We start from the raw sequence: 72,089 nt of genomic DNA on the forward strand, positions 1-72,089 counted from the left end.
CCAAATTGATAAATGAAAAAGGTGAACTCACCACTAAATGAGGGGGAGATTAAATTAATAATTGAAAGTTTTTGTCCAAATCTCTGCCAATAAATTTGATAATCTAACTGAAATGGACAAATATTTACAAAAATGTATGTTGCCCAGGTTAAATGAAGAGGAAATTAAATACCTAAATAACCCTGTCTCAGAAAAAAGAAATTCAACAATAAGGTTGCTTTAAAATTTCACATATTTCATATAAAATAGCAAATGAATTTTCATGTAGTTTATGTTCTTTGGCTTACCACATAGTACATTTTTTTCTTTTTTTTTTTGTTCTTTTCTAGCCTATAAAGTCAATTATGTTGCCCAATAAGGACATATAGAGTTCCAGATTTAAAATTTGTTATTATAGGCATTGAGAAAACAAACACTGCCAAACCTGGTCTATATATTTAGAACCCTTTAATTTACTTAGTAACACTTGGAAAAGAGAAAAGATCACAAACTTATAATTTTCCACTGGTCATTTAATATTTTTTTATAGCCAAACTTTATTTACAGATTTTCCTGGAGTAATTGCTTTTGAAGATAATGAACTAAAGAATGAAAATTTGGGAAGAAATATCAGGGCTGAATTTAGATCATATGGAACACCAACATCATGAGGGACAAAAAGCTACAAGTAATATAGTTAATATACATAAATTTGACAAATCCCTCAGGTGGGAAGGGCCAACTAATAGTACGCATTCTTCTTCAGTTACTGAATGAGAGTTCACTGGCTGTTTAATCTTAACATAAATGAAAAGAAAGTAAGAGAAAGGAAGCATGAGAAATGTTTTTATTTTCCTCAACCTTATTTCACATCCCTTTCCTATAAACTGTTAATAACTTTTTCCAAATGTCAGAGTGGAAACTATATTTTGGTTTCTCCCTGTTTAGGTAAAACTATAACATATCACCTCTCTGAGAGTATCTGTCTGTCAAGACAAGTTGCAATGAAAGAAATTCATCACTTCATACTGTTCATTATTCAATCTTTCTCAAAAAAAATAATATTAGGAATTTGGATCACCATCTTGTCTCTCAAGAGATAATGGTACACTAGCAGACAAATATTCAAGTAACTAGGAAAAAGTAACTTCCCACTTTCAAGGTGCTCATATTCTAATGAGGGGAAAACATAAGGAAAATTTCAGTTGCAAGTCATAGGGAAAGATCTAATTGTTCTCAGGGTGCACCAATGAAACAAATTAATGCCTGTTCCACTGATAAAATCATAGGCGTGATCAGTATCTGATGCTGAATTATTTCATAATGTGAAGGAATTTGGTGATAAAAGCTCCCCCCCCCTTATCTTCTAGTTGTTCTTACTATAAGACCTGTACAAACAGTTGCCAGATTGTAACTCCACAATGTTTGCTTCCTAGAATTATGCCTGAAAGGTCATTGTGCCTTGTTGTTTCAGCTATAATACTGGGTTGCCTGTCCTGAGGGTAATTATTATAAGGTATGACTGATCTCTCCATAGTTCTTGTTTCCTCACATAATGATTGTAAGGACTGGGATGAAGATCAGACCAGTAGAAGTGAGTGAGTGAGGTGATGTCACTCAAAGATATTTGGACCTATCTGCATGTTGGTAGCACTTTTTTAGCAAAAGTCATTTATAATATGATCAAATCCTCACTCCCAACATGATCAGTGATGACCACAGGATCTAAGCAGGTCTTTTATTTTTAAGGGTTTTTTTTTTTTTTTGGCAAGGCAAATGGGGTTAAGTGGATTGCCCAACGCCACATAGCTAGGTAATTATTAAGTGTCTGAGGCTGGATTTGACCTCAGGTACTCCTGACTCCATGGCTGGTGCTCTATCCCCTGAACCACCTAGCCACCCCAGAGCCGGTCTTTTTAGAAGACATTATTATTTCTAATATTTAAATTCATCGGTGTCTGAGAAAGGACAGTGATCAAGATAGTAATGGTGATTTGCCATGCATGAAACGTGACTTTTGTCTCTTTCCCATTCTTTGAACTTGTATCCTCAATGGTTAGCACAGGACCTGGTACATATAGATGCTTAATAAATACTTTTTGATTGATTGGTGCATCTCAAACTTCCTGATCTCCTTATCAGGTATTTCCTTACTCTCTCACTATATTAACTTGGATATTTTCCATATGGGAAATATTGTTAGCTGTAGAGAGTTACCTATAATTGAACCTTCATCCTTTAGTGTATAGAGCAACTGGTCAGTTAAGTCCATCATTCTTTCTTTGATTGTGACTAATTAATGGACATTTTTTAATACTGACTCCTGTGTCAAAGGAAAACCTCCCATTTCACTTAGTTGTCTTTGCTTATGGTTTCTCTTATTCTGAAATTAGGTGTCTTTTTTCAAGGACATTGTAGTCATTTTTCAAAACCAAGTTCATATTAGCGCAGGAAAATTTGATGACTTCTTTCTCTGTAAACTCTCTTTCTTAATGTTTTGTCTATGTTCTTGTGGCACTTAATCCTAATAATTCTGAAATAAAAATTTAGGGATTTTCATCCAGAGTACTAGGAGAGTTCGAGTCAAAGTGACACTTTTTGGGGAGACCAAGGCAAGGCTCTTGGCAACTGCTATATTCAAACTTTGTTGGGTGTCTTTTATCAATTGAAACAACCATACAATGCACTGAACTAAGGTTGTCAAGTTCCCATTATTGTGTTGCCATTATTGTTTCTATCACATAATGGCACATACTCTAAGCTTTTATTTTACAAGCTTGTTAACTGGGTGATACATAGAATATAGAACCAAGTGTTTTCCAAAAATAACACATGACTGTGAGTGTGAGTCACACATCCACCTCTTCCCAAGGCAATTATGTACTTACATATATATATGGAGACAGAGACAGAGACAGAGATTTATATTAGTTTATATATATATATATATATATATATATATATAAATTTGCATATATATATAATGACACTAAATATATATATATATATATATATATATGTATACTTATACATACATATATACATACAGAGAGAGAGAGAGAGAGAGAGAGAGTTGTTTATACTTCCTGCCTGTCACCTAGTTCCCAGATAGAACTTCTTACTCTAAGGATAAATTATCTTATACACCCCTAAAAGTCCCCTCCCTATTTTTCTTTTAATGTCTGCCTGGAATGTTTCATCATTACCTAGAAGTTAGTAATGCATCTCAAAGTTAAGAGGATCTTTAACATACATCTAATACAAAGCTCACCTGAACAAGAATCGCCTCCACATCATCATCTTCAGGTCATTCAGACTTGGTTGTAAATTTTCAGAAACTGAGAACTAATTACTTCTGACCACAAAACATTTCACTATGGGATAATTTTGATTGTTAGGTTTATTATCACCTGAAGTCTAAACTGTGTCTCTGAAATTTAAGTTCACTAGTGCTATTTCTGCATGGTGAAGCAGAAATATGTTAGTTCTTCAATTATTTGAAGACAACTAGCTCTTCAGCTTTCATATTATACGACCCTTAAGAAATTCTTCTGCTGATCCTTGTCCACTCATTTCCCTCCTCTACTCTTTTTCATTACAGAGGAATATATTCTTATGGGTTCAAATGTATATGGTCTTTTATTATATTCATTTGCATATGTATCTTGCCTTCTTTATTTTTGTTTTTGCAAGACAGCATGTGCCAATGTCAATATAAATCTTGGTTGAACAAGAAAAAAATGAATAAATATGATCTCTGATTTTTTTACATGCTTCCAGAATTGTAGGTATTATTAGTTAATACATACCATGGTTGGTCTTTCTACAATTTCTCCTTTTAATTTTTTTAAATTAGCTCATTTTGGGAAGAAGAAAAATCAGTGAAAAACTTTTTTATTATAATAATTTCTACTTAATTATCTATAAAATGACTGCAGAGGAAAATTCAATTCACTCTCAAAATAATGGATCATTTTTCTACTTATAAATAAATCCATAAAACAAAATTATTTTCATGAAAAATTATGTTTTCAGAAAAATTTGATTGTGTATAAAATTCAACCTACATGAATATTTGAGGCTAGAGAATGGAATTAAGGTTCAGGAAAACTTATTTTTCATGAAAAATGCATGACAAGCTTTGTTTAGAACTTCTTCCAAATGGTTTTGTTTGTTGTTGAATTTCTGTTGTGTACTAATGTTAAAAAATATATGCTTCTCAGGAGTTTACCAGGCAGTGGACTGCATAAAAAAAGAGAGTACTAGATCTGACATCAGAAAGATCTGATGTTACTCATTTTAAGCAAATTAATTTTTTTAATATCAGTCCTATTGACTAGCAATTGACAGGCTCCTTTGAATTCTAATATATTATTTGGTTTGAAATATTTTTCCTACTTGTTTTTTTTTCTATTCAGGAAAAGCAAATAAATGAGGTATATCTCCTAAAAAGAAATGAATTGTTTCTTGCAAATTATATACTATTTAAAGTCCCTGTGAACAAACTTAGTGCATAACTTAGAAGCTTAACTCTAATGAAAGATAACCTTGAATTAACAAGTTATAATCTATTAAAGATTGATTATTTCTAAGCATTTTGGGAAACTGTTCAGTTAGTCTTTGCTTATTAGTATATATGATCTTTAATAAATAAACCCAAGTGTTCAGATATCCTTTCCACAAACATGTGACAGAAATTTACCATAACTTGATCTCTTTTTTTTTTTAAATTGAATTTTAAAAACATAAAATTCAGGGGCAGCTAGGTGGTACAGTGGATAGGTCACCAGCCCTGGAAACAGGAAGACCTCAGTTCAAATCTAACCTCAGACACTTAATAATTGCCTAATTGTGTGACTTTGGGCAAGTCACTTAATCCCATTTCCTTAAATTATAAATTTTTTAAAAAACATAAAATTTTATCAAAATAGGTTATATGTCATCTGAATTTAAAAGTATTTCAAAGGAACAATTAAATAAATATACTACATAAGGCCATATTTTTATATGTTCATTCATTGTTCAAAATGCTCTTTTTTAAAAATGAAATTTCTGGACCATTATCAATTTCATTCTAATTTTACATTATTTCCCTTACAAATTCCAGGGTGCAAATATTTTGGAAGTACAGGATTTCCATAAAATGAGTTCCTATCTGTCAATGATATTTTATTAGTTATATTTTTGTTGAATGCTTTAAATATTTTTGAAAACAGCATGTAGCAAACTATAATTAATATTCTGAACTTTCTAAATCAGAATAGACTGTTCCTCTACCATAAAAATGAAGTATTGTAGAAGAGACTAGGATCTCCATTTAGAAAGTTTAGCAGCTGCATCTGAATCTATCATGCTAATTCTTTCCTCAGATCTTTGATTCCTTGTAAATTCAATGGTTCTTTAATGTAAGTCACTAATTACTATGCCACTACACAAGATATGCATTATGATCCAGCTGTATAGACATTCAGTTAATTTAATAAGATAGATACAAAACTCTAGTTGGAAGGGGTTTTGCTTTTCACTTGGTCCAGTTAAAAAAAGAAATAAAAAAATGAAATGTTGCAAGATGGCAGTAATTAAGATAAAAAAATACTGATTTTATTGTCATTCATATTTTACTAATTAAGCTCTTTCTACCAATTAGGGTGACTTGTTTATCATAGGCTTATATTTAATTTACCAAAATAAAATACTAAAATCAGGCATTTTTCTTCATTTCCATCAATTAAATTTATTTTCTATTCACTCAAATTTTCTCTATGACTCTGCAAAAAACTATGCTGCTCTTGGATGTAAATGGCAATTGAACAATCAAAACTATTTTAAAGTTTCAGCACATACATATTTCTAAATTCTGCTTGTATTTTTATTTTAATTGCATGTTCAGTAGAGTTATTCAAGAATAATAGCATTTTCAAATTTATAATTATAAGATCATAATGTTTTTATAATTCAAAATTATATTTATTTGAAGCAAAGTACTCCCTCAATGACACAAAAATATAAAAATCCTAATGACTTATTTGGGCCTAGACACTTGCTGTCATTTTGACCAGGTGGTCCTGCAGATTAATACAAATGCACTTTATGGTTGTTTTAATTCCTTTTGCAGCTTGTTCTATATTTATTATAATGTAATTGATCCATGTATTGAGGCTGACTGAACTGAGGTCAGATTTGCTTAGATTTGCCGGTAAGGTACACTCTAGATCAACCATGAAATAAGTAAAAATGTTTCTCATTTAAGCCCCATGACTCACCACCAATACATTAGCATCTAACACTTGGGCAACACTATCTGAAATAAGATCAAGTCCACAGTTGCTTCCTAATGGAAATGTTTCTGTTAGAAAGATCTCCAGGCCACTGTCTATCATTCCTGACTTGGGATGTCCTTTTTGAACCGATTCATCCAGGACCAGTTGGCAAAGAAATTCAAAAAAAGTCCTTTGCTCACAACTTCACCTCATCTAATGTTTCTCCTTCAGGAGGTGTGAAATTAGGACACTGTTGCCCAGCTGCTTTGGCCAAAGCCTTTAATTCACACAGAGGTTTGCCTCCTGCAATTCCATATTTCCTTTCTCGAAGTCTTGCAACATATTTGTGTCATTGAGGGAGTACTTTGCTTCAAATAGTTATGATTCCAAATGCTTAAAAAAGCTTCCCGAAATAGGTTATAAAAATGAAGAGACAGTAACATAAAACACTTAAGTAAAAACCAGGAAATGAGTTAAGGTATGTTAAATTGCTGGCATTTTTTTTTTAAATGTCATTGTTTCATGTCTGGTTTTGACTTTGAATGGTAATGGAAATGTCCATGTTGATGAAATTCAGTGTTGTCAAATGAAGTATTATGACTTTGTTAGAATTTTTTGTTAGAATTTTGAAATATAATTTATTATCATAGTTTTAATGTATTTGTTTATTGTGCTAATTTTTAGCACTGAGGATGGTTATTTCTTTTTAATAACACTACCACTATTTATAAAAGAATTGCTTAAGTCTAAGGACATTTTTTCCTTTTTAAGCAATTGTGACTAGATTTTTGCAACTAATTTATCAAATCATGCTTTTTGTTTTGTTCTACTTTGTTTCTTCTAAGGTGGATGTTTAGTTTTTTAACAACAAACAAATAAATATAGACTATGCCATTGGCTTTTAGTTAGTAATATACTATGTATTTCATGACCTTTTTTTGGTGTTTGGAAAAAGGATCTATTTATTATGAATTGTCTCCTACTTTAGAGTGGCTCTCTATGTTGAAGAAATTTACTTTCTGTATAAAACATTTGTCAACTTAAAGATTATGAAAAATAAAGCAATATGAACATTTAAAATAACAGAGGAAATATAATAACTTTGAGAATCATCCTATTTCTTTTTTTCAGTATAATATCTAGGGATTAATATCCACTTTGATCTAGTAATAATTTTGGCAATTATGTCTCCTTAAAAACAACAACAATGAATTTTTGTCATGTGCCATTTATATACAGTGCACACACATTTTCCTGCTGCAAATAATTCATCGAATCCTTGTTATACCATAATATTCAAGTACCCTGGGTAAAACTGGTGAGTATGGCAAAACTCTTATTGACTTCTCAATTTATATTTTCTTTATGCCTTACAGTGAGGACTCTTGACTGAAAAGATAAAGTATACACTTTGCTTCACTTGCTAACTTTATGACCATGGATAACAAATAGCTTAAAGTTTCAGGGGTCGAAGCAACTCATTAAAACTATAAATTACAGATAAGTTGCTTTTCTGAAACAGCAAAGGGACTTTCCATCTTGGAAGTTTCCTATATTTATGACATCACAGGTCAGACTAATTCACCCCTCTACTTTCCATAATGTGTGTATATTAGTACAGGGAAAATAGAGAAATACAATACTGTAATATTCTACTTGGATTTCTTTTCAACATATCACATGAATAGTGAAGACTTCATCATATCATATTTTGGAAGAAAAACTGAACACTTGAATAACTCAATGGTTCTATTCATGAGCAGTCATCATAGAGGCAGAATAAAGCTCTAAAGTGTGTGATTCTGGCTCTTGAGTATAGATGCATTCCCAAATTTTCCCAGTAATTCATCTCTTTCTTACCTCCATTCAGTCAAAATAAAATAAATTTTATATATATATATATATATATATATATATATATATATATACATATATATGTATGTATGTAAAATGTGTGTGTACATGTTTGCTTTATTTGGATTTTTCATAATTATCTGGAAATTGTTCATTAGAAACTAATAAGACAAGTCATAAGCTGAAATCAAAGTAACAGAGACCAAAATTCATTATGCTAAATGCAAATATTTTCCAAGAATTGTCCAAGAACATTCAAAAACTGAGAGTCAAGGAAATAAAGCAAAATGGATACAGATAGACCAATTCCATATAATATCTGTCTGAAGGAATCTAAAAAATAGGAAATCTTGTAAGAGAAGTTTTAACATTTATATCTCCCCTCGCTGTTTCAATTCAGTGAATAACAAAAAAGCTATGCAATTATGTTCATTGGGGAGATATATGAGTGTGTCTATTCCTTTTCATTATTCCTGACTGTTTTCTTTGGAAATCATTGTCTATAACCAAAGAAAATTAAAGGTGACATAGAAATTCTGAGTAGGGAACAAAAACAGTATTTTAAGAAATAAATAATTCTAAGAAAATTTAAACACATAAACTTCAGTAAAATCATGAAGAAAATTCATTAAGATGGTTCCATTGAATAGATTTTCATATAAAGCATTTCTTAATCATGTGGAATTCACATATAAATCTGGCGTGTGTTATGGATTTTCTGAGATGTTTTTTAAAATATATTGAAATTTATATAAGTTGTCTCGTCCTCATAACTGGAGCCAACCCAACCAGTCTACTAAGGATCATTTAAAAGATATTTGAATTGAGTGTTTCCTTTTACTAACTTAGCAATCAATTATTCCCAGATTAGTATACAACAGTGCCTAAGAGATCTGCTTCATCAATGTTTCTTCTTCTGTTTAAGCAGTGTGGAAACATCCTCATCCAAGGAGGATATGGATATAAATATGTGACTTATGTTATAATATAAGATATTTACTTGATGAATTCTACCAAACATTTAAGGAACAATTTGTTCCACCTCTATACAAACTTTTGGGAAAAATAGGGGAAGATAGAACTCTGCCAACTATGAAACCAGGAAGAGTTAAAACAGAGAAAGAAGATTATAGACCTATATCCCTAATGAATATAGATGCAAAAATCTTAAATAAAATCTTAGCAAAATGGTTACAAGTTATCACTGGGATAATACATTATGATCAAATGGGATTTATCCCAGGAATGCAGGGTTCATTCAATATTAGGAAAAATGTTAATATACTAAATGATATCAACAACAAATAGATCATATCAATAAATGCTGAAAAAGCTTTTGACAAAATACAGAACCCATTTCTACTAAAAATACTAGAGAGTGTAGGAATAAATGGACTGTTCCTTAGAATAATTAGCAGTATCTATCTGAAACCATCAACAGGCATTATATTGAATGGGGAGAGGCTAGAGGCATTCCCAATAAGATCAGCGGTGAAACAAAGATGCCCATTATCATCATTACTATTTAATATCATATTAGAAATGTTTGTTTCAACAATTAGAGAAGAAAAAGAAATTGAAGGAATTAGAATTGGGAAGAAAGAGACAAAACACTTCACTCTTTGCAGATGACATGATGGTATACCTAGAGAATCCCAAAAATCATCCAAAAAACTACTGGAAACAATTAGCAATTTTAGCAAACTTGCAGGATATAAAATAAACCCTCATAAATCCTCAACTCTTCAATATATGACTAGCAAGATACAGGAGGAAGAGCTAGAAAGAGAAATCCCATTCAAAGTAACCTCAGATAATATAAAATACCTGGGAGTATATTCACCAAGGCAGACTCAGAAACTTTTTGAAAACCATTTTAAAACACTTCTCACACAAATTAAATCAGATTTAAATAACTGGGCAAACATCAACTCTTCATGGATAGGTAGAACTAATATAATAAAAATGACAGTTCTACCAAAACTAAACTACATGTTCCAAAAAGTTACTTTAATAAGTTAGAAAAAGTTATAAGTAAATTCATATGGAGAACTGAAAAGTCAAGAATTTCCAGGAATTTCATGTGCAAAAGAATGGGGCTTAGCTCTAACTGATCTAAAATTATGTTATGAAGCATCAGTCATCAAAACTGTCTGATATTGGTTAGGAAAAGAATGGTGGACCAGTGGAATAGATTAGGTGCAATAGCAGTAACCAATTATAATAATCTACTTTTTTATAAACAAACCCAAAGAGTCGAGCTATTGGGATAGAAGCTCTCACGCTTTGATAAAAACTGCTGGGAAAATTGGAAGTTAGTATAGAAGAAACTTAGATTAGACCAACACCTCACACCCTATTCCAAGATAAGATCCAAATGGATACCTGATTTAGACATAAAAACAATACTATAAGCAAATTAGAAGATCAAAGACTAGTTTTCCTGTTGGATCTATGGAAAGGGAAGCATTTTATGACTAAGGAAGAGATGGAGAACATCACTAAATACAAACTACATCATTTCAATTACATTAAATTAAAAAGCTTTTGCACAGATAAAATCACTGCAATCAAGATCAAAAGAAATATAGTAAACTGGAAAACAATTTTTACAACTAATGTTTTTGACAAAGGACTTATTTTGAAAATATACAGAGAACTGAGTCAGATTTTTTAAAAAAAAGCCATTTCCCAGTTGACCAATGGTCAAAGGATATGCAAAGTCTATTTACAGATGAGGATATCAAAGCAATCCATAGTCATATGAAAAAATTGCTCTAAATAATTACTTATTAGAGAAATGTAAATTAAAGCTTATTTGAGTTACCACCTCACACCTCTTAGACTGGCCAATATGACCAGAACGGATAATGATCATTGTTGGAAGGGTTGTGGGAAATCTGGGACACTATTACACTGTTGGTGAGTCTGTGAACTCATCCAACCCTTCTGGAGAGCTATTTGGAACTATGCCCAAAGGGCAACAAAAATGAGCTTACCTTTTGACCCAGCAATACCACTACTTGGTCTATACCCTGAAGAGATGATGAACAACGGTAAAAACATCACCTGTACAAAAATATTTATAGCAGCTCTGTTTGTGGTGGCAAAGAATTGGAAATCAAGTAAATGTCCTTTATTTGGGGAATGGCTTAGCAAAATGTGGTATATGAATGTCATGGAACACTACTGTTCTGTTAGAAACCAGGAGGAACAAGAATTCAGGGAAGTCTGGAGGGATATGCATGGAATGATGTTGAGTGAGATGAGCAGACGCAGAAAAACACTGTACACCCTAACAGCAACATGGGGGTGATGATTAACCTTGATGGACACGTTTATTTCATCAGTGCAACAGCCAGGGACAATTTGGAGCTGCCTTCAATGGAGAATACCATCTGTATCCAGATAAAGAAAGGTGGAGTTTGAACAAAGTTCGAGGACTATTCCCTTTAATTTAGAAAAAATAACTGATATCTCATTGTCTGATCTTGTTATCTCCTATACTTTATGTTTCTTCTTTAAGGATTTGACTTCTCTTTAATGTCACTCAATTTGCATCAATATACAATATGGAAACAATGTAAAGACTGATAAATTGCTTCCTGGGGGTTGGGGGGGAGGGAAGTAACATGGGGGGAAAATTGTAAAACTGAAAATAAATAAAATCTTTAATTAAAAAAGAGGAATTTACTTGAGACTCAGGGTTGTTATATGACTTGTTCAGTATAATAGTTGCTATGTATCAGTGGTTGGATCTGAATCTGAATCTTTCTAGCTCAAAATCTTAAATTCTCTGTATAAGACGTTGCTATCTCATCTTCTAATGCAGAATAATAAATCAAATCTGTCCATGTCAAAAAGACAATTTCCATAAACTAGACTTGAAGGAAGCCTTTGGTGATTTAGGTTTGTCATTAAAAGGAATGTAGGTGCTTATTTCAGTAGCATATACAGTAAAATTTGAAATGAAAAGGAAATTGAACACTCCTAGATGATCGAAAATAGATTTTTAAAAAACCATGTAATAATAGAAAGGAAAGGATATTCATTTGAAATACACTGTTAATTCAGTTGGCTGTAAGTTCCCTTCAGCTTTTGCCTCAGAAATGTATATAAATATCCTAGAACACAAGATTATCTTTGTGTTTCTTTGTATTTCTGGTACTTAGTATAGTGCCTCACACACACACACACACACACACACATACACACACACACACACACACACACACACACACACACACACACATATGAAAAAACCTTGCTTGTTTGAAGGTCAATAGAAGTTGTTTCACAATCTTATTGCAAAATTAAGTGAAAACAAAGGCTTTGCTCTCTTTGAATGTATAGTAAATAATAATAATGATCGTAATTCATATTAATATTATCCTTTACATTTTACAAAGTACTTTGATTCCAAAACATTTTGAAACAATATATTATTTCCTCCATTTTACATTTGGTATAGCTTAGACAAGAGAGATTAAGTGACTTACTTGTCCAAAGCCATAAAGTGTAAGTGCCACTATACAAACTCAAGCTTAGACCCTGTACTCTTTCTGCTATAGCATAGGACTTTTCAAAATGATAATAAAATCATTGATTAAAAACTATAACTCAAAGACACTGCCTGGTGAAATTACATTGTGTGGTATGGAAAAGAATATCTCATTTCAAACCCCAAATTTGACATTTACTGCGGCCTTGGGTATAGTAATCAACTTCTTAATATCAGTATCAGCATCATAGGGCAACTAGGTAGTGCAGTGGATAGAGCAGTGGATTGGGCTCCGGAGGATGGAAGTTCAAATCTGGCCTCAGATAATTAACACTTCCTAGATGTATGAATTTAGGCAAATCATTTAACCCTGATTGCCTCACATCCAGGGTCATCTCCAGTCACCCCAATTCATATCTGGTCAGATGTTCTGGAGGAAAAAGTGAGGCTTTTGACTAGCACATCACCCCTCTCAGTCAAATTCAATTCATTTGCTTGTCATGCCATCACTTCCCTTATGCTGTGGTTTTCTTTGAGAATAAAGGACAAACATAGTCAGTATCATATATTAAAATATACTTGTACAAACAGCATATGCATCCCCTTTGAACCTAATATAACTGTAATCAAATGGAATTAGAGGAGTCATTCTACTAATTACAAGATCTGAATTTACAGGGAAGTTCCAAGAATTCCAAGGACATATGATTTCTTACTAAGACCTTTGGAGGAATGCAAACTTTTCAGCTACTTTAGAACAAAGAAAACTTCAGTGCAGAAGGTGTGTTTTTCACTTTATCTAATTTGGGGCTACAACTCTTCAGATGATATGAAATGATTTCACAGAAGGAAGAAGAAGGATGATTTTTTGTTTGTTTGTTTGATATGTGGTTTTATGATGAACCTGCTAATGTTTTATACATGGGGATTGGGTCCAATTAGTTGACCTTGCATCACAGACTAAAATCTTCTTTGCCCCTTTTATCTTTTTTACATGATTTAATGTAAATGTGCATCCCTAGGTGAATCTCTCTTGATTTGTTTGTTTGTATGGTCTGGATATCTGTAAGAGCAGCAGAAGCAACTGTGGCACTGATGACATTATCCCTTTTGGTCTCTGATCAGGAGGGGAAAAGGAGAGCATTGATGATTTTAGGAATAATAAAAATTATATTCAATACAGTAGGCTAGCCTGCTGTAAGTCTATGATCATGATATTATTTATGGCTTTGTGAGAGAAATTGGTTTTTCAATGGGAGACTGGAAAATCAAAAAAAAACTTTTTTCTTTTTCTCAATTCTCCCTTCACCATGACTACTCTTTATTTAATATATCTCTTACAAATTTCTTCATTATTCCTTAAGTTACTGCTTTATCTGTATTTTGTTTTCTCTTCCCATAATATGTATTGACAATTAGAATTCACCATAATATTTGTTTGTTGGTTTTCTATAGGGGTGGTGGATGAAAAGCTAATGAGTGATACTAGTGGTCAGCTAAATATTACATATAATCAAATGCTGCACAAATTTTTAGCATTTTACCAAAAGTTTTGGAATTTCTATAGCTTCATGGCTTAATTATAAACTTTATAACAGCAATAAAATAGAACTTTGAGCCTTTCGTTTTGAATTCAAGATAATGGACTAATTTTATAACAAAGTATGACTTATTAAAATAATTATGCATAACTAGAAAGAGATTGGTGCAAAGAAAATAAGTTATAGAAGTTTTAAGCAAGATCCCTTGACTCCTCCACTTTCCTGATGAAAGAATGAAAAAGCAGAAGACATAACTAGTGGAAAGACAATGCCTAAAGCTATGCTACAGGGATAGGTCAGAAAGACCACATTCTAAAAAGGAGGAGGGAATAGAAGTGATTATCTGCCATCTTACTTTACTTAGATAGCAGCAACTGCTATTTCCATGAGGTGTGCTTACTAGAATGATCAAGAAAACAATATTAAAGTCATCTAGGATATTTAATGAATAAATGACTTATCCAGAATGTGTCCAAAATATATCTTGAACTCAGATCTTTCTAAATCCAAGGTCCCTCCCTATGTAGCATACCATACAACTTTCTCCTTAATAAAATGAGAACAGTACAATTTTACTTGCAGGGTTATTATACTTTGTAAACTATAAGATATTGTGTAAATAATTTTCATCTAATTATTTTCTTTACAATTATTTCTGTAATCTTTTCCCAATCCCCTTTCTTTTACCCCATTTTCCTGCTACTAAATATATCTCCTTTCATAGCCTCTTTTAAAAAAAATTAAAGTCTTCTTTCCTTTTATATATTATACTTTTACTGTACTTATTTACTAATGATTCCATATTATATTCAATTGAAAGTTATTTGAGTGCAGGAACTCATAGCATTTGTTTGTCTTTTTTTTTTGTTTGGTTTGGCATTTAATTTTGTTTCCATCATCACTGCCTAAAATAGTGCCTTACATATAGTAGGAACTTAATAAATATTTGTGGCATTAGTTGAATACTTCAGATGCTTATTGTGTAGCAGTGGTAGGAAATACATGCGAAATATTTGATAAACATAGAATGTTGTATGAGATGTCATTATTTTCATTTGGAGACTATATGATTTCCTCAAAAGATTTCATGACTATAAATCTGTTCAATACAGTCTATATTGTGTCTATATTTTCTTAAATTAATATAATACCAGTCAGGTGGTATAAAATTTAGTCTTATTAAATTCAATTCAATAGCAATTGTGATCAAGTGTCTCTAAGAAATTACTGAACACTGTATAAGCTATTCGTATTTTTTGCAGTTAAGGTCACTAAGAATTCCTTCTCCTCCTTCTCCATAATTTTTCCATGAAGACAAAATGATAATAGTCTTTTAGATGAAGGGTATTCATCCCTTAAGGACGCAAGCAGATCTAGACAGCATGGAGTGGCAGGAAAACAGTAACAACAACAGAACAATAACAATTTAGTGTGGGGAATAAACATACCCAGATATAAATCTTACTCTTGCCACCAATTAGCTACATATCATTATAGACAAGAATTTTTTATCTTTATTTTCCTCAGTTTTTGCATTCTGAATTAATGAAGGTTAAATTAGAAGGTCTCTGAAATCCTTTGAAATTTCATGATCTACTATGATAATGAAACAAAGGAAAACGTGCTTTGTGTGAAATGGTGGATCGTAATAACTGTTATTTATTTATTTATTTAGTTGATTATTTTTGCTCTTAGTGTTATCCATTAATAATCTACACTAAATATCAAGTTATAGGAATTTTTTTTCAGCTTACACAATAGTTCAAGGACCTGTACATTAGCAAAATAAAATATGTGACTGAATATTCCTTCAGCATGATAATTTCAAACAATTTCAGTATTCTAACTATAACATAGTAATATTCAATTGCTGCTGTCCACATTACTTTATAATATTTTCCAGAATTGTCACAATGAAGCAAATGAGTCCTGCTTAGTGATTTGTTGAAGCTAGGATGGTCTAATTTTGGAAAATTTTGTTTATAGGAACTAGGATCATCTTGAATCTTGCTTTTAGACATTTTGACATCACAATCAATATTCACAAATAAGTTCCTGTTGTATTACATTAATTCAGTGAGGAACATGTTAACTGTGTACCATAAAATCATTGTGTTAGCATCCCAGGGTTCATGCACATATGCTGGTTGCAGATGGGTGTATGTAGCAGAACAAATTTAGTTTTCCTCAGAAGGTACTGCCTTTTGAAATAAAGGCAGTCATTTTAGTGGTCTTGTCAAACCTACGAATCTAATTAGGTGGAGGACTTGGTGTTAAGACAAGTAGTCCCATAAAGGAAATCCTAATAATAGAAATTTCTACCAGTTTGGAGTTTTTGAGTAGAACAATGAAGTTACAAAACCTAAGTTCTTTTCTCAACTCAACCACTCACTAGCTGTGGGACCTTAGATAAGTCACTTAATTCATTTTGTTTTCATAGCTTCATTCTTAAAATGTAGGATGTTTATACTATTGGCAATAACATCTCTAATCCTGTGATTTTTATGATCCTGTTGAGAATTTTTGTTGTTCAGTCATTTTCCATTTTTTTGTTTGACTTTCAAGACTTTTGGAATTTTCTTGGTAAAGATATTGGAGAGGTTTTCCATTTCCTTATGCAGTTCTTTTTGTACATGAAGAAACTGAGATTAAAAGTTTTAAGTGACATGACCAAAATCACAGCTAATACATGAGACCAGATTTAATTCACAAAGAGCTTTCCTGAGTACATTTCCTGAAATCTATTAAATAAACCATCTAGCTGAACTAAGCTGAGAATTTAAAACAGGAGAAAAATCTGTCACAGAAAGTTCAAGATAACAAGTAATGGTAAAAACCAAATATTAGCATATTTTTCAAGCTCTGTGATCTTTCACTTTGTTTCTCTCTAAGTACTTGTTCACCTTCTGGTTCCTCTAAAATCTTCCACATCTATACCAGAAGAGTTTCCTTTCAGAAAATCAAAACTGGTCACTACTACAAAATTCACTGCCTTTTAAGGTAAAAGAATAAACCTGATTTCTTCTCCTTTATTTAAACAGTCCTGATATTTGAAAAGAGCTATCATGTCTCCTTTAATTTATTCTCCTTTCTATGTTAAATGTGCTCATTTTCTTCCTGCCATCATCTAGGTTGGTTTCTTAAGGATATTCTTCAACTGTATATAGATAGATAGATAGATACATAGATACATAGATAGATAGATATTCCAGAAATATAGCAGTGAGAGTAGAAAAAAGTATTTAAATGAGGTCTGATTAGCATTGAGTAAAATGAGATGAATAGTCAATCATTCTGACTGATTATCCAATAAACACTTGTTAGGCAATTAAGATTTATGGGATATTCAGTATTTCTGATGTATAAACTTTTCAGGAGTGCTCATCTACCTTTGTAGTCCTACTTCACCCAACTCTCACCATCTCTCCAAGAAAGTGAAGTATACACAGTAGCCATACCACCATAAAAATTGTCTTGTAATATAAGTTAAACCAAGTTAAAGTTATTCAGTGGATCTCAAATTCTTTCATTAAGTTGGGGGATGTCTATCCTATGCATGTGAAAACTTTCTCTGGTGGAATGGATAGATGAGAACCATTTGTTTCAAAGACCATGAATGAGACTGAAGAGGGTCCTATGGAGTACTTAGAGATTGATTCAAAGTCATCCACTAAATTCCAGGTCATCACTACTATTCTTGACTTTTTTCTTGTTGTTGAACTTCAACAATTGTGAAAGACAGGGTGAGGCTGAAGACTGTGCAACTCTGCCTCGCTGAAATTGAATTCATTTGTGAGTCAAGACACCTCATCCAGTGATATCATTGGTCCTCCTTAAAATGAATGCCTAAGAAAATTAAATAATTTCTCTATAGTTAAAACACTTCACATGCTAGTGATACAAAAAAAGTCATTATGCTTTCAAGGAACTCTCAGGATAATGAGGAAGGTAACCCACAATAAACTAGATACAGGATAAATACCAAATTTAAAAAGTGATAATAATAGTCAATATAACTTTGATATGAAGATCAAATTATATGATCCATTTAAAATGCTTTAAAAATCATAAAAGTTCTGTTTAAGTGTGAGGAGCTCCTATGGAATATTATTAAATATATACTTATTTTGGGATATGGGAGGATTGTTTAATTTCCTATAAAAATGGTGATTGTATATGAGATGTATAAAAGATATGAAACAGAATGCTCACTTTAATCATCTACTCCATGAAAGCTTTCATGGATAGTCTTAGCATCATTGGCATAACATTTTTGAACAGTGTAAAGATGCATAAAGAAATCTAGAATTAGCATATTTGTTTTATTTAATAAAGGAAACATTTTTAATAAAGGAAGCCAGCATTTGAATCATGACTTCTGACACATAAAAACTTAAACTTTCTGACCATTATTTTTTTCCCTCTGGAAAATAAATGTATTATCTGTAGTGTTTGTCAGTCAGTTTTCTTGTAAGTCTCTATCAAAACAACTTTAAACCTTAAAGAGTTATATAAATGTCAGAATTTCAAAGATCACCAAGGGAAAAAAAATAAAGTAGTAGGACCAAATGATAATATAAAACAGATGTTTGTGATTCAAAATATAAAATATTAATACATGAATACCAGAGCACTGAATTCTTATACTTTTGTACAAGATCAAAGTTTATTTTTAAAAAGGTATGAGATGATAAAATATGAATTACAGCATAAATAACACTGCATTTCTAGTTAAATTACTTTGCGTTATGGTCTTTCTCCTTACTAGGTTTTTTACCTTACTAGCCTTTACCTCTCTGAGTTTTAGGGTGCACAAAATAAAATATTTAATTGAATACTTTTTTGAATTTCTACCTGTGAAATTGCTCTGTTCATGAAATGAGATCTGCTATATAGTCAATTTAAATAACTGTAAAGGCTTAGGTATATCAATATCACTGAGAGGAACTGTGGTGTATTGGAAAGAATGATGGAGGCAGAAGATTTCTGCTGGAATCTCAGTCCTGCTAATCATAGACTGCATTCTTTGTAAAGAGGAAAAAGTCACTAAGTCTACTGGGGCCTAAATTTTATATCTGTAAAAGACTGTGTCAACTTAAATGATATAAAAAATTAGTGCTAAATCTGTGATTTTTGTGATCATTAATAATCTATTAATCATTAATTTACTGAAAAAATGACCCACATAATAATCCATCAAAAACTGTATTACAATACAAAATATTTTCCATAATTTCACCTCTAAATCTATAATTTTATTATCATTATGTAACTCTTGTCAACCTTAATATTTTTCCCTGACAAAATGACCCATATATATTCCTTCAAAAATCATATCATAAAAAAATTCGTATAATTTCAGGTGACCTTATCTGCATTACCCAATGTGAAACATCTCTTTTAAATTATTAGAACATCTTTTTTCTACTTCCAGGCAGGATGGTGGAGAGAAGACAGGCACTGTGTTAAATGTTCCTCTTTCCCCTCAAAAACAACATGAAAGAAACATCTAAACAGAAATTCGATCAACAAAACCCAGAAAGAGAAGCTAGGAGAAGGTCACCTACCAAGAAGTTGTGTTTCAGGGGGCCATGTGTGAATCAGGAGATGAGAGCAGAGGGTCAATGCAGAGAGACCAGCTGCGGGAAGCCAGAGAGCCAGCCTCATTCTTAGAGACTTTAGCTGTGGTATCTTTGGCACAGGTGACTTTCAGCCATCGATAGTTTCAGAGGACAGCTGGAGAGCAAGCAGCAGGCTGGGTACCTGAGCTCCATAAATTCAGCAGAACCCTTTTCCCAGAACAAACAATAAACAACCCTCCAACCCCCTCAGGACAACAGAGTTCTCTCAAAGGAAATAGATTAATTCCTTCCGCCAGGGCTCAGCACATTTCAAGATCAACTCAGACCCTGCTGCTGAGGGTCCCAAATACTCTAGAGAAAGCAACTAGCACCTCCTACTGGCCAGTGCTTGGAATTACAAAGCTAAGTGAAAAAAGCCTCTAGGATCGTCAAAAGCAAACCTCTGAAAGTCACCCCCCCCCCCGCGACAAAAAATCCTAGAAATATGAAGAAAGGCCAGTGAAAAGGGAGACACATGGAGAAATACTTAGAAAAAATAGATTCTAACACAGAGAGAAATGTTACTTCTGAAGAAAATATGAATTGGTCTCCAGCCCAGAAAGAATTCCTTGAAGAAATCAGGAAGGAGTTTAAAAATCAATTGGAGGGGCAGCTACTTAGTGTAGTGGATAAAGCACAGGCCTTGGAGTCAGGAATACCTGGGTTCAAATCTGGTCTCAGACACTTAATAACAAACTAGCTGTGTGGCCTTGGGCAAGCCACTTAACCCCATTTGCCTTGCAAAACCCTAAAAAAAATCAATTGGAAAAATTGGGAAAGAAACTCAAGCGAAAATTAACACCTTACCACAAGAAAACAAATCCTTGGAAAATACAATTGGACAAATAAAAAAAATGAGAATAATTCTCTCAGATCTTCATTTGGGCAAATACAAAAAGAAAACAGATCTCTCAAATCCTCGACTGGGCAAATGCAAAAAGGAAATTACTCTCTCAAAACAATACTTGGTCAAATGGAAAACTCCTTTAAAAATTGAACTGACCAACTGGAAAAGGAGTTGCAAAAGGTAAATGAAGAAAATTCTTCTCTAAAAAAATGGAATCTGTGGAAACTGTAGACTTCATGAGACAACAAGATTCTGTTAAAGAAAACCAAAAGATTGAAAAATAGAAAAAAATGTAAAATATCTGATCAACAAAACCATTGACCTTGAGAACAGATCAAAAGTGTAGTGAGTCTTGAACAAGTGTTGAGTGCTAAACCATTTTTCCTAATGAAAATGTGCCAAGTAATGGATTTGATGAATTATAAAGCTAACAAATATTGAAGTATTATAGTACTAATATAACATGGTATACCAGATATCTAGAATAAGTGAACCAGAATGAACAATAGAGAACTACTGATCCTCAAGCAAAATTCTTGATAGAAGTGTTCTCAATAAGTTTATTTTTAGTATGTAATATATATGAAAAATATATACCTATATATGATATATACACACATATATAAAGAAATATAAATTGATTATTGAGAACAGAAGGATCCTGGGCATTGAGAATATAATTTGGATAATTATAAGAAATATGAATAGAAAGGGGGAGAACACTGATTTGGGAAACCAATTAGTAAGCAATTATCCTAATCCAGTTGATAGAACATGAACTGAATTAGAGTAATTTTTACATGACTACAGAGAAAGACAAATGCTAGAAATGACTGGGTATAAAATGGATAATATATGGTAAATAATTCAATATGTGAGTTATAAAAGATTATAATCTCAGTATTTGGGAGGACAATGGTAATTTTATCAAAAGATAATGGCTTCTGAAATAGATGAGATGTAATATGTATTTTAAAATTTCTAACAGAAAAATTGTGATGTGGAATTGAAGGTGAGAAGAGAGATAAGGGCTAGAAACATAGAATTAAGAGTCCTTTGAACAGAGATATCATTTACCCCATGGTAGGTGCTGAAATCATCAAGATAGAAAGTGATAGTATAATTTTCTCTAAGGAATGTATAGTATAAATGACAAAATGCCAAAAAGTATCTAATCAATTGATGCAAAGGGTTGACAGTTGTTGAGAGGCAAAAGAAAATGTTTATGGAAATGCTATAAGTATGAAAATATCATTTGTCCAGACAGTTTGCAGTTTTTTCAGTATGAAAATGAGAATATTCTGACATGTTAAAGTGGATAAATATACTTGTTTTTTATTTATGTATTTATTAGGTCCATGTTTTATGCTTTAATCATTTTCAACTTCAATGATATGTATAATTTTGTTATACCATTTAATATCAAAATCATAACAGGCTAGAGAATTTTTAAATACAAGAATGTTTGTTTATGAGTATGAGTATATGTCATGACAAAATGATTGCTAAATATTAAATCTTTATTGAGGAAATGAGAAAATGCCAAGGTGAAGTCACTTTTTTAAAATGCTTCTCTTCTGACAGCATTCATAATATCAAGGGTTAATGGAGAAATGACCTCATCAGTCAAAATCATGAATCAACAAAATGTACATATGATAAAATTCTGTAAGTGATTAGACATCATTCAAAAATTGAACTGACCAACTGGAAAAGGAGTTGCAAAAGGTAAATGAAGAAAATTCTTCTCTAAAAAAATGGAATCTGTGGAAACTGTAGACTTCATGAGACAATAAGATTCTGTTAAAGAAAACCAAAACATTGAAAAACAGAAAAAAAAATTAAAATACCTGATCAACAAGACCATTGACCTTGAGAACAGATCAAAAAGGGACAACTTGAAAACTATAGGCTTTTGTGAAAACATAGAAGAGAAAAAAAGGCCTGGATATAATAATACAGGATATAGTGATTGAAAATTGCCTTGATATCATGGAATCAATGAGCGAAATAGATATTGGAAGAATACAATGATCCCCTCCAGAAAGAGATCCTAAGATGAAAACAACAAGAAATATTGTGGCCAAATTAAAGATCTATCAGATAAAAGAGAAAATCCTGCAAGAAGCCAGAAAAAGCAATATAAATACCAAGGAGCCACAATGAGGATTATGCAGGACCTGGGGGTACTAAAATTAATTGATTGAAGAAGGTCCTGGAATGAGATAATCCAAAGAGCAAGGGACCTTGGAATTCACCCAAGAAACCACTACCCAAGCAAGCTGAGTCTACTCTTCCAGGGGAAAAGATGGACACTTAATGAAATGGGAACTTCCACTATTTACTGATAAAAAGACCAGAGCTAAATAGAAAATTTGGAAATCGAACAGGAGACTCAAGAGACACATGAAAAGGTTAACATAAAACAGTAAAGGAAAAAACCCTGCTATCCAATTAGATGAAACTGGCTATATAAGCACTTGGGAGAAAGAGTATCATAACTCTTGAGAACTAGAACTCTGTTAGAGAGAATATACTAAGCTAGAAGTGATGGACACTCATGACTTTTCTGTATTTCAAAATGATTTAAAAACAAAACCTACTTAAAAGGGGGGACAGTAAGGAGATGAGATGATGGAGGATAATGAATGGCATAAATTTCATTACATGAAGAGGTACAAAAGATCGATTGTAATAGAGGGGAAGAATGGTGGAGGTGTGAGCCACCTGTATCTTCATCTCATCACACTTGGCTTAAAGTTAATTTAAACATACTCTATTAAATTAAGAAACTTATCTTACCCTTAAAGTATGAAAAGTGGAAAGGGGGAGGGTAGGATGGGGAGGGGGAGAAAAAGGGGAACTAACAGAAGGAAAGGAAGAAGGAGGAAAAGGAAATGGAGGGAAGGGGAAAAGGAAGGGGTGGTGGGGTTGATATAGGAGGAAAATCACACTGAAGTTTGTGTGTGTGTGTGTGTGTGTGTACATATATATATATATATATATATATATATATAGCTAAAGGTAAAATGTTGGAGCAAAATATATTTTGCTTCAGCTGAAGTGAAAAAAGCAGGGATAGCAATCCTTATCTCAGACAAAGCAGCTGCAAAATTAGATAGCATTAAAAGAGATGAGGAAGGAAACTATATCATCCAAAAAGTTACCATAGACAATAAAATAATTTCAGTACTAAATATTTATGCACCCAATGATATAGAATCCAAATTCTTAAAGGAGAAGTTGAAAGAGCTGCAAGAAGGCAGACAGCAAAACTCTACTAGTAGGGAACCTCAACCTCCCACCCTCAGATTTAGATAAATCTAATCATAAAATAAACAAGAAGAATGTTAAGGACATAAATAGATTGTGAAAACCTAGAGATGATAGACCTATTGAGGAAATTGAATGGAGATAGAAAAGAATATACTTTTTCTCTGCAGTACATGGCACATACACAAAAATTGACCATAATATGATAATGATCAGTTATATAAAGGCAGAAATAATGAATACATCTTTCTCAGATCATAATGCAATAAAAATAATATGCCATATTTGGTCAGGGAGATATAGACCCAGAACTATTTGGAAACTAAATAACCTCATTTTAAAGAATGAGTTGATCAAGCAACAAATTATAGAAAAAAAATTATTTAATTCTAGAAAATGACAATAAAGAAACAACATACCAAAACCTATGGAATACCCTCAAGGTTGCTATCAGGGGATACATTATAACTTTAAATGTTTATTTGAATAAATTAGAGAAAGAAGAAATCAATGAACTAAATATGCAACTAAAAAATTAGAGAAAATATTAAAATGCCCCAACTAAATACCAAATTAGGAATTCTAAAAATTAAAGGAGAAATTAATAAAATCAAAGCTAAGACAACTATTGAACTAATAAATAAAACCAACACCTGGTATTATGAAAAGCCAATAAAAGTGATAAAACCCTAGTAAATTTTTTTAAAAAAAGAAATAAGAAAACAAAATTGCTAGAGTCATAAATGAAAAAGTTGATCTCACCAAGCATGACAAAGAAATTAAAGTAATAATTCAGAATTATTTTGCACAAATATATGACAATAAATTTGACAATCTAAGTGAAATGGACAAATATTTACAAAAATATAGGTTGCCCAGATAAAATGAAGGGGAAATTAAATACATACCTAAATAACTCTATCTCAGAAAAAGAAGTTCAATAAAACATTATTGAACTTCCTAAGGAAAAAAATCTACATGGCCAGATGGATTCACAAGTGAATTCTATGTTTATGAATTCAAATGTTTAAAGAACAATTGGTTTCAATTCTATAAAAATTCTTTGGAAAAAAAGAGGAAGACAGAATTCTGTCTATTTCTATGACACCAATATGGTGCTGATACCTAAACCAGGAAGAGTCAAAACAGAGTAAGAAAATTATAGACCTCTCTCCCTCATGAATATAGATGCAAAAATCTTAAATAAAATCTTAGCAAAATTATTACAAGAAGTTATCACTAGGATAAAACATTATGATCAAGTGGGATTTATCCCAAGAATGCAGGGTTGGTTCAATATTAGGAAAACTGTTAACATAACTAATTATATCAATAAAAAACCTATTAGAAATCATATGATAGCATCAATAGAGGCTGACAAAACTTTTGACAAAATACTGCACCTATTCTTACTAAAACAAAAGAGAGTGTAGGAATAAATGTATTGTTACTCAGAATAATAATCATTATCTATCTGAAACCATCAGCAAGAATTATATGCAATGGTGATAGGCTACACATATTCCCAATAAGATCAGGGGTGAAACAAGGATGCCCAATATCACCACTACTATTCAATATTGTGTTAGAAATGTTTGCTTCAGCAATAAGGGAAGAAAAAAATATTGAAGGAATCAGAATTGGGTAGGAAGAGATAAACTCTCACTCTTTGCAGATGACATGATGGTATACCTAGAGTGACATGATGGTATAGTTAGAGAATCCCCCCAAAAATCATCTAAAATACTAGAAATAATTAGCAAATTTAGAAAAGTAGCAGGATATAAAATAAACCTTTAAAAATCCTCAACATTTCTATATATGACTATCAAGATACAACAGAAAGAACTAGAAAGAGAAATCTCATTCAAAGTAACCTCAGACAATATAAAATACCTGAAGTCTACCTGCCAAGTCAGACTCAAAAGCATTTTGAAAACAATTACAAAACACTTCTCACACAAATAAAATCAGATTTAAGTAACTGGGAAAACATAAACTGCTCATGGATAGGATGAGCTGATATAATAAAAATGACAATTCACTCCAAACTAAATTATTTGTTTAGTGCCCTACCTATCAAAATTCCAAAAAAATTACTTTAATGAGTTAGAAAAAGGTTGTAAGTAAATTTATATGGAGAAATAAAAAGTTAAGAAATTCATAAGATTCAATGAATAAAAGTACAAAAGAAGATGGCTTAGCTCTAGCAGATTTAAATTATAGTATACACATCAGTCATCAAAACTGTCTAGTATTGGTTAAGAAACAGAGTGGTGGACCAGTGGAATAGACTAGGTGCAATAACAGGAAATGATTATTGTAATCTACTGCTTGATAAAACCAAACAGTTCAGCTATTGGGATGGAAACTCTCTTTGATATTTACTGTTTGGAAAATTGGAAGTTATTATGAAATAAACATAGATTAGACCAACACATCACTCCCTATACTAAGATAAGATCAAAATGGATACAGGATTTAAACATAAAAAACAGTATAACAACCAAACTAGAAGATCAAAGAGTAGTTTACCAGTGAGATCTGTGGAAAGGGAAGACGTTTATGACCAAGGAAGAGACAGAGAACATAATTCAAAACAAACTAGATAATTTTGATTGCTTTAAATTAAAAAGCTTTTGCACAGACAAAATCATTGTCAGAAAGATCAAAAGAAATGTAGTAAATTGGGAAACAAGTTTTACAACTAGTATTTCTGACAAAGGACTCATTTCTAAAATATACAGAGAACTGAGTCAAATTTTCAAAAAAATAAGCCATTCCCCAATTGACAAATGGTCAAAGTTTATGCAAAGCCAATTTACAGATCAGGAAATCAAAGCGATTCATAGTCATATGAAAAATTGCTCTAAATCATTACTTATTAGAGAAATGAAAATTAAGGCAGCTCTGAGATACCAACTCAAACCTCTCAGACTGGCCAGTGTGACCAGAAAGGACAATGATCAATGTTGGAAGGGATGTAGGAAATCTGCGACACTCATACATTATTTATGCTTGAAGCTGTGAACTCATCCAACCTTTCTGGAGAGCAATTTTGGATTATGTGCAAAGGGCACCAAAAATGTGCATACCCTTTGACACAGCAATACCACTACTGAGTCTGTACCCTGAAGAGAAGATGAAAAAGGTAAAAACATCATGTGTGCAAAAATATTCATAGGAGTATTGTTTGTAGTAGCAAAGAATTGGAAACTAAGTGAATGTCCTTCAGTTGTGGAATGGCTTAACAAACTGTGGTATATGTATGTCATGGAACATTATTGTTCTATTAGAAAACAAGAGGGATTGGAATTCAGGGAAGCATGGAAGTATTTGCATGAACTGATGCTGAGCTAGATGAGCAGAACAGAAAAACATTGTACATCCTAACAGCAACATGGGGGTAATGATCAACATCATATTAGAACATCATATTTCTCATTCTTTACATTCCAGTTTAAAAAAATATCCTTTATTTTATTAAACTTTAGACATTTGAGAAATTCTAGAATTTAATATTACTAGATATTTTTCCCCTTAATTAGTCCAAATCCTAAAATAAAGATAGTTCTATTTGTTTAAAAAAAGACCATCATAATAGTGAGTGTTTATCTACTTTACCGATCTAAATGTAGAATTTTGTGATGCAAGTAGTGAGGTAGTATAGTGGATAGAGTGGTATGCCTCATCAGGAAGACTCATTTTACTAAATTCAAATTGATCTCAGGCATTTGCTACCTGCGTGGCCCTTGGCAATTCACTTAAAATTATTTGCCTTACTTTCCTCTTCTGAAAAATTACAGGAAAAGAAAATAGCAAACTACTCCAATACCTCTACTAAGAAAATCTCAAATGAAGTCAAGACATAGACATGACTGAAACGATTGAACAATAGCAACAGGACTTGTGATGGTACATGATTTATGGTAGAAAAGAGAGAAATTAAGAGAACTTGCTTTACATTTCTCATTAATCTGAAAAGGTACTTCCCAAGAGAATTCTAGAAGCAATGGAAAGTAAGAGTGTCAAAATTAGAGAAAGGAATACTAGAGGGGGTTAGGGAATTGTCCAGAAAGGGAGGAGAATCATGAAAGGATTAAGTAAAGAACTGAGGAAATCTATTCCTTTCCATTCCTTTCCTTCCTTAAGAAAAGCTCAGATTAACAAAGAATGATTATATCCTAATGCTTAATGAAAAGTGGAAAAAAGCAATATAATAATTCATCTGCATTTTGACATGCATTAACCCACTCTTTGCAGTTCTATTCCATGCTCTTCTTGAGAACTACCCATATCTAGAAAGGGACGAGAAAGCTATCATCACTTAAAGACCCTATAACTACCTATCAGAGGCCTCGTTCACCATGGAGATGATGGCAGTTTTTCACCCTCTCTGAAGTCTTCATGTTTTCTGGAGAATTTTTTTTCAATTTCAAAAGTAGCGAAAAGAAGGGAAATGTACTGAAAATGTCACAGAAATAAGGCAGAAAAAGAGAACTTCAATTTAAGGTCACATGAACAAAAGGATGGAGAAATAGTGCTGTTTCAGCAGCTACAGTAAAGAGATCCAAAAGGGAGGGGTATAGTTCTTACATGATTAAATCATCAAAATCTCTGACTCATTGAGGTAAAAAAGACTTAAACTTTAATTCACAGACTGCATAAAAATAGACTAAATACTATAAAATGTTCATGTTAGTTTCGTTGAAGAAGGAGAATAATAGTGAGTTTCAGTATGCTGTTAGCTAAAGAGAGAGACTAAAAACAGGCTGTGATTAATAGAAGCTGAAGAAAAGAAAGGCTAATTTGAAGACAGGAAATTTCTTTTCCCCAATGAGAGAGAGTGATCTCATGGGGAATCATGCTTTGGTTCAATAAGGTAAAAATGTGAGTTTTTAAAAAGAAATATTAAGCAAAGAGACTGTTCCAAGGTGGGGAAGAATATAGTAAAGTTAAGCAACGAAGAGAGAGTTATAATCTGAGAAGGTAAGCTTATGCATTAAAGAGACAACTGAAGGAGAACATCAAAGACAGTTAAGAAAGGAAAACAGAAAGAGTATAGGCAGGAGCCATGGTACAGTGACTGGGCTTATATCACCATGAATTAAGCCCCATATCCCCATGGGATCATATGGATCCATTACAGAGAAAGGAGGAGAAGGGCACCCAGCTGCCAAGCCAAGTCACATAGGAAGGGTGAGCCATGGTGGAATCTTATTAAATGAATTTCTGTGATGGAAGAAGTAATAGCTGTGCTTGAACAGTGGTTTAATAACTGGCTTCAGTTAGTCTCCAATGTGAATTACGCAGGTGCAGTACTTAAGCAGTGTCTAATACCTAACATAAGGTAATATTCACTGCACATCAGTGGCATCTCTTTGTACTGCACTTGTTCCTGCCCCTATGGAGTGAACAAAGTCAGAATACCGTAAAAGTCCAAAATGGGTTAAGAAATGGGGTTTATAAGAGTCAATACATAGTGGAGAACACTTTAAGGTCAGGCATCTGGGGAGCTGCTGCTAAAGTCATTGTCCAAGTACACTCCCCTCTTCTGTCCCATTAAAAAAAAAATCACTTCTCAAGAGTCATAAATAACATCAAAATTATAATCAATTTATCCTACACTCTCAAGTATTCTCTACATACATGTAGTCTTCATGAGTTAAGGGATCTTGAAAATCAAAAACAGCTCATGAATCATTTTTACCCTCCTCTAAATACATGCCTTCAAATTAGAGCTAAACTGTCAAGCAAAATCACTTCGTTATCTATCTACCCAGTCCCTTTAAGTATACACTCTCTCTCATTCTGTCCCAATAATTGATACAGTCTTTGTTACCTAAATTATCATTTGAAGTAAGAAAACTTCATGATTTAATTATGTATATGCCCTCTTAGTACACCTCCTCCTTTTGTCTCTATAGAAATACAGCTTTCATAAACATCATCAATTCATGACTCATTTATAACCATAGCATCTAAGTACAATCCCACCAAATATATTTAATCCTCATTAGCTAAAGTATTGGTTAAAGATTCAACACTTTCATGATCATCCTAGACACATATCCTCTTTCTAAGTATGTTTTTTAACTATCCTAAAAGAAACACAAATCTCAAAAGTTACAAAATATTATCTTCCCATGTAGGAATGTATGCAGCTTAATGTTCTTGACTATTATTTTTCCCTTTGGCATTTAACTTTTCACACAATTTTTGAGACTTAAATTTAAAGATCAAATTTTCTGTACAGTTCTGTTTTTTATACAAAAATTTTGAAGTCCTCTATATGATTGAAAATTAGTTTTCAGGGTTGCTGATTCTTGATTGGAATTGGTTGAACTTGGATCGAATGTCCTTTGCCCTTGAGAGTATTATATTCCAGGCCCTCTGATCCTTTAATTTTGAACTTGATATGTTCTTTGTAATTTTTAGCAAAAGATTTACTTTTTCTTCTAATTTTTCAGCCAAAAGATTTTGTTTGATGGAATTTGGGGGTCTCATAGTGCCATTATTTTTTTTGACCAATTCTTCAACTAACTTTTGTGCTTCCATTTTGAGTTATGATATTGTTCATTTTTGATAGCTGAGTTCCACTTCTGGACTACAAAAAATATTTGGGCTTGTATATGGTCCTTGGCTTATCACTTGTCAAATTTGCTTTTGTAGGCCAGGTCTTGCCAGTGCAGAAGTTTGTTTCCTCCTTTATGCCCAAGCATAAAGCATATGTTCCCAAGGCAGTCCTACCTGTTGCCCCAGTATTCCCAGGGTTCAGATTTGGACTAGGGTTGGGATCCTCCCTGATGGTCTGCTATCAAACTGGCTTGCTGAGCCAGGACTGCATTGTACCTAAGAGGTTCCAACTGACTTTCCTGCTTATCCTACTATGGTGGGCTTCTCTTTTACTTCTGAAGAGCCAGATCTCTATTGAAGATCTTCCACAATATTTTAAGTTGAGAACTAGTTTTGCTCTTCTTTTTGTAGGATCTTTAGGTTTAAGGTCTCTGAAGAGGCTTCAGTTAAAGTTTTCTCAGGAAAAGCTTTGGGAGCTTCCTAACTTTGCCCCACCATCTTGACTATGTCCTAACCGTGAATATTGTGAACATTCTTTATGTAGTATAATTCTAGGTTTTCTGATCCAGATGCTTTCAGAGAAACAGTCAATGACCAGGCAGCTTAACTAGTGATATTTCTGTCTTGGTGTGAATCTGCTATCAAACTTGGGTTCAATTACCGAACCATCTAATTTTTTTCAAAATAATATAAATCTAAGAAAATAGAGATAATAAATCTATTAAATTATGAGGTTAAATTAAAGGAAATCTTTTGTTTTATTTTTCTGGTTTTTGTTCTAAGAAATAAGATTTCAGTATAGAAATTTCAGTAGAACTCTAATCCTTTTAAGCTACCTAATGTCAATTCAGTTGGAATTCTGATTTTCTTCTTATGTTTGTTTATTGTGGAATTAGAATAAATGTAGAAATGAATGAAAAAGCACTAATATGGAAATATTTTACATGTACATCTGTATCACATTGTTCACTGCCATGGGGAGAGAGGGGAGGGGAAGGGAGAGTTGCAAAAATTATGAAACTCAGAAGTTCAGAAAAAAATAAATGTTGAAAATTATCTTTTCATGTAATTGGAAAAAATAAAAAATAAATGATCTTACTAATAAAAAAGAAATGTATGGAAAATGCGTCACTTAAAGATACTTGCATTGTTTAAGACATTCAAAGAATTGCAGTCTGAACACATATTACTATAGACATGTTTCATTAAATATTTACATGCTATTTGAAATTATTATATTCATACATGCCAAGATACTGTTGTTTATAATCTTCTAAGGAAAAATCATTTATTCAATATTGACAAAATAAATTGTGACTTTCTATGAATTTCTTGCTTTTACCAATTTGAAATCATAGTTATTATCTATCATATAAAAAATAATTCCCTTGATACTCTTGAACTTTTGTTTCTCCAAATGAATTTATTGATTATTTTCTTCAAATTCAATAAAACAATTTTTTGGAAGTTTGGTTGGTATGGCAATAAAAAAAGTAATTCAATTTAGGTAGAATTGTCATTTTCATTATATCATCTCAGTCAACCTATGAGTAAATGGCATTTGCCAAGTTACTTAGGTTTGAGTTTATTCATGTGAATAGTTCTTTAGAGTTATATTTGTAAATTTTCTGAGTCTCTCTCAACAGGCAGATTTCCAAGGATTTATGTTGTCTATAGTTAATTGAAATAGGACTTCTTTTTCTATCTCTTGCTGCTGTATCTTGTTAGCAATATATAGAAATACTAAGAATTTATGTGAATTTCTTTTACATCCTGAGATTGCTAATGGTTTCCAGTAGTTTTTTTTAAGGTGATTCTCTAGGGTTCTCTAGATATATCATGATATCTTCTTCAGAGTGATAGTTTTTTTTTTACTATCAATTCTAATTTCTATAATTTCTTTTTTCTTTTCTTATTGCTGAAGCTAATATTTATGATATAATATTGAATAATAGTAGTGGTAACAGGCAACCGTGCTTCACCCCAATCTTATTGTGAATGGTCTAAATTGTTTCCATTACATATACGGCTTGTTGATGGTTTTAGATAGATACTTTTTATCGTTTAAGGAATATTCCTTTTGCTACTTTGCTCTCTAGTGTTTAAAATAGGGATAGTTACTACATTTTGTCAAAAAAATTTTTAGCATTTATTAACATAATCATATGATTTCTATTAGATTTGTTACTGATATGGTCAATTATTCTCAATTTCGCTAATATTGAACCAACACTGCATTCCTAGTATAAATCCTGCTTGAGTATATTGTATTATTATCCTATTCATTACTAATATTTTATTTAAAATTTTTTCATCCATATTCTTTAGGGATATTTATCTCTAACTTCTTTCTCTGTTTTGGCTCTTCTTAGTTTAGGTATCAATATCATGCTGATGTCATAGAAGTAATTTGACAGACCTCCTACTTTATTTTTTTCAAATAATTTATACAGAATTGGAACTACTTGAATGTTTGGGAGAATTTACTTTTAAATCCATCTGGCCAAGAGATTTTTTTTTCCTTAGGAAGTTAACTGATGGATTATTGACTTTTTATATGAGGTAAGACTATTTAAGTATTTAATTCCCTTGTCTCTTAACTTGGATAGTATACGTTTTTGTAAATGTTCATTCATTTCACTTAATTATCAAATTTATTAGCTTACAGATGGACAAAATCCTTCTGCATCATTACTTAAATTTCTCTCTCATTTGTGGTGAATTCACCTTTTTCATTTTTTTTTTAGGTTTTTGCAAGGCAAATTGGGTTAAGTGGCTTACCCAAGGCCATACAGGTAGGTAATTATTCAGTGTCTGAGGCCGAATTTGACTCAGGTACTCCTGACTCCAGGGCCAGTGCTTTATCCACTCTGCCAACTAGCCACCCCTATTTTGCTTTTTGACTGCATTGTTTGAGTTGATCTGTTGATTTGTTTTCATTAGACAAAAACTCATATCTTTGTTCAGGTGCAAAGGGAATATGAGTTTGCAAAATTCTGTTCAACACTTGAGTATGTGTAGTTAACCCTTATTTCAGTCATTTAAAATGTACACAAAACAGTCAATGTGTTTCTTGTTTCTCCCAAAACTTCCCTTAAACAAATCAGATTTGATCAGTGGAAAAATTCATTGTGCTCATGCCTGTTCACATTGATTTATTTGAGTGCCATTTGCTTTAACTCATCAAGAAGCTAACTGCCCATTTGACTGGCTTGACTGGCCAGGGAAATTGAAATAGTAAAATACTTGGTTATACATTTTGCTATGGTCAGAATCTTGGTAGGAGTTGCTGGACTTGCCATAAGGAAAATGAATGGGGGGAAATGCCTAATTTTTCAACAAAGATTTTTTCCTGAAATTTTTGGTAAAATTTTTTTAAAAATATATTTCAGATGCCTATGATTAAATTCCCCCTTAAAGTTATCAAATCATTAACTTTTTTCATAAGGTTTCATGTTATCCCCCATGTTTAAAGACAGAACATTAACATATTACAATTGTTTATATCTTATGCACTTGGATTTTATCATTTCAAAGTAACATCTCATAGTTTTTGAATAATTTTAGGTATCTACAACCTGGTAGAAAAATCAATGCTGAGCAATTCAATTTAAATCTGCTTTAACTTACACCTAATATTATCAAATCAGACAAAAAGCAAAATATTTCAGGATCATGATCCAGAATTCTTAAATTTCTTGCTCAGAAAAATCTTATCTTTCTATCTCTTCATTGGCTCATTTCTACTAAACCTTTTATTCATATTCAACATGAACTTTTATTAATGCATTTGCTGCAACTTTCCCAAATAAGTGTACATGATTTAGCCTTATAGTCTTTCTCTATGGTATTGTTACTATAATTAACCACACCATTGTATAGTTCTCTATCTGTGAATTTCTATACCTACTTTGAGTCATCATTTTATATACCCCAAATCTGATGAACCACTAAAGTCTGTTTTCTCATTATATCTTTTTACATTTCTTTGTGATTATTTATGTTTAAACACATGAATTTTTGTTCAATTTTCAATCTTTAATTATTTTCTTTTGGTCTCATATTTTGCATTATTTTATATCTTCTATTTGTGTTCTTATATTTTTAAGGCAAATATACTAAAATTTATTTTATTGTAAATCTCCACAACAATATTTCTCTTTCTGTATCCTGAATCTATCAGATCTCCAATACATGGACAGGTAGCATACTTTAGTACTTTGAAATCGTGTTCAGTTATTGCCTTATTGTTCTTAATCTTTCAAAGTTGTATGTCATTCAAATGATCTTATTTTATAAATTGTCCTCTGGGTTCTGCTTAATTTTATATGTATGAAATCAATCCTTCAATTTATTTTCTGTATCAAAATAGTATACTAAATTCACTTGTAATAATTTGTTCCATACCATAAACATAAGATATTTTTTTCATTTAAGAAGCACTCCTTAGTTTGTAGTTCTTTACTACCATCAAAAGAGCTGACCCACACACACACACACACACACACAAATAGTGAGTTCTATATTTATGTACATATAGAATGGTTAAGTGTTCTTCCTTTGTCTTTCATCTTATTTTTTGTAATATAGACCTAGTAGTGGTATTATTGGATTAAAGGGCATAATATCTTTCTTTGCATACTTCCAAAGTGTTTTCTAGAATTATTGTATCAATTCAGAGCTTCAACAAGGGAATATTAAGGAAGATAAAATTCTTCCAAAAATTCTGCTTTTCCTTTATTTTACCGTTATCAGTTTAATGACTAGACTCTCACAAATACTTTAATTTTTAATTATCTAGTTTTTAATGATTAGAAGCAGGATGTTTTTATTATTTTCATTTCTAAATATGTCTTTAACCTTTTTCCACCCAAAAGTTATTTCATCATTTTTTTCTTATCCAATCCCCTCATTCTTAATTTAAAATTTCTTATTTTTACAATTTATCCACTTGCAAATTTATGAGTCCCACAATATCCTCTCATCCCCCCACCCCATGATAGCAAATAATCTGGTCTAAGTTGTCTATACACATTCATGTTTAATTTATTTCTATATTAGTCATGTTATGAAATAGAAATTGAAATTAAGGAAAACAAAAGTGTAAGAAAATAAAAAAATATAAAAGTAATTTTAATAATTAAACAGCATGCTTTTCTCTGCATTCAGACTCTATGATTTGTTTAATTTAATTTTTTTTGGATGTGGATATCATTTTGCATAACAGATCTCTCAAGATTGTCTTTGATCATTGAACTGAAAGGAGTTGATTCATCTTAAAATGTTATTATTAACAATAAAATGTTCTCCTGATTCTGCTCACATCATTTAGTATCAGTTCAAGTAAATTTTTCCATAATTTTTTTTCCCTAAAAACCAATCCACTCATGATTTCTTGCAGAACAGTTTTATTCAACAATATTTATATATCATAACTTGTTAAGTCATTCTCTAAATGATTGACATTCTCTAAATTTCTGGGGTTTTGCCTCTCAGACAAGAGCTGCTACAAATATTTTTGAATTGTTTCCCTCTTTTTTAAAGATTTCTTTGGGATATAGACATGGTAGAGGTATTCATAGATAAAAGGGTATGAACAATTCTGTTGACCTTTGGTCATGGTTTCCAATTAGCATCCAACAAGAATGGCTGAATCAGTTTACAACTCTACCAAAAGTACATTACCAAGGGTGGCTAGGTGGCATAGTGGATAAAGCACCAGCCCTGGAGTCAGGAGTGCCTGGGTTCAAATCCGGTCTCAGATACTTAATAATTACCTAGCTGTATGGCCTTGGGCAAACCACTTAACCCCATTTGCCTTACAAAAAAACTTTAAAAAAGTACATTACCACCTCAATTTTCCCACATCATCTCCAACTTGATCATTTTCCTCTTTCATCATTTTAGCCAATCTGATAGATATGAAGTGGTACAATAAAAATATTTTAAGCTGCATTTCTCAAATAAAAAATGATTTGAAGCATTTTTATATGACTATAGAAAATTTTAATTCAAAATCTCAGTTGATATTCATTGACTATAAAATGGAGAATGACTTAAATTATTAAAAATTAAACTCAAAACTCAATATATTTTACAAATGAGTCCTTGCAGTTGAAATCATCCATCTTGCAATTTATAATATTATTTATCTCTTCTTTTGTCATAAATTTCTCCTCATTCCATTGATCTGACAAATAGACATCTAATGCCCACCTAATTGATCAATGAAATACCCTTTATATCTAAATCCTTATGTGTTTTGAAATTTATTTTGGAATAAGGTGTTAGATGTTGGTCTATAACTAGATTTTTCTCATACTATTTCCTACTTCTCTCAACAATTTTTGTCGAATAATGAGTTCTTATCCCAGAAGGTAGTTTTTTCAGTTCATCAGACAGTAAATTACTTGTAGTACCATTTCACTAGTACCTAATCTATTTCGCTAAGCCACTTCTTTATTTTTTAGCCAGAACCAAAAAAACCCCAACAAATAATGACAGTCACTTTATAATATAGTTTTAGAAGTAGTATAGCTAGGCTACTTTCCTTTGCATTTATGTTAATTAATCTCTTAATTTTCTAGATCTCTTGTTGCTCCAGATGAATTCTGTTACTACCTTTTATTCAGCTGTAAATTAGTTATTGTGATAGTTTGATTGGTATAGAATTGAATAAGTAATCAATTTAGGAAGAATTGTCATTTATATTATATTAGCTCAGTCAACACATGAGCAATTGACATTTTCCCAACTCTTAGATATGAATTTCCTTTTTTGAAGCATAAAAATAATTTTTATTATATTATATTATACCTCAACCTTCACAGGAGCAATTGACATTTTCCCAGTTATTCATTTATTTTTCCCTTTTTTCTCTAAGAAAGAATTTATTTATTTTGAGTTTTACAATTTTCCCCTATTGTTGCTCCCCTGCTCCCACAGAAGGTAGTCTGCTACTCTGTATATTGTGTCCATGGTATACACTGACTCAAGTTGAATGAGATGAGAAAAAAATCATATACTCAAGGGAGAAAAATAAAATATATGAATTAGCAAAATTACATTAAAAGGTAACAGGTTTTTTTTCCCAGAAATTTAAGGTAATAGTCTTTGGTCAAACTCCACATTTCTTTCTTTGGATACATATGGTATTCTCCACTGCAGATAGCCCCAAACTGTCCCTGATAGTTTCACAGATGGAATGAGCAAAACCATCAAAGCTGATAATGACCCCCATGTTGCTGTTAGGGTGCACAATGTTTTTTCTGGTTCTGCATATCTCACTCAGTATCAGTTCATGTAAATGCTTCCTTGCTTCCCTGAATTCCCATCCCTTCTGGTTTCTAATAGAACAAAAGTGGTCCATGACATACATATACTATTATTTGCTAACCCATTCCCCAATTGAAGGATATTCACTTACTTTCCAATTCTTTGTCAACACAAGCAGGGCTATTATGAATATTATTTTAATTTAATTTTTAATGTTTTAACCTTTTTTCATAATCTCTTCAGGGTATATACCCAGTAATGGTATTGCTGGATCAAGGGATATGCACATTTTGTTGCCTTTTGGGAATAATTCCAAATTGCTCACTGGAAAGGTTAGATGAGTTCACAGCTCCATCAACAATGTATTACTGCCCCAGATTTTCCATATACCTTCCAACATTGATCATTGTCCTTTCTGGTCATACTGGCCAGTCTGAGAGATGTGAGGTGGTACCTCAGAGAAGTTTTGATTTGCATTTCTCTAAAAAATCGGGATTTAAAGCAATTTTTCACATGACTATGGATCAGTTTGATTTCCTAATACGAAAATTGGCTTTGCACATCCTTTGACCATTTGTCAATTGAGGAATTGCCTGTTTTTGCTTTTAAAGTTAGACTCAGTTCTCTGTATATTCTATAAATGAGTCCTTTATCAGAAATACTAGTTGCAAAAATTGTTAACCAACTTACTACATTTCTTTTGATCTTGGTTACAGTGGTTTTGTCTGTGCAATAGCTTTTTAATTTAATGTAATAAAAATTATCTAGTTTATTTTTAATGATGTTCTCCATCTCTTCTTTTGTCATAAACCATTGCCATTTCCAGAGATCTGACAGGCATAATACTCCTTGATCATCTAGCTTGTGTATAATATTGTTTTTTATGTCTATGGTGTGGTATATGGTGTGAAGTACAGGTCTAATCCAAGTTTTTTTTTTCCATACTAACTTCCAATTTTCCCAAGAGTTTTTTAAGAGATTTTTTTTTATCCCAATTGATGAAATCTTTAGGTTTATCAAACAGCAGAATACTATAATAATTTCCTGCTGTTGCACCTACTCTATTCCACTGGTCCACCGCTCTATTTCTCGGCCAGTACCAGACAGTTTTGATGACTGATGCTTTATAATATAATTTTAGATCTGCTAAGGTTAAGCCACCTTCTTTTGTACTTTTTTCAGTGAATCCTTGGAAATTCTTAACTTTTTATTTCCCCATATCAATGTACTTACAACTTTTTCTAACTCATTAAAGGAATTTTTTTGCAATTTTGATTGGTAGGGCACTAAAAAGTAGCTTAGTTTTGGTAGAATTGACATTTTTATTATATTAGTTTGACCTATACATGAACAGTTGATGTTTGCCCAGTTATTTAAATCTGATTTAATATGTGTGAAAAGTATTTTGTTATTTTTTCCAAAAAGTTTCTGAGTCTGCCTTGGCAGTTAGACTCCCAAATTTTTTATATTGTCTGAGGTTACTTTGAATAGGATTTCAATTTCTAGCTCTTTCTGCTATATCTTGCTAATTATATATATATATACATATATATATATATGATATATATTGAGAATTTATAAGGGTTTGTTTTATATCCTGCTAATTTGCTAAAGGTCCTAAGTATTTCTAGTAGTCTTTTTAAGATGATTTTATTAATTTTTCCTTTTTTTTAGAATTTCTCATTTGGTATTTCATTGGGGGTTTTAAATGTGTTCTTTCTCTAATTTTTAGTAGCATATTTAGTTCATTGATTTCCTCTTTCTCTAATTTATTTATGTAAGCATTTAAAGATATTATCTGTCACCTGACAGCCACCTTGAGTGTTTCCCATAGGGTTTAGTATGTTGTTTCATTATTGTCATTATCTAGGATGAAATATATAATTCTTTCTATAATTTGCTGAGACTATCTAGTTTCCAATTACTTTTCAGTCTACAACTCTCTGGCCCAATATTACACATGATTTTTATTGCTTTATTATCTGAGAAAGATGTATTCACTATTTCTGCCTTTCTGCAATTGATCATTAGGTTTTTATGCCCTATTAGATGGGCAGTTTTTGTGTAAGTTCATGTACTGCAGAAAAAAAGCATATTCATTTCTATCCTCATTCAATTTCCTCCATAAGTCTATCATATCTAGGTTTTCTAACAATCTATTTACCTCCTTAACTTCCTTCTTGTTAATTTTATGATTCAATTTATCTAAATCTGAGAGTGGGAGGTTGAGGTCTCCCACTAGCAGAGTTTTGCTGTCCATGTCTTCTTGTAACTCTTTCAACTTCTAATAGAATTTGGATGCTATATCATTTGGTGCATAGATATTTAGTATTGAAATTATTTTATTGTCTATTGTACCTTTTTGGATGATATAGTTTCCTCCCTTATCTCTTTTAATGCTATCTATTTTTGCAGCTGCTTTGTCTGAGATAAGGATTGCTGCTCCTGCTTTTCTCACTTTAGCTGAAGCAAAATATATTTTGCTCCAACCTTTTACCTTTACTCTATATGTATCCCTCTGCTTCAAATGAGCTTCTTGTAAGCAACATATTATAGGATTCTGTTTTTTAATACACTCTGCTATTCACTTATGTTTTAAAGGAGAGTTCATCTCATTTACATTCATAGTTGTAATAAAGAACACTTTATGGTCCTTCATGCTATTTTCCCTCTGTATTTTCCCCCCTTTTCCCCCTTTCCCCATATTCCCCAGTGTTTTGTTTCTGAATACCACCACCTTTAGGGTATTTGCCCTCCTATATCAAACCCCTGACCCTTTCTTTCTGCTTTTGCTTTTCCTCTTCCTCCTTCCCTCCCTTCTGTTAGTTCTCCTTTTTCTCCCCCTTCCCATCCCCTCCCCTTTTCCCCTTTTAATACTTGAAAGTGAAGATAAGTTTTGTAACATAACTGATTGTGGGTAAGATAACTTTAAGACAAGTCTGATGAGATAAAGATTTAAGTGGTTCTAACCACCTCCTTTCTTCCCCTCTATTGTCCTCCAGTCTCCTTACTGTCTCCTTTTTTAAGGAGGGAATTATTCTTAAATCATTCTATCTGAGTTACAAAAAAGTTATGAAAATCCATCACTTCTGGCTATGTATATTCTCTCTAATAGAGTTACAACTCTCAAGAGTTATTAGAGTCTTTCTCCCAGCTAGGGATATAAACAGTTTCTTCTTTTTGGATACCAGTCTCACAGAAAAGTCATGAGTGACCATCACTTCTGGCTAAGTATATTCTCTCTAAAAGAGTTACAGTTCTCAAGAATTATGAGAATCTTTCTCCCAGGTGGAAATATAGCCAGTTTCATCTTATTGGATAGCAGTTTTTTTTTCCCTTTACCATTTTTTATATTCTTTTACCTTTTCATGTATCTCTTGAGACTGCTGTTTGATGCCCAAATTTTCTATTTAGCTCTGGTATTTTTATCAGGAAATGTTGGAAATCTCCCATTTCATTAAATGTCAGTCTTTTCCCCTGGAAGTGAAGTCTCAACTTTACTAGTGTATTCTTGGCTGCATTCCAAGCTCCCTTGCTCTTTGTAATATCTCATTCCAGGCCCTTCCATCACTTGATGTTGATTTAGCCAGGTCATGTGTAATCCTTACTGTGGCTCCTTGATATTTAAATTGTTTCTTTCTCTCTGCTTGCAGGATTTTTTTCTTTTATCTGATAGTTCTGGAATTTGATAACAACAATTCTTGGTGTTTTCATTTTATTATCTCTTTCCAGAGGGCATTCATGTATTCTTTCAATAAATATTTTGCCCTCTGGTTCCATGAACACAGGGCAGTTCCATCACTAAATCCTGTAATATTAAGTTCAGGCTTTTTTTCTCCTCTTCAATGTTTTCATGAAGTTCTATAATTCTCACGTTGTGCCTTCTCAATCAGTTGTCAAGGTCAGTGGCTTTGCTGATGAGTTATTTTACATGTTCTTCTTTTTGTTCAATTTTTTTGGTTTTGTTTAACAGAATCTTGTTGTCTCATGAAGTCATTAGTTTCCACAGATTCCATTCTTTTTTTAGAGAAGAATTTTCTTCATTTACCTTTTGCAACTCCTTTTCCAATTGGTCAAATTCTATTTTTGAAGTTTAACATTTGCTCAAGTGCAGTTTTGAGAGAATTATTTTTATTTTTCTATTTGTCCATTTGTATTTTTCAAGGATTTGTTTTCTTGTTGCTAGTTGTTAATTTTCTCTTGCAATGTGTTAATTTTCTCTTCAGTTTCTTTTCCCAATTTTTCCAGTTGATTTTTAAACTCCTTCCTGATTTCTTCAAGAAAGTCGTTCTGGGCTGGAGACCAATTCATATTCTCCTTAGAAGTGCTAGAGCTCTCTGGGTTAGAATCTTTTTCTTCTAAGTATTTGTGCATGGGTCTCCCTTTTCGCTGTTTGTTTTTTTTCATTTTTCTAGGATCTTGTATTGGAGGGAAGGGCTGGCTGTCAGAAGTTTGCTTTTGAAAACCCTAGAGGTATTGTTTACTTAGTTTAGTAATTCCAAGTGCTGGCCAGAAGGTGTTGCTGGTTACTTTCTTTGGAGTTGTTGAAGCCCTCTCCCAGTTCTGGAGGGAGTGAGGAGGGGATGTGGAGGGAGTGAGGAAGGACAGCAGGATTTGAGTTTACCTTGTACAATGGGCTGGAAGCCAATATCCCTTTCAGCTGAGTGCACTCTGTAGTCCACACCTGAGCCTAAGGGTGTGGGGGTGGCAGATAACATTTGTTCCTGGAAAAATGCTCCACTAAAAGTATAGACCTCAGGTCATGCACAGAACTGAATGATTTCCCTGCATACAGAACTCCCCTCCCCCTTGGGCAAAGATTTCATGGCTAAAGGTTCTCAGACTCTACACTCAACACTGTGGCTAACTCTAATCCATTGGCATCCTCTGCTGCTGTCCCTGCACTGGTCCTCTGGTTTCTGCTCCCAGTTCACTCATGTTCTTCTCCTGGCTTCTTTTTCTGGGTTGTGTAGATTGAGTTTCGTTAAGAGGTTTCTTTCATGTTAATTTTGAGGGGGACACCAGGAGCATTTAGCGCAGTGCCTGTCTTCTTCCCACCATCTTAGCTGGAAGTCCGACTTTCCTTTTTGAAATGAATTTTATAATTATGCTCATAAAGTTTCTGGATTTGTTTGGGGAGCTAGATTGTCACTTTTTATATATTTTCTGTAGCTACCTTAACTGAAATTTCTCTTTCTAACACTTGCTATTGGTTTTCTTGATCATATATAGAAATGATGATAATTTATGTTGATTTGCTGAGTTATCCTACTACTTTGTTGAAGTTGCTATTTCTTTCAAATAGCTTTTGGATCATTTACTAGGGTTCAGTAATCATACCATCATATCAAAAAGAGTGAAAGTTTTGATTCTTTATTGTCTATTTTTATTCCTTTAATTTCTATTTCTCTTATTGCTAAAACTAAATTTCTAATACAACTTCAATAATAATAATGATAATGGGCATCTTATTGGAATGCTCCTGATTTAGCCCCATTACATATAAAGTTTACTGATAGTTTTAAATAAATAATGCTCATCATTTTAAGGAAAATTTAATTTATCCTTCTGTTATCTAGTTATTTTTTAAAAAATAGGAATGAATGCTATATCTTGTCAAAGGATGTTTTCAGAAAGCATGTTTTTTGTTGATTTTCATGTTGATATGGGAAATTATAATACTTGTTTTCCTAATATTTAACCATCTCTTTATACCTGGCATAAATTTTACCTGATCATGGTGGATTTTCCAAGAATAACTTGCTATAATTTACTTATTAATATTTCATTTAAAATGCTTGAATTGATATTCAGTGGGGGGGAGATTGACAGATAATATTCTCTGTCTTTGTCAATTTTGACTGAGATGTGAGCATCATATTGGTGTCATGAAAATAAAATCCTTCCTCATTTATTTTTTCAAAATAGTTTTTTATAAAATTGGAATTTATTGTTTTCAATATTTGGCAGAATTCACTTGTTGGGCAAAATAGTTCTGAATTATCAATATAATTCCCTCCTCATTGATGATGAGTTTAATCTGGTCATTTCTGATACTGGTGATTTGGTGTTTTCTTTTTCAAATCAGATTAATCAAAGTCTTATCTATTTTATTACTTATTTTTTCAGGAAATCCACTCATAATCAATCAAAAATGAAAACCATTTTCAATTTCATTAATTTCTCCTTTGATTTTCAGAATTTCTAATTTGATATTTAATTGGGAATATTTAATTTGTTCATTTTCTAGCTTTCTTAGTTGCACTCCCAGTTCATTGATTTCTTCTTTTTCATATTTCCCCTAATCATTGATTTGATTTCATCCCACAAATTTTGGAATTATGTCACATCACTGCCATTGTCTTGGATAATGTCTTTGAATATGTCAGTGATTTGTTGTTTGATTCATTCATTTCTTAAAATTAGGATATTTGGTTTTCAATTATTTTTTTTTATTTTATCTTTCTTTGGCCCTTTATTGCAGAAAATATTTATTGCACAATCTAAAAGGAGGCATTTACAATTTCTGCCTTTCTGCATTTGATTGTGAAGTTTGTTTTTTTTCCTTTAATACATGGTCAGTGTTTCTTTAGGTGCCATGTACCACCAAGAAGAAAGTATATTAATCTCTATTCCCCTTATTTTCTCTAGAGAGCTTTCTTTTCTAACTTTTTAAAATTTTATTCACCTTCTTCATTTCTTTCTTATTTATTTTGTGTTTAAATTTACTAATTTCTGAGAAGGAGTTTGGGGTGCCATATTAATCAAGATTTGCTTTTTATGTCTCCCCATAACTTATTTATCTTTTCCTGTAATAATTTGGATGTTATACCACTTGGTGCAAATATTACTAATATTTAACTTAGTTTTTATTGCCATTTGGACATAACTCCAAATCACTCTCCAAGAAAAGGTGTATTAGTCCCAGATTTCCCACATCCTTTCCTATTTTGATCATTGTCCTTTCTAGTCATATTGGCCAATCTGAGAGGTGTGAGGTGGTACATGAGAGATGCTTTAATTTTCATTTCTCTAATAATTAGTGATTTAGAGCAATTTTTCATTGATCCAGTAATGCCACTGCTTGGTCTATACCCTGAAGAGATTACGAAAAAGTGTAAAAACTTCACCTGTACAAAAATGTTCATAGCAGCTTTGTTTATGGTGTCAAAGAAATGGAAACTGAGAGAAAGTTCATCAATTGGAGAATGGCTTAACAAACAGTTGTATACTTGGACACTATTGTCCAATTAGAAACCAGGAGGGATGGGAATTCAGGGAAGCCTGGAAAGCTTTGCATGTACTGATGCTAAGCGAGATGAGCAGAACCAGAAGAACATTATACACCCCAAGAACAATATTGGAGTGATAATCAACTTTAATGGACTTGCTCATACCAACAGAGCAGCAAGCAGGCAAAATTTTGGGGTGTCTGTATCCTGAGAAAGAATTGTGGAGTCTGAACAAAGACCAAAGACTATTACCTTTAATTTAAAAAAAAATGTTGTCTTATAATGTAATTCTGCTATGTCTCATACTATATGTTTCTTTCTTAAGGATATGATTTCTCTCTCATCAAATCCAACTTAGATCAATCCATACTATGGAAATGATGTAAACACTAGCAAACTGCCTTCTGTGGGGAGGGGGGGAGGGAAGTAAGAGTGGTGGAAAATTGTAAAAGGCAAAATAAATAAACCCTTTCTAAAATTAAAATTTATATATAATATATATATATATATATGTATATATATATATCTTAGTTCATTGCTTTTGGTATTCCTTAGGAAGATGTTGTTTCCTTCTTTATCCATTTTAATGAGATCTAATCTTGCATTTGCTTTGTCTGAGATCAGGATTGCTAAACCTCTGTTGTTGCTGCTGCTATTGATTTTCTTCACCTGATGCATAACCTATTCTGTGCCACCATTTACCTTTATCTGTATCTCTCTGCTTCAAATGAGCTTCTTCTATGCAACATATTTTAGGATTCTGGTTTTTAATCCACTCTGCTATCTGCTTCCATTTTATGGAACAGATAAGTTTAATAATTATGTATATTCTCCATCCTATCTTTGCCCTCTGAAAATTTTTCCCCTTTTCCCTTAACTCTCCTCTCCAATCTTTTACTTCTAACTGTTGCTTCTCAAAATCTGCCCTCTCTTCTTTCATTCTTCCATTTTTCTTCTCCCTTTCTCTTTTTACTTTACTTTTTTCTTTTCTTTAACTTTACCTTTACTTTTAATTTTGCTTTACCTTTTATAAGCCTTTCCTTCCCTTTTATATTCTATGCCCCTCACTTCTCTGCAGGCTAGAATATATTTCTAAAAGAATGGGAAATATATGTTATTTCCTTTTTCAAATCTGTTGAGAGTAAGATTTACTCAGTGTTCATATCTGTCTTTTTTTCTCTTTACTATAAAACATTCTTGCTGACTTTTGATTTTATTTATCCTCTAATGTCTCTATCTTCTTCTCCCAGTATAATGCTCTTCAACATGTATTAATTTCTTCACACCTGTCTTGTATTGACAACCTCTGTCAAAATATACTGTATTTGCTCTGAGAGAATTACAATTCTCATGAATTGATTTATAGGCTTCATCACATCATAATCACTTCATAGCAACACATTCTGTGCAAGAAGCCTCCCATCAACTGTTCCTTTAAAATATAAATCTCTCTCCAGCTATCCCAATAGAAATATAACCCTCATGAGTTAAAATAACATCATATTTTAATTAATTGATACTCATTGTGTATCTCAGTGTGCTCTTTTTAATTGACTTTAGAGAAATGTTCTGAACAGTTACAAATATTGTCTTCCTATATAGAGAAGTAGTAAGTCTAATCTTATAGAATAACAGTTTCTCCTTTCGCTTTACCTTTTAACATATCTCTTGAGTCTTGTATTTAATGATCAAATTTTCTGCTCAGTTATAGTTTCTTTATCAAGTAAGTTTGAAAGTCTTCTATTTCATTGAAAAAAATATATTTTTACCAATGAAAGAATTTCCTAAATATTGCAGCGTAGTTTATTCTTAGTTGTAATCCAAGCTTCTTTACTCTCCTGACAATCATATTTTAAGTCCTCTAATCCTTTGATGTTGAAGGCTATAAATACTGCACAATCCTGACTGTGGCTCCATGATATTTAAATTGCTTCTTTTTTACATGCTTGAAAATTTTTCTTCTTTATCTGAGAATTCTGAAATTTGGCTAAAATAATCCTTGAAGTTTTTTATTCTGGGGGCAATTGATAGAATTTTTTCACAGACTATTTTCTTTTTCTTTTTCTAGGGTGTTAAGAAAGTTATCCAATATAATTTCCTGAAAGATATTTTCTAGACTCTTTTTCTGGTCATGGTTTTCAGATAGACCAATAATTTCTTAAATCGCCTTTCATGAAACTGTTTAAGAGATCTGTCATTTTTCTAAAGAGGTACTTTACATTTTGATCTACTTTTTCAATCTTTTGGTGTTACTTGATAGAATCTCAGGGTCTCAAAATGTCACTAGTTTTTATTTGTTAAATTTTAATTTTAGGGATCTATTTTCTTCAGTTAGTTTTAGTGTACCTTTTCCTAGTTGGTTAATTTTGTATTTAATGAGTTACATTCCTTTTCAGTTGGCCAGTTTTAATTCTTGATGAGTTATATTAGTTTTCCAGTTTGCTATTTTTACTTATAAAATGATTCTTTTTTTCATATGGTCAATTTTACTTTTTAAAATATTGTTTTCTTCAGTCGGTTTTTCTTAATTCTCTTGCATGAGTCTCATTTCTTTTCTCATTTTTTCTTCTTCCTTTCTGCTTTGTTTTCTTTTTGACCTTTTCCAAAAGATCTTCTTAAATTTACCTCTTTGAGACTTATATAGTTTTTTTTTTATTGTTTTTTTTTTTTCTCTTCTGAGGTGATCGCTTTCAGAATAGTGGCTATATTGTCATTGCTTCTTTTTTATCATTTTGATAACTGATCTTTGCTGCTAGGGCACATGGGGTATAATACCATACTTTTTATTCTGGGGGCCTGAATCTGTTCTATGCCTTACCACTTCCCAGTTACATTGCCCATGATGTTTCAAGTGTTAGCAGTTAGTTCCCTGCATTAAGGTAACCCAACACAGCCTTGTCTGTTGCATGAATGTGCTTGGGTCTCTGTCTTCTGACCTGGGGTTTGGAACCTCACTGTTGGCCCATTGGACCATTGACTTTCTGAACTTGTGTTTGAGCTGCGTGTTAACTAAGTACCTCTCACTCACTTTCTAAGCTAGTCTTTACTACCCTTTTAACTCACAAGACAGATAGTTAGTGAAGCTCCTCCATATCCTCAGTTACGAACTTGCTTCATTCTCTTTTTGTGGGTTCTATAGTGTTACGGTCAATTTAGAGAGTTCATTAAACTTTTTTGGGGGGAAAAAACCTCTGAAAGTTTCCTAACTTCATGTTACCATCTTGACTCTGCCCCCAGAAGACTCCCAAGAGTTAGTTTTTATAAAAAAAAATAAAATCAGAAAAAAAAATCACCCAATATATCAACAAAATTTAACAGTATATGAAACATTGTATGCCCTATCTCTGTCTTCTACAAGAAGATAGGAAAGCATTCTTTACTCATCTCTTCTTCAATACCAAACTTGGTCATTATTAATAGTTAGGTATCTTACTCATCAATCTGATGTGATGACAAGGAGCATGGACACTCATTGTAACTGTCTCTGTCTGCCTATCTATCTCAGACTCTCTCTCTCTCTCTCTCTCTCTCTGTCTCTCATACATATACACACACATATGTATATTCTATGAAAAATGAAGGAAAAGAGGGGAGTGATTGAAATTTTAAAACTAAAGATTCACTAATTTGCTTTTTTTGTCAATCATCAAGAATATTTTATTGTAGAGCATCCACTTTAGCACCGAAAAATATAAAATGCTGCCCTTTAATACACTGTCTATTAAAATTGAAAATTTTGTAGCAAAGCACTGAAAAGTCCAGTTTGTCACTTTGTTCACAAGGTTGAGGCAAGAGGAATTTCTTTCCAGAAAAAACCCCAGTACTTGAGTCTAGTATTGGTCAATATCTTTTTATCAGTACCTAATCAATATTTCGAAATCTAATTTCCAATTGTCACATAGCTTGGAGTACTTGCTAACATTGGATAATAAAATTATACTTCTCTTAATCAAAAATTTAAATGATTGGAAAATCAAATGAAGCAAAATTTAACTGAGAATCATATATAAATACAAACATAGACACATACACATTTATATATTTATATATTTATTTTTTAAAGAAAGTGTTTATTTATTTTGAATTTTATAATTTTTCCTCCATTCTTGCTTCACTCCCCCCAACCCCCACGGAAGGCATTCTGTCAGTGTTTACATTGGTTCCATGCTATATATTGATCTCAATTGAATGTGATGACAAAGAAATCATATCCTTAAGGAATAAAAATAAAGTATTAGATAGTATAATTACATAATAATATAAAGCCTTATTTTTATTTGACCGTAATAGTCTTTGGTTTTTGTTCAAAGTCTATAATTCTTTCTCTGGATACAGATTGTATTCGCTATTGCAGATAGCTCAAAATTGTTCCTGGTTGTTGCACTGGAGGGATGAGCAAATCCATCAGGTTTGATCATCACCCCCGTGTTGCTATTAGGGTGTACAGTGTTTTTCTGGTTCTGCTCATCTCGCTCTGCATCAGGTCATGCAAATCTTTCCAGGCTTCTCTGAATTCCCATCCCTCCTGGTTTCTAATAGAATAGTAGTGTTCCAGGATATACATATACCACAGATTGTTAAGCCATTTCCAAATGAAGGACATTCACATATTTTTCCAATTTTTTGCCACCACCAGGGCTGCTATAAACATTTTTGAACAAGTGTAGATTTTACACTTTTTCATCATCTCTTCAGGGTATAGACCCAGTAGAGTTATTGCTGGGTCAAAGTGTATGCACATTTTTGTTGCCCTTTGGGTATAATCCCAAGGTGCTTGCCAGAATGGTTGGATGAGTTCACAGCTCCAACAACAACATATTAGTGTCCCAGATTTTCAACAATTCTTCCAACAACGATCATTATCCATTCTGCTTATATTGGCCAGTATGAGAGGTATGAGGTGGAATCTTAGAGATGCTTTAATTTGCATTTCTCTAGTAAGTAATGATTTGGAGCAATTTTTCATATGACTATGGATTGCTTTGATTTCCTCAGCTGTAATAGCCTTTGCCTATCCTTTGACCATTTCTAAATTGAGAAATAGCTTGCTTTTTTTAAAAAAAATTGACTCAGTTCTCTGTATATTTTAGAACTGAGTCCTTTGTCAGAAATACTACTTGCAAAAATTGTTTCCTAATGTACTACAACGATTTTGATCTTGGTTACAGTGGTTTTGTCTGTGCAAAAGCTTTTTATTTCAATGTAGTCAAAGCTATCTAGTTTGTTTTGCATGATGTTCTCTATCTCTTCCTTGGTCGTAAACTGCATTCCTTTCCATAGGTCTGACAGGTAAACTAGTCCTTGATCTTCTAATTTGCTTATAATATTGCTTTTTATGTATCAATCCTGTATCCATTTGGAATGTATTTTGGTATAGGGTGTGAGGTGTTGGTCTAATCTAAGTTTTGTTCATACTAACTTCCAATTTTCCCAACAGTTTTTATTGAAGAGAGATTTTTTAATTCAATAGCTGGACTCTTTGGATTTATCAAAGAGCAGATTACTATAAGCATTTCCTGTGATTGCACCTAGTCTATTCCACTGATGGATGACTGTATTTCTTGTCCATTACCAGACAGTTGAGGACCAGTGCTTTATAATGTAATTTTAGATCTGGTAAGGCTATGCCACCTCCTTTTGCATGTTTTTCCCATTGAATTTCTGGAAATTCTTCACTTTTATATCTCCACATGAATTTAATTACGTTTTCCAAACTCATTAAAGTAATTTTTTGCAATTTTCATTGCTAAGGCATTAAACAAGTAATTTAGTTTTAGTAGAATTGTCATTTTTATTATATTAGCTTGACTTGTCCATGAACAGTTAATGTACACCCAGGTATTTAAATCTGATTTTATTAGCGTGAGAAGAACTTTGTAATTGTTTTCAAAAAGTTTTTGATTCTGCCTTGGCAGGTAGAACCCCAGGTATTTTAATTTGTCTGAGGTTACTTTGAATGGGATTTCTCTTTCTAGCTCTTTCTGCTGTATCTTGCTTGTCATATATATATATATATATATATATATATATATATATATATATATATAATATAATATATATATATATATAAATTTTGAGTATTTATGAGTGTTTAATTTGTATCCTGCTATTTTGCTAAAGTTGCTAATTATTTCTAGTAGTTTTTTAGATGACTTTTTGGGATTCTCTAGGTATACCATCATGTCATCAGCAAAGAGTCAGAGTTTTGTCTCCTCCTTCCCTATTCTAATTCCTTCAATTTTTTTTCATCTCTTATTGCTGAAGCTAACATTTCTAATACAATATTGAATAATAGTGGTGATAATGGGAATCCTTGTTTCACCCCTAATTTTGCTGGGAAGGCCTCAAGCCTATCCCTTTTGCATATAATGGTTGTTGATGGTTTCAGATAGATACTGCTTATTATTCTAAGGAACGAACCATGTATTCCTATACTTACTAGTGTTTTTAGTAGGAATGGCTGCTGTATTTTATCAAAAGTGTTTTTCAGCATCTATTGATATGATTGTATGATTTTGTATTGGTATGTTATTGATATAATTAATTATACTAACAGTTTTCCTAATATTGAACCAAATCTACATTCCTGGGACAAATCCTACTTAATCATAATGTATTATCCTAATGATAACTTGTTATAATCGTTTTGCTAAGATTTTATTCCTATATTCATCAGGGAGATAGGTCTACAATTTTCTTTCTCTGCTTTAACTCTTGCTGGTTTAGTTATCATCACCATATTGGTGTCATAGAGTTAGGCAGAATGTGGTCTTCTCATATTTTTACACAGATTTTATATAAAATTGGAACGATTGTACCTTAAATGTTTGATAGAAGTCACTTGTGAACCCACCTGGCCCTGGATATTTGTTCTTAGGGAGTTCAATAATGACTTGTTGAATTTCTTTTTCTGAGATAGGGTTACTTAAGTTTTTAATTTCCTCTGCATGTAATCTGGGCACCTTATATTTTTTGTAATTATTCATCTATTTCTCTGAGATTGTAAAATATATTGGCACAGAGTTGGGCAAAATAATTCTGAATTATACTTTAATTTCTTCCTCACTGGTAGTGAGTTCACCTTTTTCTATTATGATACTAGCAATTTGGTTTTCTTCTTTCTTTTTATAAATCAAATTGACCAGAGGTATATTAATTTTATTGGCTTATTCATAAAACCAGCTCTTGGTATTATTTATTAGTTGAATAATTTTCTTTCTTTTGATCTAATTAATTTCTCCTTTAATTTTTAGAATTTCTAATTGGGTATTTAATTGGGGAGTTTTAATTTGTTCTTTCCCTAAATTTTTCGGTTACATATTTAGTTCACTGATTTCTTCTTTCTCTAATTTTTTCATGTAAGCATTTAAAGATATAATATATCCCCTGACAGGCTCCTTCAGTATAACCCATAGGCTTTGGCATGTTGTATCATTACTGCCATTATCTAGGGTGAAATAATTAATTCTTTCTATAATTTGTTGCTTGATCCACTCATTCATTAAAATGGGGTTATTTAGTTTTCAGTTAGTTCTGGGTCTATATCTCCCTGGCCCAATATTGCATATGATTTTTATTGCATTATGATCTAAGAAAGATGTATTCACTAATTCTGCCTTTCTGCAACTGATCATTGGGTTTTTATGTCCTAGTATATGGACAAATTTTGTGTAAGTGCCCTGAACTGTAAAAATAAGTATATTTCGTTCTATCCTCATTCAGTTTCCTCCATAGATCTATCATATTTAGGTATTCTAAAAATCTACTTACCTCTTTAACTTCCTTTTGTTTATTTTATGATTTGATTTATCTAAATCTGACAGTGGGAGGTTGAGGTCTTCCACTAGTGGAGTTTTGCTGTCTATGTCTTTCTATAACTCTTTCAACTTCTCTAAGAATTTGGATGGTGATCCATTGGGTGGAAACATTTAGTATTGGACCCTTTTAGAAGGATATACTTTCCTTCCTTATCTCTTTAAATGCTATCTATTTTTGCAGCTGCTTTCTCTATGATAAATATTGCTACCCCTGCTTTTTTCACTTCAGCTGAAGCAAAATATATTTTGTTCCAACATTTTACCTTTACTCTATATGTATCCCTCTGCTTCAAATGAGTTTTTTTGTAAGCAGGACATTGTAGGATTGTGTCTTTTAATTCAGTCTGCGATCTCCTTATGTTTTAAGGGAGAGTTCATTGCATTCACATTTAAAGTTATAATTACTGACTCTTCATTGCCCTTCATGCTGTCTTCCTTCTGTTTCCATTTTCCCCCATTTTCTCTTTATCCATCTTCCACAGTGTTTTGTTTGAATGAAGCCACCTTCAGTGTGTTTGTCCTCTAAATCGACACCCCTCTCCTTTTCTCCCTTTCCCTTTTCCCCTTCTTTTCTTCCTTCTATTAGTTCCCCTTTTTATCCCCCTCCCTGTTCCCCTCTTTTACCCTTTTAGAGTTTGAAAGGTAAGATAACTTTCTTAACTGGATTAAGTGTTTCTAAGTTTACTTTAAGCCAAGTCTGATGAGATGAAATTCATTTGGTTCTCACCTACTCCTTTCCTTCCCTCAATTATAATAGTTCTTAAGTACCTCTTGATGTAATGAGATTTACCCCATTCAGTCTCACTCCATCCTCCCTTCTCCTTACTGCCCCCCCTTTTAAGGAGGTATTGTTCTTAAATCATTCTGAGTTGCAGAAAAGTTATCAGTATCCATCACTTCTGGCTATGTATATTCTCTCTAATAGAGTTACAATTCTCAAGAGTTAAGAGACTCTTTCTCCCAAGTGGTTATATAGCCAGTGTCATCTTATTGGGTAGCATTTTGGGTTTTTTTGCCTTTTCATGTGTCTCCTGATGCTCCTTTTTGCTGTCCAAATGTTCTATTTCAGTCTGGTCTTTTCATCAGGAAATTTTGGAAATCTCCCATTTCATTAAATGTCCATCTTTTCCCCAGGAAGTGAAGGCTCAGCTTTACTAGATAGTATATTCTTGGCTGCATTGCAAGCTCCCTTGCTCTTTGGAATATCTCATTCCAGTACCTTCAATCCCTTAATGTTACTGAGGCTGAGCCCTGTGTAAACTTTACTGTGGCTCCTTGATATTTAAATTGTTTCTTTCTCTCTGATTACAGGATTTTCCTCTTTTATCTGATAGTCCTGGAATTTGGTCACAACATTCCTTGGTGTTTTCATATTAGTATCGCTTTCTGGAGGGGATAAATGTATTCTTTTTTTTATTTCTTAATTTAATTTAATTTTTTAATTCTCATTTTGTACAAATATTTTTACATTAATAAAATATTCTTGTTTAAGAATAAACAAAATACCCCTCCCCTCATGAATATAGACTTGCAAAGGGGAGAGAAAAAAATAAAAATAAAAATAAACAATAGTAATAATTGTAGGTATGGCCAGGTGGCACAATGGACAAAGCACCAGCCCTGGAGCCATGAGCATCCGAGCCCACATCCAGCCCCGTAGACCCAACAATCACCCAGCCGTGTGACATGCAAGCCACCCAGTCCCCACTGCCCTGCAAAAACCTAAAAGAAGAAAAAAAAAGACCCTAAATAAAATAAAATAGTAATAATGGTAGGGGTGGCTGGGAGGGCAGACAGAGCATTGGCCCTTGAGCCAGGAGTACCTGGGTCAAAATCCAGCCTCAGACACACAGAGATCACCCTGCTATGTGGTCCCAGGCAGGCCATTCAGCCCCATTTGCCCTGCACCCTCCCCCAAATAATAATAATAAAAAATGTGCTTCAATCTTTGTTCCAACACCAACAATTCTGTCATGGGTGGATCGCATTCTATATGATAAGTCTATCGCAAAAGTTACTTCCATATTTTTCCAATGTTGCCATTGCTAATCGCAACTCCCTCCTTTCTTATTTATTTCTCCACTACCATGTACTATATTTTCTCTCTCCTTTCACTCTGACTCTGCTGTAGGGTTGCTGAGTGGCGCAGCAGACAGATCCCTGCTCCTGGGGCCAAGAAGCCCTGAGCCCCCATACCACCCCTTAGGCCCAGCATCCACCTGGCCCTATGGTAATGTACAGGCCTTCCAATCCCAACCCCTTGCAAAAAAAGTAAAAAAATAATGTGTTATATCTGACCACTCTCCCCCCATGGTCCATCCTCTCCTCCATCATTCACATCCCCCCTCCCCCTGCCCATTCCCACCCCCTCCTTCTTATTCCAGATGCCTATCTCCTATTGAGTATATATGCTGTTTCCTCTCCTAGAGAGCAAAGGTTCCCTCATTCCCCCTTGCCTCCCCCCTTCCATAACATTGCAATAGCTCATTGTAATAAAAAAAATCTTATTATATGAAATATCTTGGCCTATTCCCCCTCTCCTTTTTCTTTCTCCCATTACATTTCCCTTTTTTTCTATTGACTCCATTTTTACACCATATTTTATCTTCAAATTCAGCTTTCTCCTGTGCTTCAACTATAAAAGCTCCCTCTACCTGCTCTATTAACTGAGAAGGTTCATATGAGTATTATCAGTGTCATTTTTCTATGCAAGGATACATGCAGTTCGTCATCATTAAGTCCCTCATATTTTCCCCCTCTCCTTCAATCTCCATGTTTCACCTGAGTCCTGTATCTGAAGATCAAACCTTTTGTTCAGCTCTGGCCATTCCAACAGGAACATTTGAAATTCCCCTGGTTCATTGAAAGTCCATCTTTTTCCCCTGGAAGAGGACATTCAGCCTTGCTGGGTAGTTCATTCTTGGCTGCATTCTAAGCTCTTTTGCCTTACTGTATATTATATTCCAAGCCCTACGAGCTTCCAATGTAGTTGCTGCTAAGTCCTGTATGATCCTAAGTGCAGCTCCGTGATATTTGAACTGTGTCCTTCTGGCTGCTTGTAACATTTTCTCCGTGACTTGGGAGTTCTGGAACTTGGCTATAATATTCCTAGGGGTTGGTTTTTTGGGATCTCTTTCTCGGGGAGATCAGTGGATTCTCTCCATTTCTATTTTGCCCTCTGCTTCTAGAATATCAGGGCAATTTTCCTGTAGTAATTCTTTGAAAATGATGTCAAGGCTCTTTTCCTGATCATGATTTTCAGGTATTCCAATAATTTTTAAATTACCTTTCCTAAGTCTGTTTTCCATATTAGTTGTTTTTTTCAATGAGATATTTCACATTTTCTTCTAATTTTTCATTTTTTTGGTTTTGAAATATTGATTCCCGATTTCTGGCAAATTCATCAATCTCCCTGAATTCTATTCTTTGTCTGAAGGATTTGTTCTCCTCAGAGAGTTTTCTTATCTCTTTTTTCATCTGGCCAATTTTGCTTTTTAAGGCATTCTTCTCCTCAACAACTTCTTTGAACTGTTTTATCCATTTGACCTAAGCTGTTTTTTAGCATTCTATTTTCTTCAGTATTTTTTTGTATTTCCTTGACTAAGCTGCTGACTTCATTTTCATGTTTTTCCTGCATCTCTCTCCTTTCTTTTCCCAGTTTTTCTTCCAACTCCCTCATCTGATTTTCAGTCTTTTTTGAGCTCTATCATAGCCCTAGCCCGATTTCTGTTTTTCTTGGAGTCTTTAGATGCAGGAGCTTGTGCTTCCTCATCTTCAGACTGAGTATTTTGATCCTTGTCGGGCTCATATGTAAAATATTTTTCAATGGTCTTCCTCTTGTTTCTCTGCTTGCTGATTTTCCCAGCCTGGGCCTGGTTTTGGGGTGCTTCTTGAACTTTTGGGACACTCCCACAAGGGTCTCAGTGTGTGAGGCTCTGTCTTCCCTCCTTGTCTATGATTGACCATATGCGCCCCCCTAGGCTATGGGGCTGAGGTAGGTGGGGGCCCTGCTGTTCAATGGGGGGCCTAGACTGCAATCAGGATCTGAATGTGGTCAGAGCCCCAGATTCCTGTTCCAGGGGCAGAGGACAGAGCTCGGCAGTCTCTCTCTCTTCACTCCCCTCCCTCAGCTCAATGGGCTCATACCTTGGAGGCTCCTGCTTACCAGCTCTGCCTGCTTCTGTTTCTGGGTCTGGGCTGCTGAAAGACCATGCTGCTGGCTGTGTGCCTTGAGGGCTGGGCTCCACGTGCTCACTCTAGCAGAGGTCCCCCCCGTTCCCCTGCTGCTGTGAGCCATGGCTCCCAGTGCCCTGGGGCTGCCTCCGGGAGGCTGAAGTTCTTTCACTCTGGCAGGCCACCACTCTGGCGGGCTGCCCCTCCTACCTTGGGGAGCAGTGCCTTTTTTCTCTTTTCTAGGTTACCTTGAGTAGGAGAACTGCCTCACTGGGTGCCTTTATGGGTTCTGTCTCTCAAAACGTTAGTTAAGAGTCCTTAGTTTCAAGTTTTATCAGAGAGCTCCACCCCAGATCAATGTATTCTTTCAATAACTATTTTGTCCTCTGGTTCCATGATACCAGGGCAATTTTCCAACACTAGACCCTGTAATATTAAGTCCAGGCTTTTTTTTTCCCTCTTCAATGTTCTCAGGAAGGCCAATAATTCTCAGATTCTCTCTTCTTGAGTGATTCTCAAGGTTAGTGGTTTTGCTGATGAGGTATTTTTTTTTCTATTTATCCTATCTTTTGATTTTGTTTAAGTGTCTGAGACCGGATTTGAGCCCAGGTACTACTGACTCCAGGGCTGGTGCTTTATCCACTATGCCACCTAGCTGCCCCGATTCCTCACTCTTTATCCTCCCAAATCACACATCTAAAATGTTCCCAATACATGTCATTTTACATTTGAAATATTTCCAATGCTGGTGGAGAGAAGACAGACACTGTCCTAAGGTCTCCTGTTGCTCCCTCAGAACTAGTGTGAATCAAGCCTCTTGATAGAATTTGTATCTACAAAGCCCAGAGTGAGAAGACTAGGAGAACATCTGTCAGAAGGGTGTCATAAGGGAGCATGTGTGAGCTGGGGGCAGAGTGGAGAACTAGTGCAAGGGTGACAGGGTGAGGCCCAGGACTAGCCTGAGAACAGCTGTGGAGGTTTTGGCTGTGTGCCTGGTGAGCTGGAGAGCTCCAGCGAGGATGATGGGAGAATTCCATTGCAGCGGGCAGATGAATTCCAGAGTGTGGCTGGACATTGATCCGGTCAGCTCAGCTAATCTGGAAGAACAAGGCCATCAGCCCTGTATTTTCAGCAGGATCACTATATTTCTAGTTGTGTCCCCTCCCCCCTTACCTGTGGGAGAATGTAACTCTTCCCAGAATAAAAGCAGTCATACCTATCCCTCTATCTTCCCCCTACCCTCCCCAAGCTCAGGTGTGGACAGCAGAACTCCCTGAGTACTGAGTAAAGATTAAGGAGATTAACTAGCTAGCACAAGGACTCGGGCCACATTGTTCAAGGATAACCAGTATACTGCTGCACACCCACTCTCACCCTGCTCTCAGGGAGTGGGCCACTAATCAAGGTCACAGACACTACAGAGAAAGCCAACAGCACCCTCTACTGGCTTTCCCACTTGTAATTACTAATATGTGAATTTTTGTACATATTCCTACAAATATTCAGTGCTAGACTAGTGGCTTATAAATCAATTTTTTTCTTTTAGTGCTCTATTTTTCTGGTTTATTGAGAACTGTTAACTTCAATAGTTGATTCAGGACAGCTATGTTCTAAATACATTCCTTTATTTCACATTTCAACAAGTGATAGGTTTGAATCAATTTTAATTACTTATAAGAGCCTGTTGTTAAGCTTTTTAATGGGAATATTTACATCTCCAAAATCTTATCAGTACTTGATTTCTTATGCTTACGTTAGACTTAGGAAAATATGAATAATGAATATTAATTTTAATAGTTTAGTCATACATTTTTCCAAGTAGACAAGTTCTTAAACATTTGCTAGCCTATTACAGTATCACTTTTTAAACAGTGCTTCAGTTTAATAGAAGTGTTAGAAAAGGTTCAGGGAATAAAATCTCAAGTTTAGAGACCTGATAAAAAGAGACTAATTTATAAAATTGACAAAGATGATAATGAAATTTTATAGTTTGAAAAATGTTTTATATTCAATATTTCATTTGGGTCTCACAACCCCTTTGTAATGAGTTTTGAGAAAACATTATTGATCTCTTCTTTCCTGTCAAAATGTCATTCCCCCTTGGGTTGATAAAGTAGACTATTCACAGAATTAAAATCAGGTGAGTATTCAGATTTTTCTACCATTGCTTTTTTCATTATTTTTTCCTAGTTTGAACTATTTCTTTCCCTTTTAAAAATCCACTTTGTTTCTCAAATTTGTTTTCTTTAATTATTTTTTTTTGTTGTAATCACCATCCAAAGCTATCCTTAAACTGATGCTAAATTTCAGTGATTCTTCTTCATTTTCTTGGATGACTATATCATTTATTTTATTTTTTAAATTGTCTTTTAATTTGTTGTTCATTCCCACACCAATATAAGATTCTTGAGGCTAGGGCCCTCAAGTTTGTTTTTTTTAACTTTGTTTACCCAGTGTCTAGCAAAGTTCCTGAAATATAGTATGTCCTTTTAAAATGAGCTATCATTTAAAATAAAATAAGGATTATCATGGACAAAACAAATGATCATTTTTTTAAGAATATGGAAATATATTGAATTTGCACAGAGACAGATACATTTCTGATCCCTCCTGTAATTCACAATGACATTTACAATAAACTTAAACTATCAACTATGTCAAATGGGCCAAATAGAAGACAAAGAGAAGAAAATGAAGCATTGTACATATGCAACTAGGTAATTGATATGAGTATAAAGCAGTTATCAGGAAACTCGTATGGTCACTGGTGATCCCTGATTGTAAGTTACTAAGGAAGGTATTTTTCTCTCTGATCTCCCCTTCAGGATCAATATTTTTTTTCTAATTCGAAGACAAAAATTTGGTCTCTAAGGTAGCTTCCAGTTCTAATTCTATGATCAGATAAATCATCCAATACTTTTCAAACCTGATAAATATTGTGTGCTTCTAATGATTCCTGTGGGCATGGTAAGAACAGGGTTCCCCCACTATTTTCCTTTTTCTAAAGAGTAATTAGTCTTGCCTAAAAAAGCAATAAATTTGTCACTGGAAACGTATTGGCCCAATCTCTTTTGATATAACTTCTTAGTGCAATAAAGGGAGAAAAAGTTACAATCTCATGGAATTAAGACGCCTCTGATTTGTTGCATGTTTAAAATCCACATGATTTATGATAGGGCTTGCCCTTCTGAATAGAATGTCTCCTTATGTAGATATGGGAAAAATATCTATATCTATATCTATATCTATATCTATATCTATATATATATATATATATATATATCAGTAAAGTAGCACTGTATCTTTGTAAAATATTTTGCTCTTTTTAAGGACAAAGTAAATGTCATATAAATATTCAATGATTTACTGAGTGCCTCATTTAAGGCAAAATTGAAATTGAACTAACAGAGAGCTATTATTAGAACCACTTTTAACATTTGATATAATCTATAATTGGATGAAATGGCTTTACAGCTTGTATTGCAGTTGAAATGGGTAATACAATGAAAATTTGGGAAGAAAAAACTGGATAGACAGTTTGCTATTTGATAGCATCTGCTGCAATAACCCTCCTGATTGTGTGTGTGTATGGGGGGGAGTCTTTTATTCAGGACTGGGTATAGACTCTTGTGCTTGTGGAGTACATTGCTGGAAAATCTGCTGAGAATGATCAAAAAAGATGAAATCAGGATTCCATGATTCAAATTGACTATTCTACAGAAATTGGACTACCAGCATTAGACCAAAAGATAACTTGCTCTGCCTCACTTAGGGCCAATGAAATGAAAATTGAGATACTGTTAATAAAGATAGTAGACATGCAAAGGAAGGGATATCTCTTCATGTGGGTAGATATTGAAAGATCATAGCCAGAAAAATGCCCATTTGGTCTTTAATCCTAAGATTTAAGTTTCTGATGAGCCAAGTTCTTTCCTAAGAGCTAAACTAGAAACTCCCATCAGTAGTTTAATAAAACAATAGTCTTATTACATCCTTTATGAAGAGATTGAAGCCCTTATCCTGAAGAAAGTAGACCTTCACTAACAAGGGATTGCAACGATGCAATAGAAGTTGAAACTTGAAGAGCACCTGTTACAATATGTTTTGAAGATGTGCTTTAATGCATATATATTCCACACCTGAGTTGTATGGCCTTGAAAGGCTTTCTGAGAACTTACATTTGTAGAATGAGTTCAGTTTCTTAGAAGCCCAGAGTGGAACCACTCTTTATGCCATTTAGATGATCAGAAAACAATGATAATGGGTCCTGACTTCAGTAATATTAATATCAATTATATTCACCTTCTTTAGCAGAGTTCCTAAAGCAAATGTAACTGATAACCAGGTCTATCCTCACCTTACCTTCCATGAACTACTATGACCAGTTTTACCCAAGGGAAAACAACCTCATCTCCTGACTATAGTGCCACTAGAATGACTTCAGACTTTGACTATATGTCTCCCACATCACTCAACAATGTGGGTATAAGCAAAACAACTGGTGAAATATAATCAATCAAAAGGTCAGGAAAATTGTGAAAATCTGGGAAATAGCAAGGGGGGTGTCAAAAGTTTCTACTTACTCCTTCAGGAGGAAGACTTGGGTTCTGAATCATGAGATTGATAAGAAAACAATTGAAGTCCAGTCTTTGGAGAAACTGGTAAAATTAATTATGAAAATTCAGCATTAGGATATAAGAAACACTTCAACCCAACACAAACCTGAGTCCTCTTCCTTGAGTTTCAAAAGAAAATTTGAAGAGGATAGGCCATACAAAGAAGAGGTATTATATCATGAACACTTGGGAGTCAGTATTGGAATAGTCCCTTTCAGCAACTTTTATGCATGTTGAAATGGAACAAATTTAAATGCTAGTGTAACTAGAATATTGCCATGTAATTCGCCTTAACTAATATTGGATATGCAGGAGGAATGGGGGAGGAGAAAATGTATAAAATATAAGGAGAATCTAAATGGCAGAGTAAAGGTAGGGACTCCCTGAGCTCTCCCCCCCAAAAATATACAAATACCTCTAAATAATAATTCTAACCAGATTCTAGAGTGACAGAATGCACAAAAAGACTGTGTGAAACAATTTCAATCACGCAACTTGGAAGACCTGCAGGAAGGGGATAGAAAGAAACCATAATGCAGCCTGGACAGTACCATAGTGAATATACCCCAGCAATCAAGGAACAGACCATAGAACAACTGGGTCAGTGGTGGAAATTACTGGATTTCTCAGTCCAAGAATTACTAAGAACAACTTGGAAGATAAGCAGAAAAATCTCTGGCACAGTGGAGTAAGAATTGAGCACAGTTTGATCTAGTCCTCAGAAGTGCAGACCTAGCTCCAGAGGAAAAAGAAGAGGCCTCAGGAGTCATCTGGCAGCTGATTCTAGAGTGCTCATCCCATGGATAATAAGTGGATTGGAAATAGATTACAGATATCATTTTGCTATCCCTGAGGCAGGACTCTGTTGCTTTGCCCATACTCAAATCTGGATCATAATCTGGGCCCCACTCCAAGAAAAGGAGTAGAATCATATGAGAGGTCAGTGCCTTAATAGAGCAGGGATACTTTGCACAATCACAGGGTAGATGGGAGTGTTTGTGGTCATGCAAAGACAGGAGCACTGATCAAGAGAGCAGTCATAGTCTCTCATAAAACCCTGAATGAATTGAAAACTTGCAAATCCCTGGAGACAGCTCTGCAAACAGCTGCAAAAATCTTCAAAAATTTAGACAGTGTGTCTTTCAACCAGGAAGCAGAGCATGACCTTGAAAAGGGTAAAATTAAGTCATGGATTGGAGAAATGGGCAAACAGAAGAAAAAAACAAACCATAGAACATTACTTTGGTTATTTGGAAGATCAAATTACACACTCAGAAAAAGATAACAAAGTAAAAACTTCTACATCCAGCCTCCAAGAAAAGATAAATTGGTCTCAGTTCATAGAAAAGTTCAAAAAAGACTTTGGAAATCAAGTAAGGGGAGGTAGAGGAAAAAATGGGATGGGAAATGGAGAGCAATAAGAAAAAATCATGAAGAGTTAGCAGCTTGGTGAGGAGATACAAAAACAAACAAAAAAAGAACAAAATAAAATAACATCTTAAAAACCAGCCTGGGCCAAATGAAAGGAGTGGTCTGAAAAGTCTGAGTAGAAGACTGTCTTAAAAACCTAATTGGTTAAATGGAAAAGAAGATACAAAAGCTCACTGAAGAAAATAATTGTTTAAAATATAAAATGGATCAAGAGGAAGTTGATGATTTTGTGAGAAGTCAAGAAAATGTAAAACATAAGCAAAAGAATGAAAAAGAGATATGTGAACTATCTCATTAGAAAAATAACTGACCTGGAAAATGGATCCAGGAGAGCAAATTTGGATATTATTGGACTACCTGAAAGTAATGATCAGGAAAAGAAAGCCTAGACATTGTTTTTCAAGAAATTATTAAGGAAATTACCTTTATAACTCTAGAAGGAGGGGATAAAGTAGAAATTAAAAATGTCCACTGGGGCAGCTAGTAGGTGCAGTGGATAGAGCACTGGCCCTGGAGTCAGGAGTACTTGAGTTCAAATCTAGCCTCAAACACTTAATAATGACCTAGCTGTGAGGTACTGGGCAAGCCACCTAATCCCAATTGCCCTGCAAAAAATAAAGAAAGAAAAATAAAGGAAAAAAATGTCCACCAATCAACTACTGAAAGAGATCCCAAAATGAAAATTTCCAGGAATATTATAGTCAAATTTCAGAACTTTCAAGTCAGGGAAAAAATACTGCATGCAGTCAGAAATACATAATTCAAATATCATGGAATCACCATCAAGATAACATAAGGGTTAGCAGCTTCTACATTAAGAGATCATAGGACTTGGAATATGATATTCTGGAAAACAAAGGATTACAACCAATAGTCAACTATCCAGCAAAACTGAACATACTCTTTAAGGGGAAAAAGATGGAAATTCAATGCAAAAAAAAAAGGATCTTCAAACTTTCCTGATGAAATGACCAGAGATGAAAAGAAATGTTGTTCTTCAAATGTAAAACTAAATTAAAGCATAAAAATGTAAATGGGAAGTGCAAAGTATAATGGACTTAATAATTTTGAAATGCTTTTATTTACTGCTTGGGAAGGAATAATAACTCATTCACTGATAACTCATATGAAGTTTTTCATTTATGAGAGTAGTAAGAAGGAGTATATACATACATATATATATATATATATATATATAAAGAGAGAGAGAGAGAGAGAGAGAGAATGAAGTAGTTGAATTTGAAAGTATAATATATTAAAAATATGGAATTAATGGGCAAGAGCAATACAGTGGCAGAAAGAGAAAGTTCGATGTAGAATGGGGTAAGTTATTTCACAGAAAAGAGGAAAAGGAAGAATTTTTGCAGTGGAGTGGAAGAGGAAGAAGGTGAGGGGTTTGTAAGTGAGCCTTATGCTAATCAGAATTGGCTCAGAGAGGGAATAACATGCAGAATCAATTGGATATAGAAGTCTTTCTTACCCTTGAGGAAAGTAAGACAAAAAAGAGATGGGAGAAAGGGAGTGGGAGGTAGGATAGGTTACAGAAGGGAGGGAAGGTTGTGGGAGGGAGTAGTCAGATACAAAATACTTTTGTGGAGGGTCAGTGTAAAAGATGAGAGTGAATAGAATAAATGGAGGTGAGGGGAACAGAATGGAGGAAAATATAATTAGTAATGATAACTGATGGAAAATATTGAAACGTTTCTTTCATAAAGAACTCGTGTTTTGAACTTAGAGAACTGAGTCAAATTTATATAAAAAGTCATTTATCATTTGATAAATCATCAAGATATATGAACAGTTTTCAGATGAAGTTATCAAAGCAATCTATTTAGATCATTAACTCATTATTGATAGGAGAAAAGTGGGTTTTCTTATCTTGTATGTATGTGTATATACACATACATATAGCTGAACACATATCTACACATGCATGATTGTATCTACATGCATGTATCTATGAACACATGCATATGTGCAAGTTTTATATAAATATGTATATATTTATGGAACTTTTATGCAAATTTATTTATTTTTCTCCTTTACTGTTGGAGTTGAAGAAAACTTCAGTAGTTTGGTATACCAAATTCCCCTTACAAACTGTCTATTTTTTATAATGATGACAGATAGTATCAGGTACCTAATTGTGGATTAGAAGGAATTAAACAAACTTTCTAGACTCTCTCTACAGGTGTTCCTGACATCATCAATATTGAAAATCTAGGTAACTCAGGATAAAGGCTGATGTTATGGAGTTAATGATTCACCAGTGTTAGTTCTGCTATCGCTGTGTCTGAGAATACTCAAAAGGAATTCCTAATACCAGGGGAAAGAGTACAGTATGATGTTAATGACTCTCCTTAGGTCTACCTAAATTTTCCCTCATTCAATGATTATTAAGAAGAAAAAAATTGAAAGAATCTTCATGTCCTCCAGGAAATCTGAGTTACGGCAATACATCAATGATATAATACTGATGGCAAGCAGAAGCCAACCAGTAGGAAATGTCCTACACCAGTTGGTAATCTACATAATACACAATTGGAGAGAAATTGCTCTTAAGGAAATTCAGTGTCCAGTTCTGTCCGAAATTGGAGAGATCAAAGTATGGGTATGGGGGAGCAGGGAATTTCAGGTATGATATAAGATAAGGAACTGATATTTGTTTCTCCATGATCTAAGTAGAAAGTAGGCAAATTTATTGGACTCTTCAAGTTTTGAAGACCTGACATTCTCCTCATTTATTAAGTCATCCACAAATTTGCCCTTTTTGAAGAGAGATACACTTCAAAAAGAGAAGCATCCAGTCCAGAGTGTATAAATAGACCTAGTATACTAACCCAAAATGTCTACACCTATAAGTACCTTACTCCAAAGAAAAGTAATTTTTATTGCATTCCTTGCCCCATGTCTTATGACAGAAGTGCATGCAATATGACTTCAGTATTCATTAACCTGATCATATGGTACAAAGTGTGTTCATGGAAGACTAACACCTTTTGTGTGATATCTACTGAGTCATTTCCAGGGCTGCTTTCCACCTTTGCTATCCACCCAAGCCACCTAACTCTTACCTGTAGCCCCAAGAAGCTATAACATGCACAGTGGCCAAACCCTAGTAAATTGTATTGGCAGGCAATCTAAATCAGGTTGAGGGTAACCAAAGAAGTCAAACTCATTGGAGTATGGTGAGGGATGTCAACCTCAAGACTGTGAAGTATCCTTATGATGGAATAGGTGAATGAAAACATTTCATTCTAATAGTCATGATGGCATCTGAAGCAGGTACCATGGGAACCTTAGAGCTTGGTTAAGATGCCAAAAACATCAAGGTCATTTACTACATTTAGAGCCATTTCTCTTTTGCCACTGAATCATAATGACTTTGGAAGAGTGAGGCCAATGAGTTCATACAATTCTGCCACACTTAAATCCATTTTATTAATGCATCAAAAGACAACCCATACCACTTAACCATTCCTCAAAGTCCTGTGGTGACAGACAAGTGACAAAGCAGCAGGTACAGATACATTTGGAACTGTAGTCACAACGCTGTACAAATGCAATTCAGGTCATAGGGTCATCTCCCCACTGAAAGCAGCAGAGTGATTAAGCAGTCCCCAGGTGACAGAGCAGCCCATTTAGGATTCACACTACTCACCACAGGATGTGAGGAAGAAGTTAGAAAATATGCCCTAAAAATTGTCTGCTTACCTAAGCCTGACCTGATTACTGCTACAGGCAGAGTCCCAAAGGAATCAAGATGCCAAAAAATCTATAAAGGCTTTTTCAAAGATTACACTAACCATCAGGGTATGGAATGTGTGCACATTCATAGACAAGAAAAGATCCAATAGAACTTTATAATGAAATGCAGAAAGTCAGAAATAATAAATGCATACTTCTCAGACAATGATGCAGTAAAAATTACATGTAATAAAGGGTCACAGAAAGAGAAAACAAAAACTAATAATCAACTAAATAATTTAATTTGAAATAATTGGAGGATCAAACAGCAAATTGTAGAAACTAATAACTGAATCCAAGAAAATGATATAATGAAACATCATACTAAAATTTAAGGGATGCTGTCAAGGAAGTTTGGAGGGGAAACTTTAAATCTGTAGATGTCTATATGAATAAAATAGAGAAAGAGGAAATGAATGAATTGGTTATGAAAGTATAAAGGCTAGAAAAAGAACAAATTAAAGATCCCCAATTAAATATCAAATTAGAAATTCTTAAAATCAAGGAGGATATTAATAAAACTGAAAGCAAGAAAATGCATTGATCTAATAAATAAAACTAGGAGTTGGGTTGATTTAAAAAGCCAATAAAATAGATAAAACTCTGACTAATTGGATTTTTAAAAAAAGAAAGAATATAACAAAATTATGAGTATCAAAAAGGAAAATGGTGAACTAACCACCAATAAGGAGGTGATTAAAGAGATAATTTGAAGCTACTTTGCCAAACTGTATGCCAAAAAAATTGATAACCTGAATAAAATGAATAAATATTTACAAAAATAAAACTTCACAGAATAACAGAAGAGGAAAAAATATAGACATACTAAAATATAGACAATACTAAAAAAATAAATTGAATAAACCATCAATAAACTCCCTAAGAAAAAGTCTCCAAATTCAGATGGATTCACAAGTAAATTCTGCCAAACATTTAAGGAACAATAAATTTCTATTCTACATTAAACTATTAAAAAAAAACAGTTCTGCCAAATTCCTTTTATAACAAGATGGTGTTGACACCTAAACCAGGAAGAGCCAAAATAGACAATTATAGACCAATCTTCCTAATGAACTTTGATGCAAAAATCCTAAATAAATTTTAGTAAAGTGATTACAGCAGTTATTATGAGAATAATACACCATGATCAGATAGGATTTATACCAAGTAGTCAGAGATGGTTCAATGTTAGTAAAACAGTCAACATAATTTAACAAATCAATGCCATAACCAATAGAAATTATGATTATCTCAATATATCCTGTTAAAGTCCTTGATAAAATATAGTATCCATTTCTATTAAAAATACTAGAAAGTTTGGAATCAATGGAGCTTTACTTAAAATAATTGTAATTTAAATAAATAAAATATCTAAAATCATCAACAAATATTGCATATCATAGAAATAAATTCAGAGCACTTCCAATAATATCAGGGCTGAAATAAGGATTCCTATTATCACCATTTCTATTCAATATAGTCATTGAAATAATAACTTTAGAAATAATAGAAGAAAAAGAAATTGAAAGAAGCAAAATTGTTCCTGAGGAAACAAAGCTTTCAGTCTTTGCAAATGATATGATGGTATACTTAGAGAATCCGAGATAAGCATCTTAAAAAGTCCTTGAAATAATTAACAAATTCTGCAAAGAAGCAGGATAAAAAATAAACCCACATAAATCATCAGCATTTCTATAGATGAACTACAAAGCCCAAGAGCAAGCTATAGAAAGAGACATTACATTTAAAGTAACTGTAGACTGCATTAAATACTTGGGAACCTACCTTCCAAGACAAATGCAGAAGTTGAATGAAAACAATTACAAAGCACTTATCACTCAAATTAATTCAGGTCTAAATAATTGGGAAAATGTCAATTGCTTATGGTTAGGTTGAGCTATTATAATATAACTGATAATACTACCCAAATTAAATTACTTATTCAGTACCATACAAAAAAAAAACCCTACCCAAATAATTATTTATCAAACTAGAAAGAACAGTATCAAAATTCATCTGGAGCAACATAAGGTCAAGAATAGCAAGGGAACTGGTGAAAAAAAGTGCAAAAGAAAATAGCCTAGTTCTAATAGCTCTAAAATTATAGTATAAAGCAAGAGTCAACAAAACTGCATGGTACTAGTTAAGACATTGAGTCAAGGATCAGTGGATTAGGAAAGATTTATAGGCAATAGTAGCAAATGATTACAGTAATCTGCTGCTTGACAAACACAAAGACATTAATTTCTGGAATAAGAACTCACTATTTGACAAAAATGGTTGGGAAAACTGGAAAATTGTATGGAAAACACTTAACATAGACCCACATTTCATAGTCCATACCAAAATAAGATAAAAATGGACATGATGGACAACAAAATAGATAAACTAATTGAACAAGAAATTATCAGATCTATGGAAAGGGTGAAAATGCAAGACCTACCAAGGAATAGAGTACATTATAAACTGCTAAATCAATGATTTTGACTATATTAAATTTAAAAAAATTTGAATGAATAAAATCAATGCTGCTAAAGCAAAAGTAGAAAACTGAGAAACAATCTCACAACTGAAAGTTCTGATAAAAATCTCATTTCTAAAATATATAAAGAAATGCATCAAAGTTATAAAGTTACAAGTCATAACCCCTTGATAAGTGGTCAAATGTTACAAACAATTTTCAAATGAAGAAGTTAAAGATATATATATATATATACATATATATATATATATTAAAGAAGCTCCAAATCACTATTGATTAAAGAAATGTAAATTAAAATATCACTGAGGTAACACCTCACCACCTATCATATTGGCTAAGATGACAAAAAGGGAAAATGGTCAATGTTGCAGGTGTTGTGGGAGGATTGGGACATTAATGCATTGATGGTGCTATGGAACTATGCTACTATAAAATAAAATACCAATAAAACTATGCCCCAAGATCAATAAAACTGGTCATATCCTTTGAGCAAGCAATTACAGTTCTAAGCCTATATCGAGAAGAAATAAAAATATGGGAAAAGTACCACATGTTCCAAAATATCCATAGTAGCTCTTTTTGTGTGGTAAAGAATTGGAAGTTGAGGGCATGTCCATCAATTGGGCAATGTTTAAAAACATTATGGTATATGAATATTATGTAATAGTACTCTTATTTAAAAATCTATAAATGGTAAGAATCTAGAGAAGCATGGAATAAATTACAGGATCTGATGCTGAGCAAAGGGAACAGTACCAGGAGAACAATGTATACAATAAAAACAACATTGTGGGGACAGTTAAGTGGCTCAGTCGATAGGGTACCAGAATCAGGAAGACCTGATTCAAATCTGACCTCAGACACTGAATAATTACCTAACTATGTGACCTTGGGCAAATCACTTAACCCCACCACTTTGTAAATCCAAAATAATAATAATAATAAACATTGTGAGATGATCAACTTTGTTGGATCCAGCTCCTCAACAATTCAGAGAGCTAGGACAACCATATTAGACCAGCTATGGACAATGCTATCCCCAACTAGTGGAAAGAAAATAAACAAAACAAAAAATAAATATCCTTCAGAATCTAAGGAGCACAACATTCCTTTTTAAAACTATTTCATGTCTTTCCCTAAATTCTAATTCTTCATACCAAAAATGACTAATCTATAAACATGTTTTACACAAATGTGCATGTACAATAATAACGTGACTGCTGCTGAGGGGAGGGAGATTGGAAGGGAGTATCAAAGGAAATTTTGTAACTTAAAAATATACATATACATATGAATGAATATTGAAAATTTTTCATAACATCAATTTAGAAAAATAATATACCAATAAAAAAGCAAGATACAATAAATGTGAAAGAAGGTCTATTGCCTGAGTGAAACAACACTTGACAAATAAAGGTCAGTTTATGGAAGTCAGATCTATATCCATGTTTTTTTTTTTTTTCTGAAGAGGTAGCAGTGAAAAGGAATGCCATGAAATTTGGGTACATTTTGGAATGAAAACTAATCTAATCACCAAGTTTGAATGTCTACCAAAAGTAGTGAATAACAGACTCATGACAATGTGATGCCACCATAATCAGTGCCTATGCTCCTACCATGACGAACCTTAGTGAAGTCAAAGAAAAAAAATATTTTTGAAGACCTATAAACCTTAATTATCAATGTACCAAAAGACTATGAATTTATAATTCTAAGTGATTTTACTGCTCAAATAGGCTCAGATTACCAGACCTTACAGGGAGTTCCTGGAAGGAATGGAGTTATAAAAAGCAACAGCAATTGTCAATTACTATTTCAAGACTCATGCATTTCATTACCTTCTCATCACAAACACTGTCTTCTGTTTACCTAAATACAATAAAACTGTCTGGAAGCACTCTTGTAGTAAGTATTGGCATCTAATAGATTGTGTAATTGTAAGGAGAAGAGACAGACAAGATCTGAGAGTGTTAAAGGCCATGGTGAATGCAGAGTGCTGGTCTGATCACTGGCTCATCCTCTCCAAACAAATATTCACTCTAACCAAAGTGGCTATCCCAAGGCAAAATGACTGCTAGAATAATTAATGTCAGGAGATTAGAGGGTCTCTCTGAGAAGGAACAATTTATTGTTAAGTTGGAAGGAAAACTGAGACAACATACAATTAGCAACAGTGGAGCAGAAAAAGAGTGGGCAGTTTTCATTGACCTGGTGTACAGCACTGAATTTGCTTATCTGGATCAGAACACTTACAATCAGGACTGGATTGATAAAAATGATGCGAAGTACAGAAGTACCTAAATGAAAAAGGAGGACTCCAAAGTGTTTACCAGCAAGATAATTCATCAAATTCTAAGAAGGCAAAATTTAATTCCATCAAAATTAAAGTACCATGGCTGCTTAGATGGCACAGTAGATAGAGCATGGGCTGCAAAGCTAAGAGAGATGCAGGACTCTTAACTCAGTAAGAAAGCAGATGAAATTCAGTTTTAGTGCAGATAGTAACAAACCAAATATCTTTTATGATGACCTGAAGTTTATTTATAGGCCAAAGAACTAAATGAAGCTAGTTCTTCTACTGCATCTCAACTGACTGATAGATCCACAATGTTTAATGATGGGGACATGATCCCAGAGAAATGAGCAGAGCATTTTTTTAGTGTTTTTTTTTTTTAGGATTTTGCAAGGCAAATGGGGTTAAGTGGCTTGCCCAAGGCCACACAGCTAGGTATTTATTAAGTGTCTGAGTCTGGATTTGAACCCAGGTACTCCTGACTCCAGGGCCAGTGCTTTATCCACTGCACCACCTAGTCACCCCTTCTTAGTGTTCTTAATAGACTATCATCAATCAATGCGGAAGACTG

The 72,089-nt window shown here is 33.3% G+C and overlaps 1 pseudogene; it reads right to left on the bottom strand.

The window, feature by feature from the left end:
- Positions 1–6,011: 6,011 nt before the first annotated feature.
- On the bottom strand, positions 6,012–58,024 carry LOC141499137 (fructose-2,6-bisphosphatase TIGAR pseudogene; annotated as a pseudogene).
- Positions 58,025–72,089: the final 14,065 nt, after the last annotated feature.

The sequence above is a fragment of the Macrotis lagotis genome, chromosome X (genome assembly GCF_037893015.1).
Source record: "Macrotis lagotis isolate mMagLag1 chromosome X, bilby.v1.9.chrom.fasta, whole genome shotgun sequence".
Lineage (NCBI taxonomy): Eukaryota > Metazoa > Chordata > Mammalia > Peramelemorphia > Peramelidae > Macrotis > Macrotis lagotis.